The sequence below is a fragment of the Pezoporus flaviventris genome, unplaced genomic scaffold (genome assembly GCF_033815535.1).
Source record: "Pezoporus flaviventris isolate CSIRO_AGI_PZ_B2104156 unplaced genomic scaffold, CSIRO_AGI_Pfla_v1 ptg000317l, whole genome shotgun sequence".
In the NCBI taxonomy this organism is placed as follows: Eukaryota; Metazoa; Chordata; class Aves; order Psittaciformes; family Psittacidae; genus Pezoporus; species Pezoporus flaviventris.
This window is the reverse complement of record NW_026892864.1, coordinates 170,677-239,280: the sequence shown is the minus strand read 5'-3', so window position 1 is coordinate 239,280 and position 68,604 is coordinate 170,677. Positions and strand designations below refer to the sequence as shown.

The 68,604-nt window shown below is 51.7% G+C and overlaps 4 protein-coding genes and 1 pseudogene across 6 annotated transcripts; 1 reads left to right on the top strand and 4 right to left on the bottom strand.

The window, feature by feature from the left end:
- The first annotated feature begins 15,673 nt into the window (after positions 1 to 15,673).
- LOC133263424 (olfactory receptor 14A16-like) lies at positions 15,674 to 33,705 on the top strand (annotated as a pseudogene).
- On the bottom strand, positions 17,890 to 36,469 carry LOC133263423 (olfactory receptor 14C36-like). 3 transcript variants are annotated; one of them, XM_061443176.1, is made up of 2 exons: positions 36,234 to 36,469; positions 17,890 to 18,891 (listed from the first exon to the last, which is right to left on the bottom strand). In XM_061443176.1, exons 1-2 carry the CDS (start codon positions 36,409 to 36,411, stop codon positions 17,891 to 17,893), a joined length of 1,179 nt encoding a protein of 392 aa, XP_061299160.1. In that variant the 5' UTR covers positions 36,412 to 36,469; the 3' UTR covers position 17,890. The 3 variants fall into 3 exon arrangements, with proteins under 3 accessions (XP_061299160.1, XP_061299162.1, XP_061299161.1); XM_061443178.1 differs by lacking the exon at positions 36,234 to 36,469 and adding an exon at positions 23,841 to 23,882; XM_061443177.1 differs by lacking the exon at positions 36,234 to 36,469 and adding an exon at positions 20,178 to 20,689.
- A 5,142-nt stretch (positions 36,470 to 41,611) lies between these two features.
- Positions 41,612 to 48,040, bottom strand: LOC133263427 (E3 ubiquitin-protein ligase RNF213-like). Its single transcript, XM_061443181.1, has 11 exons — positions 47,758 to 48,040; positions 47,077 to 47,334; positions 46,783 to 46,918; positions 46,257 to 46,340; positions 45,845 to 46,013; positions 45,535 to 45,730; positions 44,327 to 44,404; positions 43,910 to 44,110; positions 43,377 to 43,466; positions 42,870 to 43,030; positions 41,612 to 42,179 (listed from the first exon to the last, which is right to left on the bottom strand). Exons 1-11 carry the CDS (start codon positions 47,872 to 47,874, stop codon positions 41,987 to 41,989), a joined length of 1,683 nt encoding a protein of 560 aa, XP_061299165.1. The 5' UTR covers positions 47,875 to 48,040; the 3' UTR covers positions 41,612 to 41,986.
- Positions 48,041 to 55,662: 7,622 nt separating this feature from the next.
- Positions 55,663 to 59,081, bottom strand: LOC133263428 (E3 ubiquitin-protein ligase RNF213-like). Its single transcript, XM_061443182.1, has 6 exons — positions 58,786 to 59,081; positions 58,018 to 58,114; positions 57,818 to 57,932; positions 57,421 to 57,604; positions 56,857 to 57,059; positions 55,663 to 55,980 (listed from the first exon to the last, which is right to left on the bottom strand). The coding sequence occupies exons 1-6, from the start codon at positions 58,985 to 58,987 to the stop codon at positions 55,801 to 55,803; spliced, it is 981 nt and encodes a 326-aa protein (XP_061299166.1). The 5' UTR covers positions 58,988 to 59,081; the 3' UTR covers positions 55,663 to 55,800.
- A 3-nt stretch (positions 59,082 to 59,084) lies between these two features.
- LOC133263434 (E3 ubiquitin-protein ligase RNF213-like) lies at positions 59,085 to 63,812 on the bottom strand. The gene is made up of 7 exons (XM_061443190.1): positions 63,710 to 63,812; positions 63,276 to 63,433; positions 62,486 to 62,689; positions 61,440 to 61,633; positions 60,893 to 61,013; positions 60,441 to 60,547; positions 59,085 to 59,334 (listed from the first exon to the last, which is right to left on the bottom strand). Exons 1-7 carry the CDS (start codon positions 63,810 to 63,812, stop codon positions 59,100 to 59,102), a joined length of 1,122 nt encoding a protein of 373 aa, XP_061299174.1. The 3' UTR covers positions 59,085 to 59,099.
- Positions 63,813 to 68,604: the final 4,792 nt, after the last annotated feature.

Below are 68,604 nucleotides of genomic sequence, written 5' to 3'. Positions count from 1 at the left end.
TGCTGAAGAGGCCCAGCACCAGCTTTCCCTCCTGGCCCTTGTGCTGTGGGAGCAGATGCCAAACGTTCATTCTGTGCTGACTGTGTTGTTGTGCAGCAGAGAGCAGGTTCTCGACTGATTGCATTCAAATGCTTTCCATGTATGAAAGTGAGCAGTGAAAGCAATGATGGATGCACCGATGCAAAGGTGAGTGTGTGCTGAACAGGCCCAGCACCAGCTTTCCCTCCTGGCTCTTCTGCTGTGGGAGCAGAGGCCAAATGTTCGTGCCCTACCCACTGTGCTGCCTGGCAGCTGAGGGCGACCACCCGAGAATTTGTATTCAAATGAACTTTTAGGTATGAAACCGAGGAGAGACTGCAATGATGGTGACACCGTTGCAAAGCTGACTGGGTGCTGAAGACGCCCAGCACCAGGCTTGCCTCCTGGCTCTTCTGCTGTCTGAGCAGACGCCAGGCGTTCATTCTGTGCTGACTGTGTTGCTGCGAAGCAGAGAGCAGGTTCTGGACTGATTGCATTCAAATGCTTTTCGTGTATGAAAGTGAGCAGTGAAAGCAAGGATGGAGGCACCTTTGCGAAGCTGACTGTGTGCTGAAGATTCCCAGCACCAGCTTTCCCTCCTGGCTCTTCTGCTGTGGGAGCAGAGGCCAAACGTTCGTGCTGTACTCACAGTGCTGCTGGGCAGCTGAGAGCGACCACCCGAGAATTTGTATTCAAATGGACTTTTAGGTATGAAACCGAGGAGAGACTGCAATGATGGTGACACCGTTGCAAGTCTGACTGTGTGCTGAAGAGGCCCAGCACCAGATTTCCCTCCTGGCTCTTCTGCTGTGGAAGCAGAGGCCTAACGTTCATTCTGTGCTGACTGTGTTGCTGCGCAGCAGAGAGCAGGCTCTGGACTGATTGCATTCAAATGCTTTTTGTGTATGAAAGTGAGCAGTGAAAGCAATGATGGAGGCACCGTTGCAAAGCTGCCTGTGTGCTGAAGAGGCCCAGCACCAGCTTTACCTCCTGGTTCTGCTGCTGTGGGAGCAGAGGCCAAACGTTCGTGCTCTACTCACAGTGCTGCTGGGCAGCTGAGAGCGCCCATCTGAGAATTTGTATTCAAATGGACTTTTAGGTATGAAACCGAGGAGAGACTGCAATGATGGTGACACCGTTGCAAAGCTGACTGTGTGCTGGAGAGGCCCAGCACCAGATTTGCCTCTTGGCTCTTCTGCTGTGGGGCAGAGGCCAAACATTCCTTTTGTGCTGACTGTGTTGCTGCAAAGCAGAGAGCAGGCTCTGGACTGATTGCATTCAAATGTTTTTCGTGTATGAAAGTGACTTGGGTTCAGCAGTAGCAGTCATGTTTTTTTCCTTTGTATTAGCTTGTGCAGTGCTGTGTTTTGACTTCCAGCTTGAGAACAGTGTTGGTGAAGCCGATGTTTTCAGTTGTTGCTAAGTGATGTTTGCCCTGACCAAAGACTTTGTGAGGCTCATGCTCTGCCAGGGAGGAGGGGAAGCTGTGAGGAAGCAGAGATGGAGCGCCTGACCCGGTCTAGCCAGGGAGGTATTCCATACCACAGCACGTCATGGCCGGGGTGGGGGGTGACTGGGAGTTACCCGGAAGGACACGGGTTTCCGAGGTTAACTCGTTTTCTTGGCCGGTGGTATCGTATTCTCTTCCCTTGTTATTTTCCCTTATCATTTTTGTAGTTGATAGTAGTGGTGGTGATTTGTGTTGTACATTGGTTGCTGGACTGTTCTTGTCTCAACCCGTAGGAGTTGCACTCTCTCGATCCTCCTCCCCTTTCCTCCGGGAGCGGGGAAGGGGAGAGCCCCAGTGGGGGGGGGACACGGACCTCGGTTGTTGTCAGCTCGGCATCACTCACTGGGAGTGAGTGAACAAGTTACCTGACTGGGTTTAAACCATAACAGTTTCTTTTTGGCTCCCAACATGGGGCACGAGGGGTTGAGATAAGAACAGATCTGACTGGACTGATAGTCACTCGTCACAATGCTGATTTATTGGCTCTCAAGGTTGTTCCTCTTGATCTCACAGTTTCAGTCTATCGTATCTTACGTCCATCCGGTATTTGCTGTATTAGTGTTTTTCAAGTGTGGGGCTTGGGCTAAGGTTTTTGTCCCATTGTACTTTATGGTAATGGCTTGTAATACAATAGAATCATTGATCATGAAACTGATCTGGCTTATGTTCCCAGTGTGGTCACCACCTTTATACTTTGGGAGGTATATGATGGAGGTGCTTAGCAATTACACTTCTTTTTTCTCCTTCTCAGGTGCTCAACCTGTGAAGGAGACATCCTTTTACCTTCCCAGTCGTCCCCCCAGACCATTTACATTTGAGAGTTTTGAATTTTTTGAATGGCAAAAGCACCCTATTGTGACTGGTCCAGAGGCTCCATGCATCCTCAGCATAGACTACCTCAAGAGAGGGTACTTCAAAGACCCGAGAGGGTACTTCAAAGGCCCAAAAGGGTACCGGTGGGCTTTTGGTATTGCTGCTTTGGAGACTGAGGAAATTGAGCAGCTGTCCACCTTGCCTGGTCTCTCAGAAGATCCCTCTGCTGTGGGGTTGCTGAAAGTTGAAGAACAACAAGTGCCAATTGCGACCACAACAGTGCACAGGCGGCAATATCGCACCAACCGAGACTCCCTGATTCCCATCCATCAGCTGATCCGTAGACTGGAGAGTCAGGGGGTGGTCAACAGGACCCGCTCACCCTTTAATAGCCCCATATAGCCAGTGCAAAAGTCTAATGGAGAATGGAGACTAACAGTAGACTATCGTGGCCTGAATGAAGTCACACCACCATTGAGTGCTGCCGTACCGGACATGCTAGAACTTCAGTATGAGCTAGAATCAAAGGCAGCCAAGTGGTATGCCACGATTGATATTGCCAATGCATTTTTCTCCATTCCTTTGGCAGCAGAGTGCAGGCCACAGTTTGCTTTTACTTGGAGGGGTGTCCAGTTCACTTGGAACCGACTGCCCCAGGGGTGGAAACACAGCCCTACCATTTGCCATGGACTGATCCAGACTGCACTGGAACAGGGGCAAGCTCCAGAACACCTGCAATACATTGATGACATTATTGTGTCGGGCTATACAGCAGAAGAAGTCTTTGAGAAAGGGAGGAAAATAATCCAAATCCTGCTGAAAGCCGGTTTTGCCATAAAACGGAGTAAGGTCAAGGGACCTGCACAGGAGATTCAATTTTTGGGAATAAAATGGCAAGATGGACGTAGACAGATCCCCACAGATGTGATCAACAAGATAACAGCAATGCCTCCACCAACTAATAAGAAAGAAACGCAAGCTTTCCTGGGTGCAGTGGGGTTCTGGAGAATGCACATCCCGAATTACAGTTCGATTGTAAGCCCTCTCTATCATGTGACCCGGAAGAAGAATGGTTTTAAATGGGGCCCTGAGCAGCAACAAGCCTTTGAGCAAATTAAACGCGAGATAGTTCATGCAGTAGCCCTTGGACCAGTCCGGACCGGGCCAGATGTAAAAAATGTGCTGTACACTGCAGCTGGGGAGAACGGTCCTACCTGGAGCCTCTGGCAGAAAGCTCCAGGGGAGACTCGAGGTCGACCCCTCGGCTTTTGGAGTCGGGGATATAAAGGATCTGAGGCCAACTACACCCCAACTGAGAAAGAGATACTGGCAGCCTATGAAGGGGTTCGAGCTGCTTCGGAAGTGATTGGCACTGAAGCACAGCTCCTCCTGGCACCCCGGTTGCCCGTGCTGGGCTGGATGTTCAAAGGCAGGGTCTCCTCTACACATCATGCAACTGATGCTACATGGAGTAAATGGGCTGCACTAATTACACAGCGAACTCGAATAGGAAATCTCAGTCGTCCAGGCATTCTAGAAGTCATCATGGACTGGCCAGAGGGCAAAGATTTCAGAATGTCACCAAAGGAGGAGGTGGTGCGTGCTGAAGAGGCCCCACCATATAATAAACTGTCAGAAAGTGAAAAGCAGTATGCCTTGTTTACTGATGGCTCTTGCCCTATTGTGGGAAAGCATCGGAGATGGAAGGCAGCTGTATGGAGTCCTGGACGACAAGTTGAAGCAATGGAAGCAGAGCAACTGGCAACGCAGAGGTAAACCCATCTGGGCTGCTGCACTGTGGAAAGATATTGCTGCCAGGGTGCAGAACCTGGTGGTGAAGGTACGTCATGTAGATGCCCATGTACCCAAGAGTCGGGCCACTGAGGAACACCAGAACAACCAACAAGTGGATAAAGCGGCTAAGATTGAAGTGGCTCAGATGGACTTAGATTGGCAACATAAAGGTGAATTATTTTTGGCCCGGTGGGCCCATGACACTTCAGGCCATCAGGGGAGAGATGCAACATATAGATGGGCCCGTGATCGAGGGGTGGACTTAACAATGGACACTATTGCCCAGGTTATTCATGACTGTGAAACATATGCTGCAATTAAACAAGCCAAGCGGTTAAAGCCTCTTTGGTATGGAGGACGATGGTTGAAGTATAAATATGGGGAGGCCTGGCAGATTGACTATATCACACTGCCACCAACCCGCCAAGGCAAGCGCCATGTGCTTACCATGGTGGAAGCAACCACCAGGTGGCTGGAAACATACGCTGTGTCCCACGCCACTGCCCGGAACACTATCCTGGGCCTTTAGAAACAGATTTTGTGGCGACACGGCACCCCAGAGAGAATTGAGTCAGACAATGGGACTCATTTCCGGAATAACCTTATAGATATTTGGGCCAAAGAGCATGGCATTGAGTGGGTATATCACATCCCCTACCAGGCACCAGCCTCTGGGAAAATCGAATGGTACAATGGGCTGTTAAAAACTACACTGAGAGCAATGGGTGGGGGAACTTTCAAGCACTGGGATACACACTTACCAAAGGCCACCTGGTTGGTCAACACCAGAGGATCTGCCAACAGGGCTGGCCCAGCCCAGTCAGAACTTTTACATATTGTAGAGGGGGACAAAGTTCCTGTGGTGCATATGAAGAATTTGCTGGGGAAGACAGTCTGGGTTATTCCTGCTTCAGGTAAAGGCAAACCCACTCGTGGGATTGCTTTTGCTCAGGGACCTGGATATACTTGGTGGGCAATGCGGGAAGATGGGGAAGTCCGATGTGTACCTCAAGGGGATTTGATTTTAGGGGAAAACAGCCAGTGAACTCAATTGTATGCTGTTGCCTGCTGTGTAATGCTTTTATAGCCCATCAACTAGATGTCTCCAGGTCACCAGCGACTGGCCCTGACTTCCCTCCAGCCATCATCCCAACAGAGAATGAACTTTGAACATCATGGACCGAACGGACTCAGCAGCATTATAGGGATTGGTCCATGCACTAAGAAAATGATCTTTTCCTCTTGGTCTGTATGTATATGGATGTATATATGTGGGAGAGCGATGGTGTATTGTAAGCGGCGAGGAGAAGCAGACAGGCCAGCCCAATATGGGTGATAAGCAACTTCTGATTTATTTGTGACGCAGTTCACACATATATAGGAGTGGTATTCAGCCACTCCTTCTTGGCACAACAGTATTGGTTAGCCCCCCCCACAGCTTCCTCCATATTCTCCTCCCAGGTCCTGTCTCCGGCCACCTGTGGGGGCCACCCCCTGCCTTGCTTGCATAGTCCTCCAGAACTCTATGGTTCTGCTCTTAGAGTCATTCTGCAACAGTGTATTGAAAATGTGGGATCTGAGCATGACGTGAATGGTATGGAATAAGGGGTGGGTAATGTCCTGGGTTCAGCAGTAGCAGTCATGTTTTTCCTTTGTGGTAGCTGGCGCAGTGCTGTGTTTTGACTTCCAGCCTGGTAACAGTGTTGGTGAAGCCGATGTTTTTGGTTGTTGCTAAGTGATGTTTACCCTGACCAAGGACTTTGTGAGGCTCATGCTCTGCCAGGGAGGAGGGGAAGCCGTGAGGAAGCAGAGATGGGGCGCCTGACCCGGGCTAGCCGGGGAGGTATTCCATACCACAGCACGTCATGGCCGGGGTGGGGGGTAACTGGGAGTTACCCGGAAGGACACGGGCTTCCGGGTGGGAGTCTTTTCTTGGCCAGTGGTATCGTATTCTCTTCCCTCGCTATTTTCCCTTATCATTGTTGTCGTTGGTAGTAGTGGTGGTGATTTGTGTTGTACATTGCTTGCTGGACTGTTCTTGTCTCAACCCGTGGGAGTTGCACTCTTTCGATCCTCCTCCCCGTTCCTCCGGGAGTGGGGAAGGGGAGAGCCCCGGGGCGGGGGGGGGGGCCTCAATTGTTGTCAGCCCAGCACCACTCACTGGAACTGAGTGAACAAGTTGCCTGACTGGGTTTAAACCACGACAAGCCCCTTGGGATGTATTTTGGCACATAGGAAAGAAATTGCGCGGACCGGAGGGACAGCGAATAAGAGAACTCCAACTAAATATTGCAATCAGTGGTGTCCTCTCTATAAATTAGAAAATGGGGGAAAGTGGCCACTTAATGGAACACTGGATTATAATACCATGTTACAATTAAAGTTGGTTTTGAGGAGAGAAGGGAAATGGGATGAAGTATCATATTCAGATATGTTTTTCACCCTCCGAAACCACCCGGAGTGGCAGAGAGCCTGCGAAATGATACCACTTCAGGATCCCCTGGTGTTAGCCTTGGAAAGGGATGGCAGGGAAAATGAGTTTTGGAGTCTATTGGCATGTCAACACCCTGTTCCATTGCCCAGGTTGAGCTGTGACCCCTTGCATGCTCCACCTCTGGACCAAAGGTACTGAAGAAGAGCAGCCCGTGAGGGACCTCCCCCGGCTGGCTGGGCAGAGTCTGGTCCCCCCACGGCTAATCCCGGAGCACCCCTGGGTGCCCCATGGCCATGGGCACGATGCTGCCACCATCACAAAGTCCTGGTGGTCGCTGTGGAGACACACATTGTGATGGGGCCCCCGTTTTCAGCACATGGGAGATCCCCCAATATAATGTCTCCTACAGTGAGTTTTGGGGAACACCCACCCTCCCGAACCTCCAAATGTTCCTTGAACCCGCAAATACCTCAAAACCCTGAAATTCCTTCCTTTTTTGGCAACAGGACTCCCTAGGGTATCCAGTGAGATTTGGCTGCCCTGGGATTGCTGGATCCCCCATTTTCAGGAGATGGAGAGTCCCCCAAATTACTGAGCCACCCCGAGGCATTTTGGAGACCAGCCTGAATCCCCAAATCCTCCCAGGATCCCCCAAATCTCCCCAGACCCAAAGCCCACAGCTCCAAAGCCGCCCCAGCTCAGCGCAGTGGCAAAGACCTGATAAAAAATGAGTGTCCCGAAAAGTGCGGTGCCCCCAGCTCTCACCCTAGGGTCCCCAAGATGCTCTGGGATCTCAAATCCACTGGGGGGACCCTAACATTGCTTTGGGTTCAGTAGTGAATTCAGGGGGTCAGAGGAATTGGACACTCCAAAAGCAGCACCCCAAAACCACACTGACCCCCACAAAGGGCCCTGGAGGCACCCAAAGCAATTGTAGTGCCCCCCAGAACACTGGGGTACCCCAAATCTCCTTGAAGCAGCACACGAGCAGGCAGGACCCCCAGATGGAGGGCCTGTGGCAGCCCAAAAGTGAACTGCACCACACCATCACCGTGGGTCCTCCCCAGATGAACCCAGGGATACAAAGTCATAGAGTCATAGAATCATAGAATCGTTAGGGTTGGAAAGGACCTTAAGATCATCTAGTTCCAACCCCCCTGCCGTGGGCTGGAGAAGCCCCAACAAACACCCATGCTCCCAACTGCAGGTGCCCCAAAAAAGCTGTCTCCCCCCCCAAGCCACCTTGCCCCAAATTGCTCCTTGCTTCCTCCAAATCACACCTCATGGGGCACACCATCTCCCTCCACTCTGGTATCATGAAGCGGGGGGGCAGAGCGGCCCCAGATTTGGGGGTGCCTGATTTGTAGTGTCCCCCAAAAGACCACCAGCAAGGTCATGTGGGGGATGAGCAGAAGCACCTGTAGCAGGGACTGGGAGCACTGGGAGGGACTGGGAAGGGCTGAGAGGGACTGAGAGTACCTGCAGCAGGCAGTGGGAGCACTGGGAGGGACTGAGAGTTGAGCACGGCTGCAAAAGGGAAGAGCTGCACAGGAACTGGGAGCACTGGGATATTGAAACCCCAGCAGTACCTGGGGCCATAGTGGCCTATAGGGGACTCCCCTGCAATGGCACATGCTGGGACTGCCTGGCTGGGTGCAGCCCAGGGAAAGGTCTGGGTGGGCAGGAGCTGGACAGAAGTCAGCGTGTGCCCTGGCAGGAAGGGAAGACAGCAGCATCACGGGCTGTATGACCAGGAGCACAGCAGGAGAACAAGGGAAGGGATGCTCTGGAATTCAGGAATGCTATTGGCAAGCATGAGTGGGTTTAGCAGCAGGCCCTCAGGGACTGAAGCACGGTGCCTGTGGGGAGAGGCTGGCGGAGCTGGGCTTTTCCAGCCCAGAGAAGGCAAGGCTGATGGGGACCTGAGATCTTGGGAAGGGAAGGCTGTTGGGGATTCCTGTACCGGCAAGGAGGACATGGAGAATAGAGAGCCAGGCTCCTCACCATGGTGCCTGGTGGGAGGAGAAAAGGCAGTGGGGGATAGTGACAGAGGAGAGGTTCAGCCAGGACAGAAGGAAACCTTGTTCCCATAGGCTCAGGCAAGTGCTGCATCAGGTCACCCAGAGAGGCTGTGCAGTCTCTTGCCTTGGGGATTTCCTACTCAGACTGAATCAAGCCTTGAACCACTTGCTCTGATCCTGTTCCTGAGGGGTTGGACTGGAGACCTCCTGGGGTCCCTTCCAACCTCTGTTCTCTTATGCTCCTACAGTGCTGTTCTTACAAAGAGCCACAGAGATGCTCTGAGAGCTGGAGTACATCTCCGATGAAGACAGGCTGAGAGAGATGGGGGTGTCCAGCCTGAAGAAGAGAAGGCTCCAGGGAGACATATTAGCATCTGCTCATACCTAAGTAGGGCGTACAAGATATCTGGAGAGGGGCTTTTTGTAAGGCTGTTCACTGACAGGACAAGGGGTAACTTCTTAAAGCTATAAAAAGGGAGATTCGGAGATTCAGCTTGGACATTCGAAGGAAGTTATTCCCTTTGTGTTTCGTGGAACACTACCACAGGGTGCCCAGAGAAGCTGTGGCTGCCCCATCCCTGGCAGTGTTCAAGGCCAGGTTGGATGGGAGTCATTTTAGCTCTGAAGGAGTGCTTTATCGAGCTATGATGTTCACAAGGGATGTCACATGATATCCAACTTTACTGTAAAGTTCTCCACGTGTATTCATGACTCGGACGAGTCTGGGCTGCATAAGAGAGGCTCACCATAGCCTTAGAGACATTTTGACTGTGTTATGTATTTACTGGCATAACACTGCTATGTTTTTTGGGGGGGTATAAAACCTTTTTTGTATGACCGAAAATCAGAAGAATATTGAAACTGGGAGAAGTTCTCAGCCTTTTTATAGCTTAGTGCACACCCAGAGCTGCAGTGTCCATCAGTCCTTTCCCATTTGCCCTGTGCTTACAACATTTGTATAAGTTGCGTTCACACACAAACTGATCTTAAGAACCCCCGCAAGCATCTGTCCAGTGCTGATAGCAGGGCAGCACGGTTTCAAAGGACAGAGCACAGAGCATTCATGGGGAGAAGCAAAGGACTGAGTGCAGCAGAGCACGGCCAGCAGCCATCTCCAGTGCCAGACACCAAGAGAGCTGCCTGAACTCACCCTCCCCAGGGCTGGGCTGCACTTTCACCCCACTCCCTGCCCATGTCTCTGCTGCCTGGAGCTGTCCCTGCCAGGAGCTGCTGCTCTGTGCCCAGCTCTGCTCCCTCTCAGTGCTCCCAGAGCCCATCCTATGGTCTGTGTGCTCAGCTCTGCCCTGCACACCCCTCCTGACAGCAGGGCTTTGCCCAGGGGCATCACTGCCTATTCACAGGGGTGAATGGAGAAACATGGTAACCCCCTGAGGAAAGCCTTGAGAGGTTCTTAACTCTTCAATTAGTTACTGGTGGCAATGAGCAGTGTGTGGGGAGGTGAGAGAGGGTGGAGGAAAGTCAGCAAGAAGCAAGGTGATGGTTCAGGGCTTTAACAAATCCTGACAAGCAGGACAGAGCCCAGCAATGAAGAACAGTTGATGTCTGTGGGTGGAGGAGGAGGAGGTGTTCCTGGAGTGTTCCTGCAGGCCCTGGACAAACCAGAGTCTATCTGAGAAGTTTCCCTCATAGGAACATGCCTCAGTGTGGCACATGGGGAATGCCCACTGCTGGGAGTGCCTGAACACTGCTCATCATGCCCCATGAGCCCACCTTCCTGTCTCCCTCTCCTGCACTACCCAAACTTGCCTGGAATGCAGGATCCATCCCTGAGTGTGGAGAGTGCAGGAACCTCCTGCAGTGAGGTGTCATTGCTGCAAGGGAAGTGCAAAGCTTCTGTGAGACACTTGTGAGCGCGGGCAGAGAGTGGGGTGTGCACAGCTGAGAGGGTGCTACAGGCAGGAAGCTGTCCCAGATGAGGTGACCTGTCCCCAGAGTATGGGATACCTTGCATCCAGGGACACCAACTTTCCTTTTGGCTCTTGGGAGAGCCAAACCCTAACCACTGGCTTTTCCCACTGCTCTCCCATGGTGCTTAGTTCTCTATACTGATGACATCACCCATTCCTCTAGAAGCCTCCTTTAGATGGCCTTGCAGAGGGATAGTCAATCCACCGATTGAATTAACACTACAGTAGCAGCCTACAACTGCTTGAAATGTGACTTCAGAGATGATGGAGATTTTCTTGATAGCAGGAAGAGAAACAAACCTCTACAAAGTGCAGCTTAGAAGGTTCAGACTCAAAGTTAGGAAAGAGAAATGTCTCTGAAAAGGTGGACTTGTGGTACAAGAGGTCACCCAGAGGGAGTCTGGCTCAGTCCACGGCTTTGTGTTTCAAGGAACAGACAGGGATGGGTGCAGAGATGTGACTGAAGGTACAGAAATACCAGGTGAGAGCAAGATGGGTGTGTCAACAGCCTGAAGGGAAAGAGGTGCAGGTATGTGCAAGTGAAAGCAGCCTAAAGGGGAAGAGGTCAGGCATGGACCAGCGTAGGACAGACTGCAGCAGAGATGACAGGATTCTGGCAAGGCTGAAAGGCCCAAAAGAACAAAAGGCCTCTGTCCCCTGGGCTATGCCAGTTGCCTCTTTCATCAAGGCCTATGAGGAGAACTTCCATTCTCAGGATTTCAGGCTCTACATCTCCAAGGGCTGTGGTCAGGGCTTGGCCTTTCTGCGTCATCCAAAAAAAACCAAGGGTTTTCTCACCATCAGACACCTGCATTTTGCCTTTGTCTATCTGTAATCACAGCCTCCAGTTACTTGCTTTAACGAGCCCCTGGGGAGACTTTGTCATTTACAGCCCTCAGTGGGGCCCATTAATGCTGAAGGGAGTTGGGGCTTTGTTTCTGACTTGGACTTCTTGAGAGTTTTCTTCAGTCTCCTCTCAGCATCCGAGGTTCATGGACTCAGCCCAAATACACCATGGGGCTCATTAAACCCTGATGAGCCATGTCTCACCCTGTGGATTTTGTCAAGTCTTCCAGATTGTCTTGCAGTTAATTGAGGAGGTGTCCACGTTCAGGAAGATTACAAAGAGCATCTGATAAAAGTTATTTGAAAGGGTTTATTTTATCACTTTATATTTTAGAAATTTCTATTCCTTTGCCGCTGATCCCTAGTGCCTATTCCAGAGGACTGCACAGGCAGGAAAAACAACCCTTAAGGTCCAGCACGGCACTGAGCACCTCACTCCTCACCTCCCCACCCAACATTGCTTTCATCGTCCACCTGGGACTTGCAGCACTTCTCCTCACATCCAGCGTCTCCACTGCAGCTGGCAGCTGGATGATGCAGCTCCTGTGCACCAGCTCCCAGCCTGGCTGCCGTAGAGTCCTGCCTGCACAGGGGCACAGCAGGATTGTTCCTCTGGGCAAGCAAAGCAAAGGAAAGCATCACAAGTGTCCTACATGCCACAGAAAATATATGGACTCAGTCAGAGATCAATATGATCAGACAAAAAGCCGTTTGTTACAAAGCCTTAACCCCTTAAATACTATTGCTTACATGCACTTACAGTGATTTGGCATATCATGATTGGATACATGTCTTGAAGACCCTTTGCAACTAGCATATAATTGGTTAAGCACAGGTGTGGGAACTTGACCTCGAAAGCTTGCCAACAGTCCACAGTTCTCATTACATCAGTGAATTCTAGCTTCTTCTTATCTTGCTTGCTTAAGCTTCCTTGGGCCTCTCATGGCCTTGCTGTATCTTTCAGAATTATTCAGAGTTTATGTACCAATTATCCATTCTCCTGTGAGAACACTGTATCCACATCTACCCCTTTTTGTTTTATATATGTTTTGGATGACTCTACTTGAGCAGGGGATTTGCCCTAGATCATATCTCCAATATATGCCAACTACAGGCTGCTGGGCCTGCCCCTTTTTTCTCCTGTATGGCTCTCTGACAACAGGGGAGGCCATCCTTCATATCAAGGTCTGGCATGGCATGTGTCCCCACCGCTCCACGCCTGCTGGGTTGCAGCCAACAGTGGAGCTAAAGGTTCTTCTTGGTGGCAAACACAGAGGCCAACCCAGTCTTGCCCTTGATTGTGGTAGCAGGCCTTTTGTTAGCCTCACTCCTTGCACCTTGTTGTCAATGCAGAGTTTCACCTGCTTCATCCGGTTACAAGTCGCTACTACAGCAAGGCACACACAAATTTACATTAGCAGAGTAACTATTACAGGGTGCAGCAGCATGTTGAAGATGCTGATGGCAGCGAGGGACTAGCCAAAGAAATTTCTTACCAGTGGAATTCTCCCACCCTCTTAATTTGTACTATCACCTGCTTTTTAAGACTACCATTGTATTAAAATCTTTCTAGCTTTTGCCTTAGCATTTTCTAGCAGCTACTGCAAATTTCCATACTCTAACATCTCTTTTACAAGTGACAAATCTATACAATACAAGGTGTAGTTTCTTATTAGCAACTAGCTAGTAAATACAGGTGGTTTTATACACAAAATCACAACCTCTAATAATAGCTACTTTACAAGCACACATATTCAGGATGTTACTTTTCAGTTGTTCCCAAGTGACGTTTTGCAGTTATTGGTTTTTTCTCTTCCTCTATCTCATTCTGCTTGGGGTATTCACGGTCAGCTCCTGTAGCTGAGGCATCAGGTTTTTCCATTCGTCTGTCCAGCTCATGGCAAGGCTTCACAAACTTTGCAGGCAGTCCAGGTTATCAGTTCTTGAGAAGTAGACAAGTTAAACTGCACATGTGCAGCATCATTGCTGTTCCCCCCCCCCCCTTTTTTTTTTTTTTTACCCCTGCAAAAGCCGGCCTGCTGGGCAGCAGCTATAGCCGCCTGCCTGCTTCAGCAGCAACTATAAATACCTGCCAGCAGCCGCACTTTTACATTAACTGTTTCATGCCCAAAATGTTAAACAGCTACCCGTTAAAAACTTTTACATGAACCCAACAGTACATAAAACATCGATTGCCCTCAACACACACACACACGCACACACACACACACGTGTGGGATCCCACAAGCACACTCCACACAAGTACAATATTTGAAACACAAAAAGACAATTATTACTCCCACTACACAGTCCCACGTACAGAACGTGGCATAAGGACCCTGTGGAGACTAACAGAGAAACAGCTCCGAGAAGCATCATTGCAGTGCGAGGTGGCAGGCTCAACCTTAGCGGGTGTCCCCGCAGAGGCTCTGCCTCCCCCACATCTTATGAGGCTTGGGCTTTTATACTGACCAAAACGCACACTCATTCTGACACAGGTGGCCAGCCTGTGCTGGAAGAAGTGGCCAGCAGTATCTACAAAGTTCTCCAAAGGTTGATAGAAACCTGAACATACTTATTTTTACCAACTTCTTGTTCATGAGTATCACAGAGAGACTGTATTATATGAGTCACAGTATGCCCAATACCCCTGATGAGAACATATGAAAGACCTTCCCACCACTGAAAAGGCACACAATATGCCTGTATCCCGTGTTTGTCTCGCTGTAGATTCGGGGCGGGGAGGGGGGGGTGGATGGTGATTTTTTTTTTTTACTTTAACGTAAAAAAGATTGCTCCCTTCACTTTAAGAAGGACTGAAAACATCCATAAAATGGAAGTCCTAAGCTGAAATTTCAATTAATTCAATCACTGACAAGGCAGTTGTCCTGGGGTGGTGCTGGCTCTTTCCAGGGTTTCAGCAGTTCCCCTTATCTGATGTTCTTTCCTTTCTTACACAAGTTTACATTAAACACCAGTTGCACTTTTAGACAAATACTTATTGTTAACTAAAGAGATTGAAGATAATCAGAAGAATAACATAGGTTTAACATTCAGTTATTAATTCAGGCTCCCTGTCACATTTACCTTTGATAAAGGCCCAACTGCGACCCAGGGGAGCACAGGCTGTACAAGCTGTCTTTGGTGAAGGCATTTGTCAGCATCAGAGTCCTCTTGGGTGACACCTCTGGGCACCTAAAAGCTGTCCGAAGGGTAACTGCTGCCTGGCCAAGCTGAGGGCCTACAGTTGTGCGTGAGGAGGTAACAAGTGGTTTCCCTCAGCCTCAGCACAGCTGTTGGCACAGTCTCCCTCAATGCTGCTCTGCCCAAGGGAAGCCATTGCAGTCTGAGTGGGTGGGCAAACAGGAGGGTGAAGCACTTGTGTCAGCAGAACCAGCTGAATAGCCACCAGGGACATCCCAAGCAGCAGAAGATGCAGGTGCCTGCTCCCGCGCTGTCACGTCCGCAGCCACCACGACACCACAAGAAGCAGCATCAGCCAGGGCCCTTCTCCTGCCGCAATACCCACAGACCCAGCAATGCCACCATCAGTCGGGAATGCTGGGCGGCTCCGGCGGATGTTATCGGAAGCCCCTGGAATACCTGGGGGACTTCTGAGCTCCACCAGGCCGCCAGAGCTGCTGCCTCTGTGTAGAGTGCACATTCAGGTTCCACGGGCACACCAGGTCCGTGCTGTTTTGTGGAATGCTGGTGAGCCTGCACAGGTTGTGCCAGATCCCACCAGACCCTGTCACCTTCCACAACGCCTGGCACGCTCCTGAAGGTGCTGCAGCGGTCCGGTGCTGGGGCACTTGCTGGATCTGCTGCTGCACACCTGAAGGGAAATGGAGCTCTGACTCATTGTGCTTCGCGGGGGAATGGTTCAGAGAAGTCATCCTTGTGGGGATAACTGAAAAGGCCTCATTAATGACCAATGGTAATTAATCAGGGACTGAATTAAAATCAAATGGGAATTCAATGGTGATTTAGCAATAAGTGAATTTTAATTCAACTGCGAATTCACAATGATTTGAAGATGATGTAAATGATAATTTATATGATGACTTAGACAATGAGTTTGCCTTCCAATATCTGTTTGATGCCTGCAAGAAAGCTGGAGGGGAATTCTTTACAAGGGCATGTAGTGATCAGACAAGTGGGAATGGCTTTAAGTTGACAGAGGGGGGATGAATAAGATGAAACTTTTGGAGGAAGTTCTTCCCTGTGAGCGTCGTGGGACACTATCACAGGTTGCCCAGAAAGATATCCATCTGACAGCACGTCTTTGCTGCTTCAAGGCATGTGTTCAGGTATGCAAGGCCACGGAACCCCATGGAACCCTTCAGTGGAGGCACAGGCAGGCAACAGCTGCCCCACGGAACACAAGCTACTGGTGGAGGAGGCAAGAGCAGCTCCTCTGGTTGTTCCCATTTGGTGTCTCGGAGCCGGTGACACCTGCAGACACAGGAGTGTGGAACGAGGTGGGTGGCGATGGCGATCTTGGGGTGCTTTAGGAGTTGCCAAGAAAACCTCAAGTGACTTCCCCAGAGTGGCTGCTTTGGACTGGGTGTGCGAGTTGTGCTGGCTGAGCTGGGAGCTGAGAGCTTTGGCTGTGAGGGGAGATGCTGGCATCTGGCCTTATTTCTTGTGGGGAGAAGTAGGGCCTGTGGGGATGAGACAAGGGGGAAGGGCTTTAACGTGACAGAGAAGGGAGATTGAGATGAGGTCTTAGAAGTTGTTCCCTGTGAGGCTTGTGGGACACTGGCACAGGGTGCCCAGAGAAGCTGTGGCTGCCCCATGGCTGGCAGTGTCCAAGATACAGATGAAAATTCCCTGCCTGTTTCCCTGGTACATGGTTGAGTGGATTTGAAGATAAATCTGACTCTACAGATCCAACACCAAAAGGAACTGTTCACCTTCATGTGCAGTAGACACACAGATCACTTGCTGTGTTGTGCGCACTTGTCAGTTATTGAGGAAAGTATCCATGGACGGGAAAGGAGAGAGCACAGGAGGAAATTTTTAGTTAATTGTTCTTCCAGGTAAAACCTGTTGAGCTTTAGCACCTTTTCCATATTTTTCATGTAATTGGAATATATTTTGTTATTAAAGATAATATTTCATTCCCTCCTCCCCTGTGTTCTAGGAGAAACAGCAAGAAGATCTACCTCAATCCATCCTTCTCACAGAGTGGTGTGGTCACCTCTTGTCTTTGTGCCTCCAAACAGAGTAGTGCTGAATTCCAGTTATATATTGAAGGAAATGGTTGGTTGGTTTTCTCAGTTGTAAACAGTTTGTTAAATGTGTTTAAATCCCATGATCTGTATGAGGAGGTTTCCACAATAACATAACTTCTCCAGGTGATTTCCATGCTCTATTGAAAAGCAGAACATTTAACAACAAACAGAATAGAATAGAAATGAATGAAATTATGGTAGGATATAAATTTGACTGGGTTCCAGTTGCTGTTAGAGACCATCCAGACAGGGTATCCCACAGGAATGTTGTTGTCAGAGTATGGACTTGTTAGGGACAGGTTAATGGTTGGACTCGATGTTGTCAGGGTTTTTTTCAGATTCAATGATTCTGTGATTCTATTAAAAGTTAATTTAACTAATTCTGTTTGTTTCATTTAATTTCATCTCATATTAGAAAATTATTCCTCATGTTGAGGGTACTGAGACAGTGGCAGACTCTTGCCCAGAGAAGCTGTGGGTGCCCCATCCCTGCCAGTGCTCAAGGCCAGGTTGGACACAGGGGCTTGGCCAGTCCCCAGCAGCCTTCCCTTCTCAAGATCTCAGGTCCCCATCAGCCTTGCCTTCTCTGGGATGAATAAGCCCAGCTCCGCCAGCCTCTCCCCCCAGGTACTGTGTGCCCGTCCTGAGGGCCCATTGTTAAACCCACTCCTACTTGCCAGTGGTGTTCCTGAACTGGGGATCTGAAACCTGGATGGAGTATTCCAGAGCATCCTTTCCCTTGTTCTGCTGCCGTGCTCCTGGGCATACAGCCCGAGATGCTGCTGTCCTCCCTTGCTGCCAGGGCACACGCTGCCTCCTGTCCAGCTCCTGCCTATCCAAACCTTTCCCATGGGCTGCTGCCAGCCAGGCAGCCCCAGCCTGCGCCATTGCAGGGGAGTCCCCTGCTCTCCTACCCAAGACACACTGAGACGTCTGCAGCCCCCCCATGCCATCCCATCTCCCCACACCAGCACACCAGCCCCAGCCCTTGGGCTCCTCAAGAGTTCATCCTGCTCCAGGCAAGGAGCAGCCATCCCAGAGCTGGAGCAGCCAGAAAGCTGATGTCATTCCCCTTCATTCCTGCTATGTGAGGATATATCACAGAGAAGTTGCTGTGGTATCATTTATTTCTCTTAAATACAATGACAGACCCACAGTGACACAAACTCACACAATACAAGTGGCTACTAAAAGAGGAGGAGAAGAAAATTGACATTTCAATGAAGACAACGTCACCATAAATTGAAACAGGATAACAAATATAAAGCAGGAAAGATGGAAATGGCCTGTCATGACCTAAAATGGAAGCCCTTTACAGGGTAAAGCAGGCAGTGTATGGCTGCTGAAACACCTGCAGTCACCAGCTTCCTCACAGCATCCTTGAGCTCCTGGTTCCTCAGGCTGTAGATGAGGGGATTCACTGCTGGAGGCACCACTGAGTACAGCACTGACACCACCAGATCCAGAGATGGGAAGGAGATGGAGGGGGGCTTCAGGTAGGCAAAGGTACCAGTGCTGACAAGAAGGAAGAGAACAGCCAAGTGAGGGACACAGGTGGAAAAGGCTTTCTGGCGTCCCTGCTCAGAGGGGAGCCTAAGCACGGCCCTGAAGATCTGCACATAGGACCCCACAATGAAAACAAAACATCCAAACCCTACAAAGCAACTTAGCACAAGCAGCCCAACTTCCCTGAGGTAGGAATGTGAGCAGGAGAGCTTGAGGATCTGGGGGATTTCACAGAAGAACTGCTCCACAGCATTACCTCGGCAGAGGGGTAGTGAAAATGTATTGGCTGTGTGTAGCAGAGCACTGAGAAACCCAGCGCCCCAGGCAGCTGCTGCCATGTGGACACAAGCTCTGCTGCCCAGGAGGGTCCCATAATGCAGGGGCTTGCAGATGGCCACGTAGCGGTCGTAGGACATGGCAGTGAGAAGATAAAACTCAGCTAATATAAAAAAGAGAAAGAAAAAGAGCTGTGCAGCACAACCTGTGTAGGAGATGACCCTGGTGTCCCAGAAGGAATTGGCCATGGATTTGGGGACAGTTGTGGAGATGCAGCCCAGGTCCAGCAGGGAGAGGTTGAGGAGGAAGAAGTACATGGGGGTGTGGAGGTGCTGGTCGCAGGCTGTGCTGGTGATGATGAGGCCGTTGCCCAGGAGCGCAGCCAGGGAGATGCCCAGGAAGAGCCAGAAGTGGCAGAGTTGCAAGTCCCGCGTGTGTGCGAACGGCAGGAGGAGGAACTGGGTGATGGAGCTGCTGTTGGACATCTGCTGCCTCTGGGCATGGGGCACTGTCAGAGGAGAAAAAGGCAGTGACAGGTTAGGACAGGAGGGATGTCAGATACAGAACTTCAATTTACACACTCACAACTCTGAACACTATTGGGCTGCATGGGAGACGCTGAGCGGGACTTGGTCATGATTGTCTTTGAGGTTGGTTGGTTTGTTTGTGTTCCCAGTGACACAGCTGACAAATGACTTTTTTAGGGGTAAAACTCCGAAGGTTTTGAAGACAACTGTGAAGAGTCTCAGCATGGGACAGACAAAACGGCTCAACTGTCTGTGGGTTAGTGCCTACTGAAGGTTGCTGCAGAGTCCATCAGTCTGGTTCTCAGTTGCCCTGCACTTTCTAGCGAGACAGTCAGCTCCTTGCCCTGCAGAGCATGGCCAGCAGCCATCTCCAGTGCCAGACCCCAAGAGAGCTTCCTGAACGCACCCTCCCAAGGGCTGGGCTGCACTTTCCCCCCACTCCCTGCCCATATCTCTGCTGCCTGGAGCTGTCCCTGCCAGGAGTTGCTGCTCTGTGCCCAGCTCTGCTCCCTCTCAGTGCTCTGAGAGCCCATGCCATGGGCTGTGTGCTCAGCTCTGCCCTGCACACCCCTCCCGGCAGCAGGGCTCTTCCCAGGGGCATCTGTGCCTGTGCAGGTGCTCTGGAGCAGCTCAGACAGTCCCTGACAAGACTCTCGGTGCCTTCTCCAAAGCGGAGAAGTAAATTCCCAGCTCCCACTGCCCAACCTGCCCACCAAGAGTGAAAAACATCACAGACCAGTATCGTCCTTTAAGGACAAACACTCCCTTAGTGTCTTTCAAAAGGACTCTGCAAACATGCTCAGAGTAATGTGGAGCTCTGAGCAGCCCTGACCCACACATCACCCTCTCCAGTGCACAAGAACACTTCCCCTTCCCTGCCAGGGGTTGTTCCTTTCACCTCAGCTTCTCCCCCAGTGCCATGGGGAACTCCGGGGCAGGCTGAGTGCTGACCTTGGCAGGCAGCAGAGTCCCTGCCCCTGCACACAGCCCCTGGGCTGCAGGGACCCTGCTCACAAGGGCAGCGCTGGGCATCCCTGGCTGCACACCCACATCCACACCCTGCAGCCAGAGCCGGGACAAGGGACCTGCCTTGTCCTGTCCCTCCCATGGTGCACAGGGAAGCCCTGCTCTGCAGCACATCCTCCTCCTTATCTACACAGAGAAACCAAGAGAGTCTCCTGACAGATCCCATGGTCTGTGCAAGGCAGCAGCTTGAGGAGATCCCTCCAGGAGCTGCAGCTGTATTGCCCTGTACCCAGAGCCTTACCGTGCACAGGGCTGGGAAGGTTTCTCCTGCAGGGAGCTCTCAGCATCCTCCACTGCCAAGTGCCTTTAAGCTCTCTGAGGCTCGCAGTTTTCCCCTGGGTGCCTGCAGGCAGTGCCTCAGTCCTGCTCCTGGGCATAGTTGTCTCTCTGCAGCTCTGCCCGCTTGCCAGCATCTATCTGTGTCCCAGGAGCCCAGCCCACCTCAGCAGCAGAGGTCCAGCCCAAGGCGGCTCTGCCTTTGCCCCTCTGGGCTCCCTCCAGGTCCCCCTTGGGCTCCAGGGGACACCATGGGAAACAGCCTGAAGCTAGCACTGATGTTCCCTCCCTCAGCTGGCAGACACACTGCCTTCCTGCAGTGTCATTCCTCTGATGAGAGACAGAGTTTGGTCGAAACAACAGCATTGTGTAGAATCATGAAAACATTTAGGTTGAAAAAGACCCTTAAGAACATCGAGTCCACCATTAACCAAACACTGGCAAGCCAGCACATCACTCACGTCCCTTAGAACATGTCTTTTATATATGTCTTTTATATATGTCACCCAAGGCTCTTTCCAACCTGGCCTTTAACATTGCTAGGGATGGAGCATTCCCAGCATCTTTGGGCAACCCATTCCAGTGGCTCACCACCCTAACAGTAATCAATCCATTCAATTAGCTTGACAGTATCCCAAAGGGAACTGCTCCTCAGGATGGACTTGCATAAACCCACTGGCAGAAAATGGCATGCCTACCTACCGGGGGTTGCAGAGGAACTGAAATTACCTGAAGGACAGGCTGAAGTTTCCAAACTACTGCAGATGCCTGTAAATGCACAGCCATCAGCGTTACAACAACCTTTCAAGCACTCACCAGGTTTAGAAGCACTTCCATTTACATTGGAAGGAATGTTAGGAAACACCAACAGAAAATACCTGGTTCAGCAGTGCCTCAGCAAAAAGGATCACAGAATCATGGAATCAGCCAGGCTGGAAAAGACCTTTAAGCTCATCCAGTCCAACCCTTACCCCAGCACTGCCGAGGCCACCACTAACCCGTGGCACTGAGGCCCTCGTCTACATGGTATGTGAACACTTGCAGGGACAGTGACTACCGCCCTGCCCTGGGCAGCCTGTTCCAATGCCTGAGCACCCTCTGGGGAAGGAATTGTTCCTCAGCTCCATTTGAACCTGCCCTGGTGCAGCTTGAGGCCATTTCCTCTTGTTCCATCCCTTGCTACCTGGAAGTAGAGACCAGTCCCCTCCTGGGTCCAGCCTGCTGTCAGGCAGTTATAGGGAGCGATCAGGTCCCCCCTGAGCCTTCTCTTCTCCAGACTGAATCCCCCAGGTCCCTCAGCTGTTCCCCATCACACTTGTGCTCCAGGCCCTGCACCAGCTCTGTTGCCCTTCTCTAACCTCGACCTAGCACCTCAAAGTCTCTGTTGTAGTGAGGGCCTCTGAACACAGGATTCAAGGTGAGACATCACCAGTGCTCAGTGCAGGGGCACAACCACTGCCCCGGCCCTGCTGCCGCACTGGTGCTGATCCAGGCCAAGATGCTGGGAGCTTCCTGGCTGCCTGGGCACAAGCTGCTCATGTTCAGCTCCACCAATCAGCACCCCCAGCTCCTTTCCCATGAGCAGTTTCCAGCCTCTCTTCCCCAAGCCTGGAGCGTTGCAGGGGGTTGTGGCCCAAGTGCAGGACCTGGCACTTTCCCTTCTTGAACCTCATCCCATTGGTCACAGCCCGTAGATCCAGCCTGTCCAGATCCCTCTGCAGAGCTTCCTACCCTAAAGCAGATCAATGCTCCCTGTAACCGGGGTGGGGTTGGAAATCCTCATGGGGTCTAGTTCGGAGGCAACAAGGAGCATTTTGGGGCTGGAGTCCTTGGGGTGGGGACAGCTTTTTTTTGGCATCCCCATTTGGGATGGGGGTGTTTGTTGGGGCCTCTCCAGGATTTTGGGTCCCTGGATTCATTTCAGAGGGTCTGGGGTGATGGGAGGGTGCGGGTCACGTTTGGGCTGCCCCGGGCCCCCCTTTTGGGTGTCCTGCCTGCTCTTGTGCTTCAAGGACATTTGGGATACCCCAGGATTTTAGGGGATACCACAACTGCTTTGAGTGCTTCCATGACCCTTTTGGGGGGGCAGTGTGGTTTTGGGGTGCCCCTTTATCAGGGTGCCCCTTTTGGGGGATTCACCGCTCTGGGCCCCCTGAATTCACTACTGAACCCAAAGCAATGTTGGGGTCCCCCCAGTGGATTCAGAGTCCCAGAGCATCTTGGGGGACCCCCAGGGAGGGTGCTGGGGGGATCCCACTTTTCAGGACACCCCTTTTTTAGCAGGTCTGTGCCACTGTGCTGAGCTGGGGCAGCTTTGGAGCAGCGGTCTTTGGGTTTGGGGGATTTTGGGTGATCCTGGGAGGATTTGGTGTGATTCAGCTGATCTCTAAAACACCTCACGGTGGCTCAGTTTTTTGGGGAACTTGCCATCTCCCGAAAATGCGGTGTCCAGCAATCCCAGGGCAGCCGAATCTCATTGGATGCTTTAGGGAGCCCCATTGTCATCAGACAGGAGAGCCAGGCCAGGCCAGGCAGGGATCTCCTTTACCCCTGCTGAAGGAAGGGATTCAGCCTCGTTAGTACAGGCATCTTATTCTGGGATTGAAGCCCTGGGGCTGGAAGGGAACTCAGTATGGGAGGAATTTGGGGGGTTGGAGGGATTTGGGGGTTCAAGGAACATTGGGAAGTTGGGGAGGGGGAGTTCCCCAAAACTCGCTGTAGGAGGCACATTATATTGGGGGAGCATCCATGTGCCAAAAACAGGGGGTACCTGGCTAACAGGGCACCCCTAGTAGCTCTTGGGTGAGAAATGTTCCCTCAGGGTGGAGATGTGTTAAGGGGAAGAATTTGTCGGCTCAGAGGGGATTTGGGCATTGGGAGAGATCCCCAAAGCTCCCCGGGGTGGTACAGGGATTTGGGGAACACCCAATGTCCCAAAACTAGGGGTGAATTTGTCCCAGTGTACCCTGACTCTTCGGTGCCCCTGTTGGCCCCTGGCAGTAAATGGGGGGGATTTGGGGTTCAGAAGGGAAGTGGAGGTTTGGGGAGATTTGGAGGTTCATGGGAATGTGCCCAAGCTCTGCAGGGGGCCGAGTAATTTGGGGGACCAATGGAGCCCGCAAACAGGGGCTACAGCCACCAGAGACCACTCCACAGATCACTGGGGAGGCAGAAAATGGAGATATGGTGGGAACCTGCCAGGTTTTGGGCTGCAGCTGGGGAGTTCTCCCTAAATCTTACCTGTGAAGATGCTGACGATGAGCTCATCCCTCTGACCAGGGGTGGGATGAAACTAAGGGGGTGTCCTGGAAGCTGGAGTGACCCTTGCACTCCCCCAGGCTCTGACTTGGAGGTAGAAGTTCTCCTGCCCTGCCACTTTCTCAGCACTTCTGACACCAGCAGCTCCTGCATACAGAAGGCTCCTGCTTTGCTCCCAGAACCTCTGCAGGCAGAGCTGAGCTCCAAGCACATGAACAAACCCAGGGCATCCTCCTCACCCATCCCCTGCTCCTACAGCTGGGATGGCACCAGCACATCTCCTGACAGCTTCTCCTCCATTCACAGCATGCACCCACAATGTTTTTGAGGCCAACACTAAAACAGGATTGCAAAGTCAAAGAACACAGACCTGGATGCACAGGGCAGCCAGGGAAGATGCAGCCTCCCGAGGGAGGGGAGGGCTCTCCTCTGCACTGGTTACTGCAGGGCTCTCGCTCCTTAAAGAGCCCAAGCTCACCATGGGGGCCCTGTCACAATGGGCATCTCTACAGCGACTGCCACGGCTTTGTGATGGCAGCAGCATTGTGCCCATAGCCACTGGGCACCCAAGGTTTGGGACTGGGTGTGCTTTAAAGTCCCTTCCACCCCAAACCAGGCTGTGACTGTATGACAGTAAAATACGATCCCCTTTTGTCTGCAGAAGAGCTCTCAGCACCGAGTCAGGCCCAGGATCAGGGGCAGACATTTGTGCAGAACATCCTGTCTTTGCTGCTGGACTTTTCAGAGGCCCCTGGAGACCGCTGAGGGCAGGTCAGGCCTGAAGAACAGCCACGATCGAGGGCAGCACTGCCACCTCCTCTGAAGGGAGCCCAAGGGCTGAGGCTCTGCAGTCTCTCCTTTCCCCAGCTCCGCCCTTGGCTTTCAGCCCCACAGCAGAGCCCTTCTGCAGCCGCTTCTCAGCTCTCGTTGCTCGCTGGCAGCTTCCCGAGGCAGTTGTGCCTCTGCCGGAGCCAGAGCAACGGCCCAGCCCGTGCTGCGCTGTGTGGGGCGCTCCGATGGCACCATCGAGTGAGTGCAGGGCTCGGCAGCGCTGGCAGGAGCAGAGCTGTGGGGCCTGACTCTGCTCCCGGGCCAGACGCGGGTGAGTTCCAGCACTTGGTGTTTCTTGGCAGGAACCTTCAAAGCCAGGATCAAACCAGATATGAGCGGGATCGAGCCAGAATTGAATGGGGATGGAGCCGGGGTCAGAGCGGGATGGAGCCAGGTTGGGATCAAGATGGAGCAGGATGGATCCGGGATCAAACCAGGGTTGAGTGGGATGTAGCCCAAAGGAGCTGGTCAGGAGCGGGATGAGCAGGGCTGTGGGTTATGATTGAGTGGAAAGGGCAGTGCTGTGAGATGGGATCAAGCCAGGGGACAGGGGGTCGGGAGCAGGGATGCAGTGAGTTGGTCAGGGTGGTGGGACGGGATGGAGCAGGGTGGGCAGGGAGTACAGCAGGGATGCAGTGGGGTGAGTTGGACTGGGCTGTGCCACGAGGGCACGGGAAGCGGGGCCTGACCCTGCAGGGGAAGTGCAGGCAGGGATGGAGCCCACGCTGGGGCAGGGGCTGGGCATGCTGGGGACGGTGGCAGGACCTGCCAGTGGATACACCCACTTGAGTTGGATGTGAGTCACCAACAGATCCACAGGTGCATCCCCAAGCCAACATCTGCATAAAGGTAATTTAGAATAAATCTAACAAAAGAGCAAATTACCTCCTGGCATGCATCTTTCTAACAGATGACTTCTTTAGAAATAGTTTGATCCAGCTTGGGTTTCTCTAATTACATTGTGAGAGCTTTAAGGGTTACTAGGATTCAAACCAACTTGGCCAGAAATAAGCATTAAAGGTAAACCGCATGAGCTCAGGAAGGCATCTTGAAGAGCACAGGAGGTTAGCAGTGTGAAAGACAGGACACGTGCACTTGTGCTCAGTAGGGAGATACTCTGGGATTCTATCATTTATGGCCTTAGTATTACTGAGCATTTGAAGTTTCTTAAATACGTCCTCATTACTCTGCTTCCCCCAGTTGATTGTGAGTGCTTAGCAGAGATGGACTGGTAGGACTGGGGCAGTGGGGAGATGCCCAGAATGCTCAAGCGCAACATTAGTCAGTGATCCAAAAATGCTAGTGGGCTTAACTAGACAAAATCTACCCTCCAGAATGCTTCCTACCCAAGGGTATGGGGACCCAGGTAGTGGCCATCTTCCACCCTTCCAGTCAAGAAAAAGAGCATGAGAAGGAGCGAACTCATATTGCATGTCCACAATTGGTAGATTAGAGACACTGCTTCAAAGTGGGTGTTTTCTGACAGTCCTGATGCAGGTGCAAAGGCAGTCCTGAACTAATTGGTGGGAACCATCAAAATAGCAGACTCATTCTCAGCTGTGGTGGAATCTGGGTTGTAAATACTTACTGTGAGGGTGCAGGCATTCTATGAGCTTCCTGCTTGGGGAGGCTAGGACACCTGGCCAACGCTCAGTGCAGCCAGCACTGAGATGATGAGAAACTGCACGGCCTCATGAGTAAACAGTGACAGAGCTAAAGCCCATTCTGTTTCTAAGGGTATACAAGCAGGAGCCTCTTGTAGCCGAACTTGAGGCCTCACCTATAGGTGGATACACCCCATAGGAACTTCCCAGTTACCTGAGACTCCCAGCATGGGTTTTAACGGGGCTTCCCAGCTGAAGTGTGTGCCTGGATGACGATTCGGTGGTGACTGATGGTGTCTTTTTTAATCCCTGTTCTCTCTGCGCAGTATTGATTTCATGCATTGCTAATTGTCCTCTGTACTTTACACATATTTATACGTATATATGTGTGTGTATATTTACACATATGTATACATATATGTATATGTGTATATTTATACACATAAACTATTTGTTTTATTGTACTTATTTATCATACCGAGATATCTACCTAGTTTGCTTTCATGTGCTTGTTTCATCCACTGTGCATGTCATCCAGATAGTGTGTGATCATTTTGCTGAGTACCCTGCCTGTCAGCAGAATACTTGTGTACCCAGGAACCTCCCTGACTCTCTTACAGACACCAGGTCCTGCTGCTTTCCGCAAGGTAGAACTGGATGTCTAGAAACAGGGGCTCCCATGTACACAATGGAACCAAAAGCAGCCTTGAAGGAGATAAAACAGCAAAGGCAGGGCCAGAAGACTTACAGCCCAGGGAAGGTAAGACAGCCTGCCCACCTCTCCGCCTCTGCTTTGCAACTACCAGTCCTTGAGCATCCCCACTTTCTACTGGGCCTTCTGAGAACACACGACCACCTTAGCGGAGTGACCAGCCACAGGACAGCAGGCCTGCGCGCCTGCCTTTGTCCAAAGCTGAGCAGAGGGAGGCCAAGGAACACATCTTTGCCTCTCCACTATCTCAGCTATTGAAAGCTGACACGTGCTCACACATCACGAGCTGCTCAGAACATACAAGCAGACCCTGGATCAGACCTTTCTCATGCACTGGAGATCAGCTGGCGTAGGAGGGGCATCCAGCAAAGTCTGGGTGGGGCTAGAAGGGTTCTGGACTTGGAATCAGCTCCAGTGCCAGCTCAGTTCCAGCCATGAGCTTGCCCTGCCACATGGAGTGGGCATGTCACTCCAGTTTGCATCATGAACTTGCCGATGACACCAAGCTGTGTTGTTTGGATGATAGGCTGGAGGGAAGGAGCGCCATCCAGAGGGAGCTTGACACGCTTGTGAGGTGGGCTGATGCCAACCTCATGAAGTTTAACCATGCAAGTGCAAGGTCCTACCCCTGGGTCGGAGCAATCCCAGGCACAGCTACAGGTCGGACAGAGAAGAGATTCAGAGCAGCCCTGTGGAGAAGGACTTGGGGGTGTTGGTTGATGAGAAAATGAACATGAGCCTGCAGTGTGTGCTTGCAGCCCAGAAAGCCAACTGTATCCTGGGCTGCATCAAAAGGAGCGTGACCAGCAGGTCGAAGGAGGTGATCCTGCCCCTCTACTCTGCTCTGGTGAGACCTCACCTGGAGTATTGTGTGCAGTTCTGGTGTCCTCAACATAAAAAGGACATGGAACTGTTGGAATAAGTCCAGAGAAGGGCCACGAGGATGATTAGGGGACTGGAGCACCTCCCGTATGAAGACAGGCTGAGAAAGTTGGGGCTGTTCAGCCTGGAGAAGGAAAGGCTGCCTGGAGACCTCACAGCAGCCTGCCAGTATCTGAAGGGGGCCTGTAGGGATGCTGGGGATCTACTGCTCATTAGGGACCCTAGTGATAGGACAAGGGGTAACGGGTTAAAACTTAAACAGGGGAAGATTAGAGTGGATATAAGGAGGAAATTCTTTCCTGTTAGGGTGGTGAGGCACTGGAATAGGTTGCCCATGGAGGTTATGAATGCTCCATCCCTGGCAGTGTTCAAGACCAGGTTGGACGAGGCCTTGGGTGATATGGTTTAATGAGAGGTGTCCCTGCCCATGGCAGGGGTGTTAGAACTAGATGATCTTAAGGTCCTTTCCAACCTTAACTATTCTACGATTCTATGATTCTGTGATTCTATCAGAGACTAGATCTTTCCTTTGAGTGTCCTTCTAAAACCCCTTAAGGGATGTATTTTATCTGCCCCTTAGCTCTGTCTCTCTTGCCTTTAACTTTCTCCCTAAAAAAATCATTCTCTTCCCTCTTGCCCGTCCCACTGGCTCCTGGATGGATGGCCAGAGAATGGAAAGAATGTGAGTGCTATGGTTTGCGATAAGAGCAGTCCAGTAACTAAGGTATAACACCAAAACACTACTGCTGCCAACAATAATAATAATGATAAGGGAAATAACAAGGGGAGAGAATACAGTTGCTCACCACCCAGACGGGAGCAGGGATCTGGGCCTCCCAGGTGACTCCTCCCAGTTTCCCCGGTGGGATGGAGGGATGTGGGCAGGGGGAGGGAAAGGCAGCACAAGGGACATGACCACAGTGTCAGAGACCAGGTAACAAAAGGTGCTGCTGTGACCTTGCTGCCAAGGGCAGGAGGCACTCCTGGGTACCCAATGGCTATGGGCACGGTGCTGCTGCCATCACAAAGCTGTGGCAGTCGCTGTGGAGACACCCATTGTGACAGGGCCTCTATGGTGAGCTTGGGCTATTTAAGGAGCTAGAGCCCTGCAGTCACCAGTGCAGAGGAGACCGCTTCCTCAGGAGGCTGCATCTCCCCTGGCTGCCCTGTGCACCCAGGTCTGTGTTCTTTGACTTTGCAATCCTGTTTTAGTGTTGTCTTGAAACACATTGCAGGTGCGTGCTGTGAAGGGAGGAGAAGCTGTCAGGAGATGTGCTGGTGCCATCCCAGCTGTAGGAGCAGGGGATGGGTGAGGAGGAGGCACAGGGCTTGTTCATGTGCTTGGAGCTCAGTTCTGCCTGCAGAGGTTCTGGGAGCAAAGCAGGAGCCTTCTGTATGCAGGAGCTGCTGGTGTCAGAAGTGCTGAGAAAGTGGCAGGGCAGGAGAACTTCTACCTCCCTGTCATTCCCATGAACCTCCAAATCTCCCCAAACCTCCAGTTCCCTTCTGAAGCCCAAATCCCCCCCATTTACTGCCAGGGGCCAACAGGGGCACTGAAGAGTCAGGGTGCACTGGGACAAATGTAACCCCTAGTTTTGGGGCACTGGGTGTTCCCCAAATCCCTGCACCACCCTGGGGAGTTTTGGGGATGTCCACCAATGCCTAAATTGCCTCTGAACCCCGAAACTCTTCCTCTCAACACATCTCCACCCTGAGGGAACATTGCTCACCCAAGAGTGACTCAGGATGCCCTGTTACCCAGGTACCCCCTGTTTTTGGCACGTGGGAGATCCCCCAATATGCCTCCTAAAGCGACTTTTGGGGACCACCACCCCACACACACCCAGAACCCCCAAATGTTCCTTGAACGCCCAAATCCCTCCAACCCCCCAAATTCCTCCCATACTGAGTTCCCTTCCAGCCCCAGGGCTTCAATCCCAGGATCAGATGCCTGTACTAACGAGGCTGAATCCCTTCCTTCAGCAGGGGCAAAGGAGATCCCAGCCTGTCCTCACCTGGCTGTCCTGTCTGATGATGGGACAAGAAACAGGCTACCTGCAGAAGTGGTTTTGTCACCACCCCAGAGGTATTCAAAACACATGTTCTAAGGCACATGGTTAAAGTGTTGAGTTGCCAGTGCTCCGTTTATGGTGGACTAGATGCTCTTAAAGGTCTTTTCCAAACTAAATGATTCCATGACTCTACAAAATCTTGTTGTTCAGACCAAACTCTGTCTCGTCAGAGAAATGACAGTGCAGGAAGGCAGTGTGTCTGCCAGCTGAGGGAGGGAGCATCCGTGCTTGCTTCAGGCTGTTTCCCATGGTGTTCCCCTGGAGCCCAGGAATGCTCTGAGTCAGCTGGTGACTGGATGTGTTTCAGCAGCCATACTCTGCCTGCTGTCCTCTGCAAAGTGCTCCAAGTGTAGGTCATGACAGGCCACATCTGTCTTTGCTGCTTTACAGCTGTTTTTTTTTTTTCCACTTGTGATGTTGCTGTCTTCAAAGATGTCATTTTTCATCCCCTGCTACTTCAGTATCCATGCAACTTGTCTGACCCACAGACTTTGTGTCAATGGCGCTCTGTCATTGTATTTGAGCTGCGTGTGTTCAGCCTGGAGAAGAGGAGGCTCCAGGGAGCCTTACTAAGCCCATACCTAAACAGTGCCTACAAGAAATCTGGAGAGAGGCTTTGGACAAGGGCTCGTAGGGGCAGGACAAGGGGGAACTGCTTTAACCTGGCAGAGGGGAGAGTGAGACCTCAGGAGGAAGCTCTTCTCTGTGAGGGTGCTGAGGTGCTGGCAGAGGGTGCCCAGAGAAGCTGTGGCTGCCCCATCCCTGGCAGTGTTCAACATAGAGCTGAAAATTACCTGCCTGTTTCCCTGGTACATGGTTGAGTGGATTTGGAGATAAATCCGACTCTACAGATCCAACACCAAAAGGAACTGTTCACCTTCATGTGCAGTAGACACACAGATCAATTGCTGTGTTGTGTGCACTTGTCAGTTATTGAGGAAAGTATCCATGGGCTGGGAAAGGAAAGAGCACAGGAGGGAATTTTTAGTTAATTTTTGATCTTCCTGGTGAAACCTGTTGGGCTTTAGCATCTTGTTCCATATTTTCCATGGTAATTGGAATGTATTTTAGTTATGAAAAGTTGTATTTCATTTTATACTCCCCTGTGCTCTAGGAGAAAGGGTCTCCCTCAGCAAGTGTCTCCCTTAACCCATCCTTCTCACAGAGTGGTGTGGTCACCTCTTGTCTCTGTGCCTAAAAACAGAGTAGTGCTGAATTCCAATTATAAATTGAGGGAAATGGTTAGTTGGTTTCCTTAGTTGTTAAGAGTTTGTTTGATTATAGTCCCATGTCCTGTGCAAGGGGGTTTCTGAAATTATGGTAGGATGTAAAATTAAACTGTTGGTGACCATCCAAACAGGGTACCCCAGCAGCGATGTTCTCATGGTGTTTGGACTTGCTAGTGACAGGTTGATGGTTGGTCTCAGTGTTCTCAAGGTTGTTTCCAAATTAAAGGATACTATGATTCCAAGAATAGAAGGTTTTTAGCCGTAACTCTGTCTCTCATCAGAGGAATGACACTGCAGGAAGGCAGTGTGTCTGCCAGCTGAGGGAGGGAACATCAGTGCTAGCTTCAGGCTGTTTCCCATGGTGTCTCCTGGAGCCCAAGGGAGTGCTGGAGGGAGCCCAGAGGGGCAGAGGCAGAGCCACTTTGGGCTGAGCCTCTGCTGCTGAGCTGGGCTGGGCTCCTGGGACGCAGATAGATGCTGGCGAGCGGGCAGAGCTGCAGAGAGACCTCTCTGCCCAGGAGCAGGGCTGGGGCACTGCCTGCAGGCACCCAGGGGAAAACTGCGAGCCTCAGAGATCTTAAAGGCACTTGGCAGTGGAGGATGCTGAGAGCTCCCTGCAGGAGAAACCTTCCCAGCCCTGTGCACGGTAAGGCTCTGGGTACAGGGCAATGAAGCTGCAGCTCCTGGAGGGATCTCCTCAAGCTGCTGCCTCGCACAGACCATGGGATCTGTCAGGAGACTCTCTTGGTTTCTCTGTGTAGATAAGGAGGAGGATGTGCTGCAGAGCAGGGCTTCCCTGTGCACCATGGGAGGGACAGGACAAGGCAGGTCCCTTGTCCCGGGGCTGGCTGCAGGGTGTGGATGTGGGTGTGCAGCCAGGGATGCCCAGCGCTGCCCTTGTGAGCAGGGTCCCTGCAGCCCAGGGGCTGTGTGCAGGGGCAGGGACTCTGCTGCCTGCCAGGGTCAGCACTCAGCCTGCCCGGGAGCTCCCCACGGTGCTGGGGAGGAAGCTGTGGGGGGAAGAAAAAGTGTTCTTGTGCACTGGAGAGGGTGATGTGTGGGTCAGGGCTGCTCAGAGCTCCACATTACTCTTATGTTTGCAGAGTCCTTCTGAAAGACACAAAGGAAGCGTTTGTCCTTGAAGGAAGGATCCTGGTCTGTGATGTTTTTCACTCTTGGTGGGCAGGTTGGGCAGTGGGAGCTGGGAATTTACTTCTCCGCTTTGGAGAAGGCACCGAGAGTCTTGTCAGGAACTGTCTGAGCTGCTCCAGAGCACCTGCACAGGCACAGATGCCCCTGGGAAGAGCCCTGCTGCCGGGAGGGGTGTGCAGGGCAGAGCTGAGCACACAGCCCATGGCATGGGCTCTGGGAGCACTCAGAGGGAGCAGAGCTGGGCACAGAGCAGCAATTCCTGTCAGGGACAGCTCCAAGCAGCAAAGATATGGGCAGGGAATGGGGGGAAAGTGCAGCCCAGCCCTGGGGAGGGTGCGTTCAGGAAGCTCTCTTGGGGTCTGGCACTGGAGATGGCTGCTGGCCATGCTCTGCAGGGCAAGGAGCTGACTGTCTCGCTAGAAAGTGCAGGGCAACTGAGAACCAGACTGATGGACTCTGCAGCAACCTTCAGTAGGTACTAACCCACAGACAGTTGAGCCGTTTTGTCTGTCCCATGCTGAGACACTTCACAGTTGTCTTCAAAACCTTCGGAGTTTTACCCCTAAAAAAGTCATTTGTCAGCTGTGTCACTGGGAACACAAACAAACCAACCAGCCTCAGAGACAATCATGATCAAGTCACACTGAGCCTCTCATCTGCAGCCTGAAATTGTTCAGAGTTGTGAGTGTGTAAACTGAACTGTATCTGACATCCCTCCTGTCCTAACCTGTCACTGCCTTTTTCTCCTCTGACAGTGCCCTATGCCCAAAGTCAGCAGATGTCCAACAGCAGCTCCATCACCCAGTTCCTCCTCCTGCCGTTCGCACACACGCGGGAGCTGCAGCTCTGCCACTTCTGGCTCTTCCTGGGCATCTCCCTGGCTGCGCTCCTGGGCAACGGCCTCATCATCACCAGCACAGCCTGCGACCAGCACCTCCACACCCCCATGTACTTCTTCCTCCTCAACCTCTCCCTGCTGGACCTGGGCTGCATCTCCACAACTGTCCCCAAATCCATGGCCAATTCCTTCTGGGACACCAGGGCCATCTCCTACACAGGTTGTGCTGCACAGCTCTTTTTCTTTCTCTTTTTTATATTAGCTGAGTTTTATCTTCTCACTGCCATGTCCTACGACCGCTACGTGGCCATCTGCAAGCCCCTGCATTATGGGACCCTCCTGGGCAGCAGAGCTTGTGTCCACATGGCAGCAGCTGCCTGGGGCGCTGGGTTTCTCAGTGCTCTGCTACACACAGCCAATACATTTTCACTACCCCTCTGCCGAGGCAATGCTGTGGAGCAGTTCTTCTGTGAAATCCCCCAGATCCTCAAGCTCTCCTGCTCACATTCCTACCTCAGGGAAGTTGGGCTGCTTGTGCTAAGTTGCTTTGTAGGGTTTGGATGTTTTGTTTTCATTGTGGGGTCCTATGTGCAGATCTTCAGGGCCGTGCTTAGGCTCCCCTCTGAGCAGGGACGCCAGAAAGCCTTTTCCACCTGTGTCCCTCACTTGGCTGTTCTCTTCCTTCTTGTCAGCACTAGTATCTTTGCCTACCTGAAGCCCCCCTCCATCTCCTTCCCATCTCTGGATCTGGTGGTGTCAGTGCTGTACTCAGTGGTGCCTCCAGCAGTGAATCCCCTCATCTACAGCCTGAGGAACCAGGAGCTCAAGGATGCTGTGAGGAAGCTGGTGACTGCAAGTGTTTCAGCAGCCATACACTGCCTGCTTTACCCTGTAAAGGGCTTCCATTTTAGGTCATGACAGGCCATTTCCGTCTTTCCTGCTTTATATTTGTTATCCTGTTTCAATTTATGGTGACGTTGTCCTCATTGAAATGTCAATTTTCTTTTCCTTCTCCTTTAGTAGCCACTTGTATTGTGTGAGTTTGTGTCACTGTGGGTCTGTCATTGTATTTAAGAGAAATAAATGATACCACAGCAACTTCTTCTCTGTGATATATCCTCACATAGCAGGAATGAAGGGGAATGACATCAGCTTTCTGGCTGCTCCAGCTCTGCGATGGCTGCTCCTTGCCTGGAGCAGGATGAACTCTTGAGGAGCCCAAGGGCTGGGGCTGGTGTGCTGGTGTGGGGAGATGGGATGGCATGGGGGGGCTGCAGACGTCTCAGTGTGTCTTGGGTAGGAGAGCAGGGGACTCCCCTGCAATGGCGCAGGCTGGGGCTGCCTGGCTGGCAGCAGCCCATGGGAAAGGTTTGGATAGGCAGGAGCTGGACAGGAGGCAGCGTGTGCCCTGGCAGCAAGGGAGGACAGCAGCATCTCGGGCTGTATGCCCAGGAGCACGGCAGCAGAACAAGGGAAAGGATGCTCTGGAATACTCCATCCAGGTTTCAGATCCCCAGTTCAGGAACACCACTGGCAAGTAGGAGTGGGTTTAACAACGGGCCCTCAGGACGGGCAGGGACTGGAGCACGGTACCTGGGGGGAGAGGCTGGCGGAGCTGGGCTTATTCAGCCCAGAGAAGGCAAGGCTGGTGGGGACCTGAGATCTTGAGAAGGGAAGGCTGTTGGGGACTGGCTGCCTGTACCAGCAAGGAGGACATGGAGAATAGAGAGCCAGGCTCCTCACCATGGTGCCTGGTGGGATCACAATAAGCAATGGGGGATAGTGACAGAGGAGAGGTTCAGCCAGGACAGAAGGAAACCTTGTTCCCATAGGCTCAGGCAAGTGCTGCATCAGGTCACCCAGAGAGGCTGTGCAGTTTCTTGCCTTGGGGATTTCCTACTCAGACTGAATCAAGCCTTGAACCACTTGCTCTGATCCTGCTCCTGAGGGGCTGGACTGGAGACCTCCTGGGGTCCCTTTCAACCTCTGTTCTCTTATGCTCCTACAACCGTGGGCTTATGAATGGTGACAAAGACGCCCCAAGGGCTGGAGCTCGTCTCCGATGAAGACAGGCTGAGGGAGCTTGGGGTGATCAGCCTGAGGAAGAGAAGTCTCCAGAGAGACATCTTAGCTATCAGCCCATATTAAGCAGGGCCTACAAGAAATCTAGAGAGGGGCTTTTTGCAAGGGTGCGCAGAGACAGGACAAGGGGGAACGGCATTAAGCTGAAAGAGGGGAGATTTAGATCAGACATTAGGAAGGAAATCTTCTTTGTGAAGGTGATGGGACACTAGCACAGGGTGCCCAGAGAAGCTGTGGCTGCCCCGTCCCTGCCAGTATTTAAGGACAGGTTAGTAGGAGATTCGAGCAGCCAAAACACCCCCATAACATAACTCTAAAACACCCCCATAACACCCAGAAAAAACAAACCACCCTACAAAAACTGATGGACACCCATAAAGATCCCCAGAGCACCCAAATCACCACTGGGTTCCTGATCTGTGATTCAGTTCTGACCTGTTCTCATCTCCACCTGCAGGTTTCACATTGTTCCCATTCTCCTCCCCACACCACCCAGGTGCTGAGCGAGCGGCTGCTGGTGCTGACTTCCCGGCTGGGTTTCAACACTGACCCTGTCCTGGCCCCTTTGCTGTGACAGCAGGGGCTGGACGTTTGCACTCCTGGAGCTGGGCTCTTTGTACGGGCACGCAGCTGTAAGCAGCATTCTTTGGCTCAGGAAGCGCAGCTCCCGAGTGTTGCTGGGGCTGGGGCAGTGCTTGCCAAGGGCAGGGGAGGCCCAGCAACATCTCCTGTCCTGGCCCTGTTGCTGGGGGAGCACAGGGGCTCCCACGGGCATTGCTGCAGTCAGGATTGTGCAGGCGTGCCCAGAGCCCAACAGCTCCTTCCCACCTTGCTCAATGCCCGGTGGGCTTCTGTGCTGTGCCTGTGCCTGCCAGGGCCTTTGTCACCTTCCAGAAGGCATTGCCAGAGCCCAGCACAGCACTGGAGCCTTGCACAATGCCTGGCGCAGGCCTGGCCTTTCCCAGAGCCCACCAGCACCCCTCCTGCCTTCCACAATGCCCGGTGGGCTTGCGCAGGCCTTGCCGGAGCCACGCAGGTCCCCTGGTGCTAAGCTCCCAGTGACAGCACCAGCAGCTGCACTGCCCAGGGGCTGCTCCTGCCCTGACACCTTCTCAGCACCTCTGACACCAGCAGCTCCTGCACACAGAAGGCTCCTGCTTTTCCCCCAACACCTCTGAAGGCAGAGCTGAGCTTCAAGCACATGAACAAGCCCAGTGCCTCCTCACCCATCCATCCCCTGCTCCTACAGCTGGGATGGCACCAGCACATCTCCTGACAGCTTCTCCTCCCTTCACGGCACGCACCCACAATGTGTTTGAGGCCAACACTAAAACAGGATTGCAAAGTCAAAGAACAGGGACCTGGATGTGGAGGGCAGCCACGGGAGATGCAGCCTCCCGAGGGAGGGGTCTCCTCTGCACTGGTTACTGCAGGGCTCTTGCTCCTTAAATAGCCCATGCTCACAGTGGGGGCCCCATCACAGTTGTGAAATCCACAGGGATTGCCACGGCTTTGTGATGGTGGCCGCATCGTGCCCATGGCCACTGGGCAGCCAGGAGTTGGGACTGGGTGAGCTTTAAGGTCCCTTCCACCCCAAACCAGGCTGGCATCACAGAAACATGGTGGGATGGCTGCTATGACTGGCTTTTTAGAAAAGAAAGGCCCTGCAGGCGCTGAGGGGGAGTTGCCCTTTATGTTAGGGATAGGCTGAAGAGTATGGAACTCTGTCTGCGGACAGGTGAGCAGTTAAAAGAGAGTCTGTGGATCAGGGTTAAAGGGAGAACAGCGATGGGAGACATTACTGTGGGGATCGGTCACAGACCGCCTGACCAAGGAGAACCTGCGGATGAAGCACTCTATAGACAGATAGGAAAAGCCTCACGCTCACAGGCCCTTGTTCTCATGGGTGACTTCAAACACCCTGACATCTGTTGGAATGACGGTACAGCCCGGCACAAGCAATCCAGGAGGTTCCTCAGTTGTGTGGAAGACAACTTCCTTCTGCAAGTAATAGAGGAGCTGACCAGGAGAGGTGCCGTGCTTGACCTCGTGTTCACCAACAGGGAAGGGCTCGTTGGAAATGTGATGCTCCAGGGCAGCCTTGGATGCAGTGATCACGAGATGGTCAAATTTGAGATCCTCAGGACAGTGAGAAGAGTGTGCAGCAAGCTCAGTGCCCTGGACTTCAAAAGAGCAGACTTTGGCCTCTTCAGGAACCTGCTTAGTAAGGTTCTATGGGATATAGCGCTAGAGGGCAGGGGGGGGCAAGGCATTTGGTTGATATTCAAGGGTCACCTGCTACAAGCTCAGGAGTGTTGCATCCCAACTAGAAGGAAGTGCAGCAGGAGGGCCAGGAGACCTCCTTGGATGGATAAAGAGCTCCTGAGGAAAATTCAAATGAAAAAAGAGGCTTATAAAAGGTGGAAGCAAGGACAGGTGGCATGGGAAGAGTACAGGGATGTTGTCCGGGAAGCTAAGGACCAGGTTAGGAAAGCTAAGGCCCAGTTACAATTAAACTTGGCTAGGGATGTGAAAGGTAACAGGAAGGGATTCTATGGGTACACTGCAATTAAAGACAGACTAGGGACAACGTGGGCCCCCTCCGGAAGCTATCAGGAGAACTGGATTTGGAGAAGGCTGAGGTTCTGAATGACTTCTTTGCCTCAGTCTTCACTGGCAAAGGCTCTGACCACACCACCTAAGTCTTGGAATGCACATGCAGGGACTGTGAGAATGAAGTCCTTGGGCCCACTGTAGGAGAGGACCAGGTTCAAGACCATCTTAAGAACGTGAATATGCACAAGTCCATGGGACCTGATGAAATCCATCTGTAGGTCCTGAAGGAGATGGCAAATGAAGTTGCTAAGCCACTGTCCATCATATTTGAAAAATCATGACAGTCAGGTGAGGTTCCTGAGGACTGGAAAAAGGGAAATATAACCCCCATTTTCAAGAAAGGGAAAACCCAGGGAATTACAGACCAGTCAGTCCCACCTCTGTGCCTGGAAAAGTCTTGGAGCAGAGTCTCCTAGAAGGCAAGCTAAGGCACATGAAAAACAATAAGGTGCTTGGTGACAGCCAGCATGGCTTCATGTCCTGGGGTCAGCAGTAGCAGTCATTTTTCTCCTTCTTGGTAGCTGGTGCAATGCAGTGTTTTGACTTTCGGCTTGGGAACAGAGCTGATAACAATGATGTTTTGGTTTGGCCAAGGACTTTGTGAGTCTCATGCTCTGCCAGGGAGGAGGGAAAGCCAGGAGGAAGCAGAGACAGGACACCTGACCCAAGCTAGCCAAAGAGGTATTCCATACCGCAGCACGTCATGAACATGATGTAACTGGGAGTTATCCGGAAGGGCTGGGGCACTGCGGGGTTGTACAGGTATGGGTTGGTGCTCAGTCAGACGGGGTGGGGGGGCGAGTTATCGGTTGGCTGGTGGTGAGGTGATGTATTCTCTTCCCTTGTTATTTCCTTCATCATTATTATCACTGGTGGCAGCAGCAGTGATTTGTGTTATACCTTATTTACTAAACTGTTCTTATCTCAACCCGCGGGAGTTGCATTCTTTTTGATTCTCCTCTACATCCCTCTGGGAGTAGAGGGAGGGAAAAAAGGTGGGGGGGGGGGGGGAGTGAGTGAACGAGCTGCCTGACTGGGTTTAAACCACGACGCTTCACTAAGGGGAAATCCTGCCTGACCAGTTTGATGGCTGTCTATGATAGGGATACGGAACTGATGGACAGGGGTACCTGGACTTGTGCAAAGCATTTGACACTGTCCCACACGACATCCTTGTCTCTAAATTAGAGAGACATCAATTTGATGGATGGACCACTCGGTGGATAAAGAACTGCCTGGATGGCCGCACACAAAGAGTTGTGGTCAATGGCTCAATGTCCGGCTGGAGACCAGTAACAAGTGGCGTCCCTCAGGGATTGGTGTTGGGACCGGTCTTGTTCAACACCTTTGTCGGAGACATGGACAGTGGGATTAAGTGCGCCCTCAGCAAGTTTGCCGATGACACCAAGCTGTGTGGTTCAGTTGATATGCTGGAGGGAAGGAATGCCATCCAGAGGGAGCTTGACACGCTTGTGAGGTGGGCTGATGCCAACCTCATGAAGTTTAACCATGCCAAGTGCAAGGTCCTACACCTGGGTTGGAGCAATCCCAGGCACAGCTACAGGTTGGACAGAGAAGAGATTCAGAGCAGCCCTGTGGAGAAGGACTTGCTGTGTTGGTTGATGAGAAACTGAACATGAGCCGTCTTCAGTGTGCGCTCGCAGCCCAGAAAGCCAACTGTATCCTGGGCTGCATCCAAAGGAGCATGACCAACAGGTCGAAGGAGGTGATCCTGCCCCTCTACTCTGCTCTCCTGAAACCTCACTTGGAGTATTGTGTGCAGTTCTGGTGTCCTCAACATAAAAAGGACATGGAACTGTTGGAAAAAGCCTAGGAGAGCCACAAGGATGACTGGGGGACTGGAGCACCTCCCATATGAAGACAGGCTGAGAAAGTTTGGGCTGTTCAGCCTGGAGAAGAGAAGGCTGCGTGGAGACCTCATAGCAGCCTTCCAGTATCTGAATGGAGGCTATAAGGATACCAAGGAGTGACACTTCATTAGGAGCAGTAGTGATAGGACAAGGGGTGATGGGTTCTGACTGAAACAGGGGAAGTTTAGGATGGATATAAGGAAGAAGTTCTTTAATGAGAGAGTGCTGAGTCACTGGAATGGGTTGCCCAGAGAAGCTGTGGATGTTCCATCCCTGGCGATGTCCAAGGCCAGGGTGAACAGGGCCTTGGGCGACATGGTTTAGTGTGTGGTGTCCCTGCCTGGGGAGACAGTACAGTAACTCTAGGCTAGTACAGCAACTGAGCTGCTGCTTTGTTGTTGTTGGGTTTTGGTGTTTTGCCCATTAGATAGCTTAATTTTCCCTCAGTTTAATGAGCTAGGGGTCAAGAACATAATCTGGGCTTGCATAAGAGAAGTGCATAATGGTTGTCTGTTTCTAATGATCCAAAATTGACTGACTTTCTTGTTTGTTAAAGATTTAACAGACTGAAATTGTGTTATGGTAACACAAAAGAAAAAGCAAACCCAACCAAACAAAACCCCTATAAAAATATTTTGAACACTATTTATATTCAGAAGTGCTGAAACACTGGATCTGACTTTCGTGTTCTGAAAGAAACCATAACCTGTGTGCTGTGTCCCTGAGCTGTATGACACCTAATGAGATTTGGAACTGTGGGCCTTCAAATGCCTCTTTTTCTGTCACCAGGTTTTGTCAAGAAACACACATGCACCCTGGTTCTTTTTGTATTCTCCTTTCCTTTTGTTTCAGTTTTGTGACATGTGTGACACTTGTGTGATGTGCGACACATATGATGTGTAACGTGTGACCTGCATGTGACAGGTATGTGATGCGTGACACTTGTGTCAGGTGTCACACATGTCGTGTGTGCGACGTGTGACCTGTACGACGTGTGTGATGTGTGACCTGTGTGACATGTGTGTGATGTGTGTGATGTGTAACAAGTGTTTGATGTGTGTGTGAGGTGTTTGATGTGCATGACGTATGTGTGATGCATGTGTGACGCATGTGTGACACATGTGTGATGTGTGTAACGTGTGTGATGTGTGTAACCTGTATGACGTGTAACAAGTGTTTGACATGTGTGTGTGACACACGTGTGACACGTGTGATATGTGACACATTTGACATGTGTGACACATGGGTGAGCAGCGAGCTGGGTTGTCAACTGGCTGAAGATCAGCACATTCCAGGTGCCACCACCAAATGGAAGAATCAGCTGAGAAGCCAAAGCGCTTCCACCCAGAGGAACCTCAATGGGCTGGAAAATGGGCTGAAAGGAACCTCATGGGGTTCCAAAGTCCTGCCCCTGGGGAGGGACAGTCCCTGGCACCAGACACTATAGGGACACCAGCCTGGAAAGCACCTTGGTAGAAAAGGTCCTGGTGACATCAGGTTGACCATGAACCACGAGCTTATGGTGGAGGGAGGGATCCTTCATCTCTCTTCCGATGAGGCCCACCTGTAGGGCTGGATCCAGTGCTGGTCTGCCCAGTACAAGAGACATGGCCACAGTGGGGAGAGACCAGGGAAGGTGGTGACGGGACTGGAGCATCTGACTCTATGGCTGGGGCCATACTCAAAGTTTGGGTTCCATGATTATGGACCTTTGAGAAGCTGGGTCTGTTGGGAGCTGATTGGATTCATCCAACCAAAAGGGATAAGTGGTCTTCAGCAACAATTTGGCCAAACCTCTATGGAGAGCTTTAGACTCGACTTAGAGAAGGGCCACCAAGATGATGAGGAGGCTGAAGCATCCCTCCTAGGAGAGGCTGAGGGAGCTGTGATGCTCCAGCCTGGAGAAGATACTTGGGAGGTCTCACCAATGCCTGCAGGGAAGGTGTGGACAGGATGAAGGTTTGGGCATGGACCTCCTCCAGAAGGATGGAGAGAAGGATCTCACCACATGGGTCAAACCCTTAAAGGCACTGGGGTATAATGGGAGATACCTCTGGTCTTTCCTGCCGACGGCGACCTGTGACCACTGAAGGTCTTGCCAGGTCTGGAGGGCCTTTGAGTCCCACAGTAGCCCCTGAGATGGTCTGGTTGTGCCCATGACACCAGCCAGGTTCCCTCCACCACCAATTCAGGAACAACAAGAAACCAAGATGGGTCCTTGAGCATTTAATGATGACAGAAAGGAGAAGAACAAGGCAGGACAGAGGCCACTGATGATGAGCATGGGGAGGCACAGATGTACCCGCTGGCCAGCACCGGGGCCGTAGAAGGGACTACAACTTCTCAGGCACCCATATGGGGGTTTTAGGGGGTAGAGTTGGCTAACTGAAGACAGGGGTATTGAAGCTGGGGATGTGTCCATGGGGATGCTCTCCATGTGGCTCAGCAGGGTGGGAGGGACAGGGATGCTTGAGGTCTCTGAGGGGCAGTGGTGGGTCCAGGTGGGAGCTTCCCACCTGGGTTCAGGCCTTGGGGAGCAGGATTTCAGGGGCTCGGAGGCTCAAGCTGCTCCAAGAGCCCACATGTGGGTCATGTATTGCCCCCAGAGCTGGGGCAGATGTTTCCATCTAACGACTTCCTTGGGCTGGCCCCTTCTGGCTGTAGGCAGGGACATTGGCCTGGCTGGTCCTTGCAGCTGTCCTCCAGACAGAGAGGATGTTCTTGATGGGAATGTCAGGGTCCAGGGCATCCGTGAGGCTGCAAACTGAGCTGGCAGGGACTTGGTTGTCTTCCAGGAAGAACGTGAAGGCAAACTTCAGCCTGTGGAGGGAGGCAAAGCAGAAGGGTGAGTGGGTGGGTGCAGATGGAGTGGATGTTCCACCACCCCCAGCAGTCAGCCATGGACAGCAATGGGTGTCAACCCTTAGCACTGTCTTGGCCAAGGTCTCTGGTCAGTGGAGGCTCTCAATGGTGGCCAAGGATGCTGGTCAATGGTGGCTCTCAGTGCTGGCCAAGTATGCTGGTCAACGGTGGCTCTCAATGGTGGCCAAGGTTGCTTGTCAATGGTGGCTCTCAGTGGTGTCCGAGGTTGCTGGTCAGTGGTGGCTCTCAGTGGTAGCCGGGGTTGCTGTTCAATAGTGGCTCTCAAGGTGGCCAAGGTCGCTGGTCAATGGTGGCTCTCAATGGTGGCCAACTGTCGCTGGTCAGTGGTGGCCAACACCTCATACTAGAGGCTGCCCTTGAGTGTCTCTGGTGGCATCAGAAGCCAACAAGGCAGCAGATGACTGGACATGAGAAAAACTCCTTTCCATCAGCGGTGGTGCCACCTTGGGCTAACCCCCAGCACAAGCATCTCCAAAGATGGAGATTCACCAGATGAGACCCTGAGTAACCTGTATGGAGCAGGACTTGGACCAGAGACCTTCAGAGATCTCTCCCCAACCGAACCCCACCAGGAAGCTGTGACTTGTGCCACTGCTCTGCCTGTCCCAGGATACAACCTGGACTTACTCATCTTGTGGCTGGAAGATGGACAGTGCCACTGTGATCATCTCATGCAGCTCAATGAGGAAGAGGTCGAGGTTGGTGTTGGCCAGCGCAGAGGACAGGGCTTTTTCCTCCATTTTACCCAGCTTCTCTTGGAACTCTTTGGGCATCAGACAGAAGGGATCCTGCCAGGACCACCAACCTTCAGCAAAGAGGAGACTCCAGCACATCACATCCTCCCCCCCCCCCCCCCCCCCCCGAGGTGACTTCACTTCTCATGGAGAAATGAGAACCACAACCCTCTTGTGTCCTTGTGTGAAACCTTCTATCAGGACCACCAAAGAGCTTCCAAGACATAAGTCAGTCTTGGAAGTACCCAAGGGAGTGAATTATCTGCAGGATGGGCCAGAGACCTTGATTTAACCCAGGGGAGGGACGAGATGGGGATATCAAATGGCTGCAGCACCATAAGGCTCCTTTCTCTTCCCAAGGGAGCAAAACCCCCTCCAAACCCAATCTCATCTCCCTCACCTGGTTCATCTGTACCAACAGCATGGACCTGCGAGCTGCCAGGACCTTCCACAGTGACAGGATGTGCTTCAGCCGGGTGTTGGGCACCACCTGAAGGAGTGTGATGGAGAAACAGCCCCTCAGCTCCTTGGAAGGTCCCATGCACCTTCAACTGACTCCAGCGTGTCCTGGAGGACCATGCGTTGGGCCACCAATATCCCTCAGTAGCTGAACCTCAACCACACAGGTCAAGCCCCCAGGCAGGCCCATCTACTACCCCTTGGCTCACATCACTGGTGTCCCCCACAGAGATGTCCCAGGCCATCTGCAATGCATGAGGTGTCCCCGAGGGGTTGATGGATGTGGCATGAAAACCTGGCACCACCAAGCCAAGGTTTGAAACCCACCCAGGTGCCCAGGACCTCTGCTTTGAGGATGAGACCCTCAATCCTCCACGGACACTTGCAGCATGTGAAGGTGGTGGGAGCCATGGGCAATGAAGAGGGAGCAAGGGTGAAGGTCCCACTTCCCACCCAACTTCACCCCTTGCCCACCGGCACATCCTGGAGCTGCTTTGCCCCGGCATCCATCCTCAGCTCATGCCGAATGTACTCAGGCAGCGGGCACTCCGGGTCACCACCCGTCATGGCCAGGAACTCAGCAGCCACCTTCAGGGTGTCCAAGACCTTGGAGAGGGCATTGACCGAGCGGGCCTCTTCCATGATGTGCTTCTGCTGGTTGATGCTGAGCATCTCCTGGCAGCAAGAACAGTGGGGACGTGACCCACAAGGGTGATATCCTCCCAGCTTGTGCAAGACAAATGGGTCCTGCCAGGTCTCCACCCCCTGCTTGAGTTGGCCTTGGTCCTTCCCACACAACTGCCTACTTTCTGTGCCCCCATCATGCCATAGCATTGAAGGGAGACCTCAGGGTTGGACGGAGGAGAAGACAATCAGCCATTTGTTTCCTACCTGGGGCAGTTGGTCCCTGACTTTCGTCTTGGTGGTCTGGAGGGTCCTCATGTTGTTGAGGGCAATGGATGGAGCTGTCTGGAAAGTGTTTGGGACAAATAGTTATGAACATGTCACTTAATGGGGGCCAGTAGAGAAGCTCAGCTGGGCAGATGTGAGCCCATGGGATGTCCCCATGGGCTCTGCATGGCCTCCTGAGGACACTGTGGGGTTGTGGAGATCAGGGGATATCCCTGATGTCTGGAGGAAGGCATGTCCATGGAGCAGGATCAGGAAACCTTGCAACCTCACTTTACTTCCAAGCAAGGTGATGGAGAAAGTCCCCCTTGGAAAGATGGGACCAAAAACGTCCTGGGAACAGCCAGTGTGGACTGATCTCCACCTTTAGGAGACAACGCACAGGAAAGCCTGGTTCTGGTGTCCTCAAGTCCCCTTTTCCCACCACCTCCAGCCTTCTTTTACACAGAATGCAGTCCAACAGCCACAGACATGTGCTCCTTCAAGGTGGTTCAGGCCCACTTTGGACCCTACATAGAATCATGGAATCATGGAATGGTTTGTGTTGGAAAGGACTTTAAAGCTCATCCAGCTCCAACCCCTGCCATGGGCAGGGACACCTTCTGCTAGAGCAGCTTGCTCCAAGCCCTGTCCAGCCTGGCCTTGAACACTACCAGGGATGGGGCAGCCACAGCTTCTCTGGGCACCCTGTGCCAGCACCTCAGCACCCTCACAGGGAAGAACTTCTGCCTTAGATCTAACCTGAACTTCCCCTATTTTGGTCTGAACCTATCACCCTTTGTCCCTTTGCTACATTCCCCAATGAAGAGTCCATCCCCAGCATCTCTGGAGTCCCATCAGACACTGGAAGCCTCTCTGAGGTCTCCTCACTGCTTCTCTTCTCCAGACTGAACATAACCCTGGGAGAAACCTCTCAAAGCTCTTTAAACACTACCAACACCCCCCTTATTCTCAAAGAAAACAAAAGCAGGGATGTAGGTCTGCACGCTGCCTTTCAGACCACCAATTCATTGCCTCAGATGTAGCTTCTGGCCATGGCACTCCTTCGAAACCCAAGGAACAGAGGCAGACGCACAGCAGGCATCTGCTAGTGCCTTCAGTTGAGTCTGCTGACTCCAGAAGAGGCTGGAAACAGACCCAAATGCTACTGCTGGCCTGGGAAAACCTGATTTGGCCGATATGGAGCTCACCTGAGCTTTGATGATGGGCTTTCCACTGATGAAGCGATGAACCACTTGCCTCTGCAGCATCTGGAAGTCGAAGTAGGTCATTTTGGTGCCGTCTTTGTCTATCTCGTACTGCAAGTTGGTCAGTGCCATGGTCACCAGGTCGCTCTTGGTTACAGTCAGCACAGAGGAGGGCTTCACCTCTTCTGCGGAGATGGACCTGGGAGAGGAATGGTTGCCCTGGTTGCTGGCTCTTTCACCTTGCCCTGCTCTGCCATTGAGGACCTGCTGGAGGAGGTGGACACGCCACAGGGTCAGCATCTTGGGACATTACCGCTGCCTCTCCTTGGTGACCCGTGCGGCTGTGTCCACGCAGCTGTTCTGCAGCTGGATGAGGAACCTGGCCACCAGGCGGCTGATGGACGGTTGGGTTGGGAGGAGCTGGAGGATGGCAGTGCTGGTGCTGATGTCACTGGGCAAGAGGTCTGGCAGGACGGTGATGCCTGTAAAAGGAGGTCTTCTACCCACTGTATGGAGCCAGGGGACATCCTCCCTCCTGCTGAGGTCTTGGAAGGGTTCTTTATCAGGTTTTGTATCTTCAGGAGGGGTTCTAATGTTTTTTCAGCAGGTGGGGAGCAAGCTCAGCAGCTTTGCTAGCAATGGTAGGTGCAGAAAGCAGCTTGGCTTCAGAGCAGACCAAACAGTCAAGGAAAGAGGGAAGGGACCTCCTGGAGATGACCACGTACCTGAGATGGATGGGTTCATCTTAATATTGCTCCAGACCTTCTGGATGGTCTCAATAGCTCTGCTGAAAGCCAAACGCTGGTCCTCTGTGGAGACAGAGAGAGTAAAAAGCAGCCCCCTCAAGGCATCTTCCCAGGAGACTGGTCAGCTCAGAGAATGTCTCTCAACAGGAACATGGCTGGAGGTGTCACCCAAACCATTTTTGCTTGAGCTTCAAGCCTCCATGAGACCATGTGTGACATCAACCAACCAGGCACCACAACTTAAGAGCTGAAAAGCCCATCTCAGCCACCTTGCACATGGCAGAAGAACCTCGCCAGGCCCCACATGCCCCAGGAGAAAGGATCTGCCCTGGATCCATCTCATTTTCTTAGGCCTCCACCTTCTCCTAAACTCCCCTCCAAAACTGGTCCTTCAAAGCAAGGCCTTGATGGGCTGCTCTAGCACTGCCTCCACCACAGCAACTATGGCAGCAGCGTCTCGGTGGAGCATCTGGGTGCTATGGGGTGATGTAATTCCATGGCACACCTGACAGCTCGGGCTGGTCCAGGAACTGCTGGACTGTGTAGTGCTCCCCTTTATGGCTGTTTTGGAAGAAGTGGATCAGGGCATTCTGCAGCCGGAAGATGTCAGGCAGGCGTTGGACGTGTTGGATGTTCTCAAGCTGGAAGAGAAAATGGAGGAGGATCTGGACAAGGGAGACTTGTCTTGCTTGGATGTTCCAAAGAAACACAGGGTGGAGCAAATAGTTACCCACAGACACCAACCAGGCTGAATCTATTGCATGTACTTTGGTGGAGAGAGGATATTCCCACAACCAACCTTTGACAAGAGCTCCAGCAGAATCGGGTATGGACTTCCAGTGTCTTCTCCACCTTCCAGCTGCAGGAAATGCATCAGAGTCTGGATGGTCACCTTCTGCTCCAATTGCCACATGCAGGGCTGGTTGATCAGCCCCTGCTGTGGTAGGTCTTGGAGAGGGAGTGTCTGGCCACGAACTATTTTCAGGAGGAGGCTGGAGCTCTGGGGACCTTCATTCATCCTCTGCTCCCTGATAGAATTAAGGCTGTGCTCCAGCTCCTGCAAGAAGCCAAGGGTCATTAGGAGCCACCTCTCCTCACTCAAGAGGCCTGAGGGGATTCACAGGGTCTCAGAACAAAGAAAAGCAATGAGGGCACTGGAGAAGTGGGCAACATGGGGAGAACTGGTCTCCAAAGGGACAAGAACCCAAGTGCCCAGGCAGAAACCCACAGGTGGTTTTTCCAAGGGAAGAAAACCAATGAGTTTTGAAGGAGGATCTGAATCAAAGTGTCCAAGAAGCCAGCTCTCTGCTGGAGCGAACCAGGAGACCACACCACGACAAGGTCCCCATTCATAAAAGAGGTGATAAATCTTTTCTTCCACACTGAGCCCAGCAGATGTGTCCGGACATGGACATGATCTTTGAATCATGAAATGGTGCTTTGGGTATGTGATAGCGGCAGCAGCTGGGACCAGGCATACCTGGAAGATGGGCTTAGCCAGGGCTTTGAACAATGTTTCCCATTCTTCCCGATCCTTCTTCTCACGCAGGATGCCCAAAGCCGTACTATCACCTAGAGAAGACACAGAGGAACACATGAGTTTTTACCCTGTAGAGCCTGGGGTCTGCCCAGAGCATTGTTGGGTTTCCTGGCAGCTTGATGTAGAAATAAGAGGCGCCGAGAGCAGAAGGGATGATGCAGATACCCCCTTAGAATCATAGAATAGTTAGGGTTAGAAAGGACCTTAAGATCATCTAGTTCCAACCCCCCTTCCATGGGCACAGACACCTCCCACTAAACCATGTCAGCCAAGGCTCTTTCCAACCTAGCCTTGAACACCACCAGATATCGATTGAGCATTCGCAACTCCCCTGGACAATCCATTCCAGTGCCACACCAGCCTAACAGGAAAGAATTTCTTCCTTATATCCAATCTAAACTTCCCCTGTTTAACTGTTAATCCGTTACCCCTTCTCCTGTCACTAGAGTCCCTAATGAATAATCCATCACGCAGCCTTTTCTTCTCCAGGCTGAACAGCCCAAACTTTCTCAGCCTGTCTTCATATGGGAGGTGCTCCAGTCCCCCAGTCATCCTCGTGGCCCTTCTCTGGACTTGTTCCAACAACTTCATGTCCTTTTTATGTTGAGGACACCAGAACTGCACACAATGCTCCAAGTGAGGCTTCACGAGAGCAGAGTAGAGGGGCAGGATCACCTCCTTCGACCTGCTGGTCATGTTTCTTTGGATACAGCCCAGGATACAGTTGGCTTTCTGGGCTGCGAGCGCACACTGAAGACGGCTCATGTTCAGTTTCTCATCAACCAACACCCCCAAGTCCTTCTCCGCAGGGCTGCTCTGAATCTCTTCTCTGCCCAACCTGTACCTATGCCTGGGATTGCTCCAACCCAGGTGTAGGACCTTGCACTTGGCATGGTTAAACTTCATGAGGTTGGCATCAGCCCACCTCACAAGTGTGTCGAGCTCCCTCTGGATGGCATTCCTTCCCTCCAGCATATCAACTGAACCACACAGCTCGGTGTCATCGGCAAACTTGCTGAGGGCGCACTCAATCCCACTGTCCATGTCAGCGACGAAGATGTTAAACAAGACCAGTCCCAACACCGATCCCTGAGGGACACCACTCGTTACTGGTCTCCAGACAGACATAGAGTCATTGACCACAACTCTTTCAATGCGGCCATCCAGCCAGTTCTTTGTCGACCGAGTGGTTCACCTATCAAATTGATGTCTCTCCAATTTAGTGACAAGGATGTCATGTGGGACAGTGTTGAACACTTTGCACAAGTCAAGGTAGATGACATCAGCTGCTCTACCCCGTCCATCAGTTCTGTATCCCCATCATAGAAGGCCACCAAATCGGTCAGGCAGGATTTCCCCTCAGTGAAGCCATGCTGGCTGTCACCAAGCACCTTGTTATTTTTCATGTGCCTTAGCATGCCTTCCAGGAGAATCTGCTCCAAGATTTTGCTAGGCACAGAGGTGAAACTGACTGGTCTGTATCTCCTAGTTTGCTCATGCCCTCAAGCTGCTCTGGCCCAAGTGCTCTGAATGAGCTCACTGCCCTCATGGTCCTCCATGTCTTCTCACTGCTTTCCTGGGATGAAGACTACCCCAGGAAGGAGGAAACAATTACATTACACTGGTCCTGGGTAGAACCCAACCACCACATGCCTTCTGGTTACCTCCATTGGTTCCCCTACCTGCTGAGCTGTCCTTGCATAGGTGCTGTAGAAAGAGGTGCACAGTCAACAGGGCATCCTCCATGTTCCTGCTGAGCGCTTCTGCCAGGCACTCCAAGTCTTTCTTAAGCTGGCCCCAGAAGAATTTTTCCACATCTTCTGGTTTCTCTCTCATCAGGTCCAGAACGGCCTGAAGGATGTGGCAGGTTCCTCCCTTAGGCTCTCAGGGAGGTCTCCTCCCAAGCTGGGCTGAGCGCTCCTCACAGGGTGATGCTCACTGACCTGTTTGTCTGTGTAGATCCCCAGCAGGAGGGAGGAATGGAGCAGAGCTCTCGCCAGAGCCACACAGGCAGGAGACAGGCACCTCTCCGGCTCAGTCATCCGTGAGATGGGGCTCTCCAGGATGTAGCCTTTCTCTGTTGTATCCTCAGAGCTGAGTCAAGAAGGAGCAATCACCCACCACATCTCGTGCTAGGTCTCACCATGGGACCATGGGACAAAGAGACCTTTGCTTTGGCTATTTCCCCTGTGCTCGGGGAAGGGTGGGAGGGTTAGGTCAGCAGGTGAAGACCTCTGGGACTGCAAAAGGTTGACTTACACTTCCTTCTGCATAAAGCCTTTCTCAGGTGTGTGCTTGGTTCCCCCAACAGCGGCACCACACTTGCACTTCTTCACTTCCATGGGAAGCCCACACTGCATTTGGACACGTGAGGGTGGGGTGAGAGAGGAGATTGGGAGACCACCCAGGTGCTAAAGGCTTCAAGCAAAAGCTGAAGGCACCCAGAGGATTTCCATGGCTTCTGCATGGCTTTCCACATGGGCTTACTGCAACAGGCAACAAGAAGTGGGAGGAGATGTGAGCAAACATCTCCAGACCAACCAGGTTCCTCCTACAGCCCACAGGATATGTCTAGGAGTCGGTCTGGAGATGAGAATAAAGCAAGACCTGGAAGCATTCCATGGGGAGGCACAAATCCCAGCTCCATTTAGCCCAGTGCCTTGCTGGGAGATGAACCCACCTGAGTTGGAGAAGAGCCCAGCTGGCTTCTGAGCCTTGCAGTTGCTCTTGCAGCTAAAAGACCACCTGGCACAGAGGTGGCATTGGAGTCCACATCAGGAGAGGATCAGCACAGCAGCATGAGAGTCTATAGCAGCCACCCAGAAGAAGCAGCCAAGCCAAGAGACCAAGATGTGTTTCAAGATGGTGCAAAGGGGATGGGCACCTCTGAGAGCCAGAAGAAGACCTGAGAAGCTCCATTCCATGCATGGAAGTGACAGAGATGCAATGAGAAGCACAAGAAGACAGAGCTGCAAAGACCACCAGCCAGAAGAAGGCACTTACTTTGGTGACAACCCAGCACAAGCCACACTGACAGCCTAGAAAGAGGACATGGTTAGTCTGTCATCTCCACAACAACCTCCACGATGGGAACGTGGCCCTAAGCTCCCCAAGAGAGTGAACAGGTCTGGCCCCCACTTCCTGGAATCCAGCCCCACCACACACCTCTCGCAGAACTTCTCGTAAAGGACCCAAGGTTGCTCCATGCAGGTGGAGATCAGGAAGGATGAACTTCACCTTCTACACAGAAAGATGGAGACGGCCTGCAGAGTCTTTAATCCCTTCCCTCCATCCTTTGGCAAATCTCTATCAGTTGCTGGTGGGTCCCCAACACACACAAGAGCAGTGAGATTCCCCCAATACTTACTCCAGATCTTCTCTGTCTCACCAATTTTCCAGTTGTCCTCATCAAAAAGCAGGTCACCAGGCATGGTGGGAAAGTAGGACCCCTTGCAAAGGAAACACAATAGAAGGTGAGGTGTGGAGTAACCATCTCTCTTGCTCACTTCGCACCCATCTGAGGAACAATTGGGCTTCTAAAGCCAGCAGTGGAGAAGAAAGGTCCTACGTGGCCACCGTCATCAGGGAGAAACTTCTGGTGAAGAATGGGGACCAGGTCAAGTACATGAGACAGACAGACAGACATGAGGCTGGAGTGACCAGACAGAAGCAAAGCCCCCAAGAGTCCAGTTATCTAGGAGTTTTGATTCTGGAGCTGAATACGTCATGAGCCAACCATGATCTTGACGGGAAGGGAGAAGAGACACTTCCAGGAAAAGCAGCAAATGTCCTGCTTGCTTCCTGCAGCCCTCCAATAACAGGAACAACTCATGCATGGACTCATCCAAGGGGAATGAGCATTTCCACCATCATCTCAGTGATGGAAGACCTTTGGCAAAGGAATATTGAAGCTCTGGCTGGGCTTCAAACCACTTAATCTCCACCAACAAAGATCTGCCAGGCCCACAGTTCCCCTTGAGTCAGTAAAGAGATGAGCATCACACATAGACCCCACATCTCTTATGCTTATAAGGTTTAGGCTTATAAAAAGTGGACGCAAGGACAGGTGGCCTGGGAGAAATACAGGGATGTTGTCTGGGAAGCTAGGGACCAGGTTAGGAAAGCTAAGGCCCAGTTAGAATTAAACTTGGCTAGCAAAGTTAAGGATAACAGGAAGGGATTCTATGGGTATGTAGCGAATAAAGGACAGACTAGGGACAATGTAGGCCCCCTCCAGAAGCTATCGGCAAAACTGGCTACCCTGGATTTGGAGAAGGCTGAGGTTCTGAATGACTTCTTTGCCTCAGTCTTCACTGGCAAAGGCTCTGACCAAACCACCCAAGTCTTGGAAGACAGACGCAGGGACTGTGAGAATGAAGACCTTAGGCCCACTGTAGGAGAGGATCTGGTTTGAGATCATCTTAAAAACCTGAACATGCACAAGTCCATGGGACCTGATGAACTCCATGTGCGGGTCCTGAAGGAGATGGCAAATGAAGTTGCTAAGTAACTGTCCATCATATTTGAAAAATCATGGCAGTCAGGTGAAGTTCCTGATGACTGGAAAAAGGGAAATATAACCCTCATTTTCAAGAAGAGGAAATTGGATGACCCAGGGAATTACAGACAAGTCAGTCTCACCTCTGTGCCAGGCAAAATGTTGGAGCAGATTCTCCTGGAAGGCATGCTTGATAGGGGGCCTGAATTAATAACCAAATAGTTAAACCTATGTTATTCTTCTGATTATCTTCAATCTCTTTAGTTAACAATAAGTATTTGTCTAAAAGTGCAGCTGGTGTTTAATGTAAACTTGTGTAAGAAAGGATAAGGGGAACTGGTTGTCAAAGTTTGCATTTGCAGCACCATCCATCTGGTTAAGACCTGGCTGAGACTGGAACTGTGGTTTGAGCCAAAGGCAGGGGACTAGTGAGCATGCGTGCAAGACGGAGGTGAAAAGTTCAAGAGTGAGTAAGACTCGTTTACTTCATCTCGAGACCTCTGCCCATGACCACCAGGAGGCACTGCACAGGCGTGAAGGAGGCTTTAGCTCATTATAATATGAAGTGAGAAAAGGATATGTATATGTATTGGTGTGTTGTGCAACCTACTGCGTATGTAACACTTCAGAGAATAAACGTAGAGGGAAAATGACGCTGGGGTGCGCATGCCTTTGGAGGAACTATCCCCCATGCGCCTCAGCTGAATAAAGCATACCTACTTTACAACTTTAACGAGTTGTGGAGTCAATCTGCTTATCAATTTGGCAAGCCAGACAGGAGACCTCTGTCAGCTGCAGGACCGGCTAAGGAGCAGATACCCTAGGTGCCCCAGGCTGTTTGCCTGCAGGAGCTCCTCTCCTTGTCCGCTCACTGCGGGGACAGACAACAACCTGTGCCGGCTGCGGAAAATGGTATGCTTGAAATTTATATGGGTAATTCTGGGGGTCTATAAGTCGTACGTGTGGCCCAGGGCTGCTGGCAAGGTGAGCAGATTCGTCTGGCGCACAACATAGTTTCTCCTTGGCAGGTAGGGCTTGCAAGCAGGGGACTTGCCAACCAATAGAGTGGCCACTAGCAATACAGAGGGTAGATAGGGTGAGTCCAGGTTTTCGCTGCATCCTAGGTTTTGGGAGCCTGGATGGACCTGCTAATGACTGTGTAGGAAGCAGGTGAAGGGTAAGCGGAACCACCGTGTGAGTGTGTACGTGATCCCTGTGTGCAAGAATTCTGCGTGTGGCTGAGATGTGGCATAGCTACAAAGCGAGTGTGGAGTCCTGATCCACGGTTCTGTGTTCTCCGCGAGGAGTGCGGCCGGAGTCGGACGAAGAGTATTTGTTCTGTCTTGTATCCTTGTTTCTGATTTAAACGCTGGGGGAGGAGTAGACAAAAGTAAACCGTGGCTACTTGGGAGGGTTAAGAAGAGTTCCTTCTCTGTGCCCAGTGGCTGTATAAGAAAAGTATAACCTCTAATGTTTGTGGTCCTATTCTTGAGACCTGGACTTTACACTCAAAGAATTATAGCCTCACATATAGGAGCAAAATAACTTTTGAACAGAGGAACCTGCCGTGAATACTAGGACAGTGTAAATTTTGCTAAGGCACATAAAAAACAACAAGGTGCTTGGTGACAGCCAGCATGGCTTCACTAAGGGGAAATCCTGCCTGACCAATTTGGTGGCTGTCTATGATGGGGCTACAGAACTGATGGACAGAGGTAGAGCAGTTGACGTCATCTACCTGGACTTGTGTAAAGGGTTCGACACTGTCCCACATGACATCCTTGTCTCTAAATTGGAGAGATATCAATTTGATACGTGAAACACTCGATGGTGGAACTGGCTGGACGGCCGCACACAAAGAGCTGTGGTCAACGGCTCAAAGTCTGTCTGGAGACCAGTAACGAGTGGCGCCCCTCAGGGATCGGTGTTGGGACTGGTCTTGTTTAACATCTTCATCGTTGACATGGACAGTGGGATTGAGTGCACCCTCAGCAAGTTTGCCGATGACACCAAGCTGTGTGGTTCCGTTGATATGCTGGAGGGAAGGAATGCCATCCAGAGGGACCTCGACACGCTTGTGAGGTGGGCTGATGCCAACCTCATGAAGTTTAACCATGCCAAGTGCAAGGTCCTACACCTGGGTTGGAGCAATCCCAGGCATAGCTACAGGTTGGGCAGAGAAGAGATTCAGAGCAGCCCTGTGGAGAAGGACTTGGTGGTGTTGGTTGATGAGAAACTGAACATGAGCCGTCTTCAGTGTGCGCTCACAGCCCAGAAAGCCAACTGTATCCTGGGCTGCATCCAAAGAAGCATGACCAGCAGGTCGAAGGAGGTGATCCTGCCCCTCTACTCTGCTCTCGTGAAACCTCACTTGGAGCATTGTGTGCAGTTCTGGTGTCCTCAACATAAAAAGGACATGAAGCTGTTGGAACAAGTCCAGAGAAGGGCCACGAGGATGACTGGGGGACTGGAGCACCTCCCATATGAAGACAGGCTGAGAAAGTTTGGGCTGTTCAGCCTGGAGAAGAAAAGGCAGCCTGGAGACCTCATAGCAGCCTTCCAGTATCTGAAGGGGGGCTATAGGCATGCTGGTGATGGACTATTCATTAGGGACTGTAGTGATAGGACAAGGGCTAATGGGTTGAAACTTAAACAGGGGAAGTTTAGACTGGATATAAGGAGGAAATTCTTTCCTGTTAGGGTGGTGAGGCACTGGAAAAGGTTGCCCATGGAGGTTGTGAATGTGCCATCCCTGGCAGTGTTCAAGACCAAGTTGGACGAGGCCTTGGGTGATATGGTTTAGTGTGAGGTGTTCCTGCCCATGGCAGGGGGGTTGGAACTAGATGATTTTAAGGTCCTTTCTAACCCTTACTATTCTATGATTCTATGATCTCATCCACATTTGAAGGAGACAAGGATGAATGGTCACAGTTACTTCTCAGCCCAATGAACGAGAAGGAAGAGGAACAACAATCTACAAAGCAATAAGCTGACCAGGACACATTGCACCAGTACAATGGGATGGAGAGAGCTGTCCACCTCATCCTTGGAGACTCACCATCACGACTTTAGGCTTGAAGCTGATGTTCCTGAGGAAGTGAGTGATGCGGCTTGGGAACAAGGCCAGAGTGAGCGCAGTGTGGAAGACGACCTCTTGCAGGCCTGGGTCTTTGCCATTACCCAAAGCATCCACAATCTTCATAAGCTTGTCTTCTGGCAGCTCATCTGTGCTGGATGGCAAGTGGAGGATGCTCTCCATTTGTCTCATGACAGACTACAGAGGTTGGAAAAAAAAACAGATGTAAGTGAAGGCCACCAGCATGGCACCTGCCTGTGAGGAGTCTTCTGGCTTCATCCCCGAGGTCCACTGCCCATGCTAAGCCCCATTTGTGTCCTCTGGCAGCAGGGAGAAGACACAGCTCTCTATCAAGACAGATGGAAAGCTCCTGTTTCCAGGAGGTTCTAGACCAATCAACACTTCCAGACTAACCAACACTTCCAGACCAACCAACTCTTCCAGACCAAACCTGAGACTTCCTGTCAGAGGCACAACAGATACTCACAGTCAAGCTCTGTTTTGCTGTGGATACTTGGCTTTTAAGCTGTTTTTGTGCTTTGTCCAGCACACAAAACATCAATGTTGTATTGGACCAGGCTCTTCTACACTGAAAAACAAAGATGAACTTTATGATCCTGAGGAGCAAGTGGAGGACATCCAAGAGAGGCACAAGAAAGAGCCTGTGAGGACCTGTCACTCTCCTCAACTGGAAGGGAGCCCCATGAGTTAAGAATCACAGAATCCCAGCCTGGTTTGTGTTGGGAGGAACCTTAAAGCTCATCTAGTTCCAATCCCCCTTCCACGGGCAGGCACACCTTCCACTAGAGCAGGTTGCTCCAAGCCCCTCTGTCCAACCTGGCCTTGAACACTGCCAGGGATGGGGCAGCCACAGCTTCTCTGGGCACCCTGTGCCAGTGCCTCAGCACCCTCACAGGACAGAGCTTCTTCCTTATATCCCATCTCTTCCCTCTTCCAGTTGGAAGCTGTTACTCCTTGCCCCATCCCTACACGTTGTTGTAGAAGCCCCCCTCCAGGTTTCCTGCAGCCCCTTCAAGCACTGGAGCTGCTCTAAAGTCTTCCCTTTAGGAGCCTTCTCTTCTCCAGGCTGAACCAGCCCAGCTCCCTCAGCCGGGCTCTAGAGCAGAGCTGCTCCAGCCCTCGCAGCATCTCCATGGCCTCCTCTGGCCTCGCTCCAGCGCCTCCACATCCCTCTGGTGCTGCTGCCCAAGAGCTGGATCAGGAATGCGGGGGGGGGGGTGTCTCCCCAGAGCACAGCAGAAGGAGAGAATCCCCTCCCTCCCCTGCTGCTCATGTTCTTGGGGTGCAACCCAGGACATGGCAGGGGGAATTCTGGGCTCCAAGCACACATTGATGGGTTAAGGGGACACCCCCAAGACCTTTATCTCAAGGCTGGAGCCCTGGGTGGGATCTGCCCACTACCCTCAGCTCTGCTTTGGCACCAGGCTCTCAAGAAACAATTCACCTGTGAAACTTCTACTCCTTGGGGTAGAATCCACTTCTCCACCTGGAGAATCTTCCACATAGAAGTGAACCCATAGAGGTCACAGAGATTTCTGATGAGGAACACCTGAGGCCATGGAGTTGGAGCCTTTGCAACCAGCTTCTTCATTGCCCTCACCAGGTCTTGCTTTTTCTCAGTCCTTTCTGTAGTGGGTGCATCAGGATCTGCAAGAAAAGGAGATCTCTCGTCATGCCTAGTCCCCATGATCACAGCCCATCGTACACGTCTTTCACCAACACAGCCCCTATGGCTGTTTAGGTTGCAGGAAGACCCAGGATCTTCTACCCAAGCTTCCAGGCAATGGGCAGTGAGAAGGCTCCCTAATATGTAGGTAGACCACAGTGAGTCTAGGGACTGAAGATCTGGAAATTTGTCCAAAACAACCTAAACTTTCATGAAAGTTATTAACCTTTATTAAACCCAGTTATTTTCCATCAAGAATCTCCAAGGTTAGACCTTTCTGGGGCTGTTTCAAGACCTTCTGCTGGTAGGCATAGTTCTCATCTGACACCAAGCAGTACTCACCTGGAAGCATCCATCTGCCAAGCACAGTGGCCACGTGGCTGATGGAGAGCCGGAGCTGGGCAATGAACTCCAGGGTGTTGATCTTTGAGACTTGGGGCTTGCAGAAGGCCGCTATGTCTGCGGTGGAGAGGCAGTGCTCAGCCAGCTGGTTGATGTCTTCTTCAGAAGAAGAATACATAAAATCCTGCTCAAGAGAGAGACAATCTTTAAGTCTGAAGGTGGGTTAGAACCGAGCAGCTCCCCCTCCTTCCTTGGGCCTTCTCTTTTCTTCAAGGTGAGCTCCTCCTTTGGCTCCTCATCCATAAGATGATATGGAGGGGGAGGTAATTAATGTGATGAGGATGTTATTTCCATGTTATGGTGTTGGGACTCCCAGTGCATCTCAAGGGACCCTCACCTCCAGACAGTGCACCACCATGAAGTAGAAATGGTCAATATTACTTTGGTGGGACATTATCTTTTCTTCCATCTGGGACAAGTATTCTTCCAAGTAAACCTTGACATTGTTGAACCTGGTGCAGAAAAGGAGACAGAGCCTCAGCTTCCATATAGCCAAGAGGTTCAGCAATGGGGTTTGGGAGAAACCGTGGGGCTGACCCGCATCGCAGCAGCAGCTTCAGGAGGGAAGACTGGATGGTGGGACTGGTGTCCATGCACTCCTCAAAGGGTGACAACTCACTTCTTGGCTTGTAGGCTGAGAAAGAAGGATGACATCTGTTATTTAATCATAGATTCACAGAAGAGTTTGGGTTGGAAGGAACCCTCAAAGCTCATCTAGTTTAACGTCCCTGCAATAAGCAGGGACATCTTCAACTAGATCAGGCTGTCCAGAAACACATCCAGCCTGGCCTGGGATGTCTCCAGGGATGGGGCATTCACCACCCCCCTGGGCGACCTGTTCCAGAATTTTGTCACCCTCACTACACAAAAGCTCTTCCTCACGTCCAGCCTGAACCTTCCCTCTTTGAGGATCCTGCACTTGGCCCAGTTGAACCTCATGAGGTTCACGTGGGCTCCCTGTCCAAGTCCTTCTGGATCCCATCCCATGGGCATGTCAACTGCATCAGTCTTGTGATGACTTTATGTCATCACAGATGTGCTGACAATGCACTCCATCCCACTGTCCGTGTTGTTGATGGAGTAGTGGTCCCAGCACAGACCCCTGAGAGATGCCACTTGTCATTGGTGTCCATTGAGCCATTGACCACAACCCTCTGGATGTGACCATCCAGCCAATTCCCCATCCTCCCAACTGCCCACCCACAAAATACACATCTCCAGTTTAGAGAAAAGGATGTTGTGGGAGACTCGTGCTTCCAAGGGGGTGGGGACAGACCCAGGTAGAGCAGAATCAAGCTCCTTTACCCCTTCTCCATGCCTGATGTTCAGGGTTAGGTTTGGAAGCCACAAACTGTAGCAGTCGCTGAATGATCTGGGCAGACGGCGTCTGCTTGTCTCCCAGGAAGTAGATGCTGATGAACTCCACAAAGAATGAATTGCACTTCCTCCTGAACTTGTTGTGACAGGCAACAGCTTCCCTGGAGGGCAGAAGAAAACCAAGACTCATGGTCAACCTCCACCTTAAGAAAAGAAACAACGTCCCTCTCCCTGCAGAGCACAGGACTCAAAGCAGGGAGGTGAGATGGACCTCAGATGGACAGATGTTTGTTCAGCAGCTTCTATCCAACTTTGAACAAGAAGACACTCAAAGCAAGGAGGTTTTTGCCAGCACCAGGATACCTCGTGGCCTCGGAAGCAGTGGGCGTGTAATCCTCTGGGAATTCCTCCTTGCAGATCTTACACTGTTTGTTGTCCCAGTCCAGGATGCAGCGAGTACAGAAGATGTGACCGCAGGGCAGCTCCGCTGGGTCAGTGATCTCCCGTAGGCAACTCTTGCATTCCTTCACGCCCTTCCTGAGGGACACCAAGGAAAGAAGCAGGAGTTCAGTGCTGCTGCCAGACTGGAGGAGGGTTGGCTCCTGCCTAATGCACACCCTGGGATGGGTGCAAGGCTGAATGGGCACTTTGGCCAGGCCTCACTGGTGAGAACCAAGGGGAACCACCACTGCTTCAAGGCCCACCACAGCTTCTAAGCTGCCTGAGGACCATCCCACCTTAGAGAGGCATCTACTACAATCCCGTAAGTATCATAGAGTCATGGCATAGTTTGTGTTGAAAGGGACCTTAAAGTTCACCCAGCTGCAACCCCTGCCACAGGCAGGGACACCTTCCACTAGAGCAGCTTGCTCCATGTCCCTGTGTCCAACCTGGCCTTGAGCACTGCCAGGGATGGGGCAGCCACAGCTTCTCTGGGCACCCTGTGCCAGCACCTGAGCACCCTCACAGGGAAAAGCTTCTTCCTTTTATCTCATCTAACTCTTCCCTCTTCCAGCTGAAACCCGTTACTTTCATCCCATCCCTACACACTGTTCTAGAAGCCTAAGGTCTTCTCTTAGGGAGCCTTGTCTTCTCCAGGCTGAACCAGCCCAGCTCCCTCAGCCTGGCTCCAGAGCAGAGCTGCTCCAGCTCTCACAGAATCTCCGTGGCCTCCTCTGGACTCGCTCCCGCAGCTCCACGTCACCCTGGTGATGTTACCCCAGAGCTGGATCAGGACTTCAGGGGGAATCTCTCCAGAGCACAGAAAAGGGAAAAAATCCCCCCCCTGCCGCTCTGCTCATGCTCTGGGGGTGCAGTCTAGGACAAGGTTCTGGACTCCAGCATGCATTGATGGATTAAGAGGAGCTTAATCATGTTGAGGATGGCTGAGTGAAGGGGACAGAAACCTGGGTGCTCAGGGGAGCTGATTTCTTTATCACCACACCTAAGAGAAGCTTCTCCAGAGACCTCCAGAGTTTTGATTTGGTTTTACTCATCACCTCCAAGACAGGTTCTCAACCAGTTCTGCACCAGTGTGGCCTCCCTTTGACCCAAAGAGGTTTACCCCGAGTGCTGACCCACCCTTTACAAACACAGCAATGGAGAAGGACCCCAAGGTCAACTTCTTTTCTGCTTGCACTTACACCAGATACACCATGTCAGCATTCTCATTGCATTTCTTCAGCACTTTCACCACCAAATCAAAAGTCTTCTCTGGTTCAGAGCCCGGCAGAAGCTTTGTATAGAGGCGCTGTAAAAGAAACCCACAGTCCAAGCTCAGCACAAACATCTCTCTGGGACATGGAGGAGAAATATTATGGGATGGCAGTGCCGAAAGGACACAGGCCTAGGCAGGAGAACCAAGCAGATCCGTGTATGGATGTCACTACATGGACATCTGAGGGTAGTGATGTGGATCAAGGTCACTTCCTTCTCAAGGAAGCTTCCTCAATTCCAAATCCTCATTTTGAATTCTGAATCCTATTTGGATTTGTCTTTTGGATGGTATTTCCAGCCTTTCTTCTTTCCTGAGGTCTCCCTAGAGCTGGGACCGCAGAAAAAGCCCTCCCAAGCTTCCCAGCCCAGAAAAACCTACATTCCAGAGGAAGATGAACTGCTTCACCACAAGCCGCAGGAGTTTCTCCTCCATTTGTGTCTCATTGTGCAGCAGGTGGTCAATCAACATGTAGACAATGTTGGTGCAGTGCCAGCGATGTCTGTAAAACACCCACCCCAAAGGATGACAATCAGGTTGGACCACAGACCTGCTGAGCTCCTTTCCCACCAGTGCTGCTGTGACTCCTCCTGTGAGCATTGAGGACCTTCTGAGACAGTACTAGGAGGATTAGATAGCATGGTCCTACTTGTTATAACCAACCTTGGGCCTTCTGAGTATTGTCTTTTGGAGAGACCATCTTGTCCCACCCCAGAAACCTTTTTTTTGAAGCCACTTTTTGTCTTGCTTAAACCACAACACTTTGCCATCATGCTTGTGACTCCAGAAGGACCAGGAAGGAGTGGGACAGTTAAGAGGACTTGTGTCTCCAGCTCCCCAGGAGGATGGTCACTTCAGTTCATCACCTGACTTTCAGACATTAGAAGGTTTGCTTGCTCTACTGTCAGTGGAGAATGACTGAACTTACAGCACACTCTCCAGGAGCTGCTGCTTCTTCTGGTAGAAATGAAGCTGGTAGTTGTCCTCACTGATCCATTCCATCCAGGGCTTAATGGACTTGACACTTTTGAGCCATGCTACTGAGGCATCGAAGGGCAAAAGCCTGTTTTCACAGGGCTGCACATTCTCCAGGAGGATGTTCAAGGCATCCAGAGTGACAAACTGGAACGACATGTGCAAAAAGAGAGGAATGGAGTTGAGGGAAGGAACTGAGCTCACTGTGGGGGTGGTACAGGGGAAGGAGAGGGCTCTGGGGAGACCTTAGAGCAGCTCCCTTTCCCTGAAGGGAACCTACAAGAAAGCTGGAGAGGAGTTTCTACAACAGCATGGAGGGGTGGGACAAGGAGTAGCAGCTTCCAACTGGAAGAGGGAAGAATTAGATGGGATATAAAGAAGCTCTTCCCTGTGAGGGTGCTGATGCCCTGGCACAGAGTGCCAGAGAAGCTGTGGCTGCCCCATCCCTGGCAGTGTTCAAGGCCAGGTTGGACACAGGGGCATGGAGCAAGCTGCTCTAGTGGAAGGTGTCCCTGCCCATGGCAGGGGCTGGAGCTAAATGAGCTTTAAGGTCCCTTCAACCCAAACCAGTCTGGGATTCTATGATGAGATCCTGGTATAGCTTTTGGAGTAGCTGACAGGGCTAAGCTGGACTTTCAGAGGTGAAGGTCTGCCATCAGCAAACCAGGAAGGGTTTTAATGAGTCCAACCATGCTGAGGAGAAAGAAGGATCTTGAAGTCACCACAGGGAGTTTCTCTAGAAACCATGGCTTGCTGTTGGAAAGAGGGATGTGGACATCACTCCACAGTGAAGGAGCTGGAGTCACTGGATCGTGACACAATGAATTCCACCCACATCTAGGGTCAAAGATGTCTTCAACTTGGTACCCAGAGCAGCACAAACACAAGGATGTCTTACTAATTACAGAGGATGTAATTGAATTATGGAAGCTGTGAAGACCACCAACATTCAAATACCCTAGGAGAATGGTCTGAAGGCACACACAGCTCTCTGCTCACCATTTCTGGGGGGTTCTTCTCATACATTGCCTGCAGCTCACTTATGACAGTGTCATTGCTTTTTGCTATGTCCACAAATAGCTGATAATCATCCCGGAGGTAGAAATAGTCCATGTGAAGCCAAACTGGGGAAAAGTCCATCTCCCCCAGGCCCAAGGAGGAGCAGAGCTGGCCTGCGGTGGCCAGGAAGACCTTGGAGAGAACCTGCAGGTGGGATAAAAGGTGTTATTTCCACTCAAAGCCAACAGCAAATGGACTGAAGTGGGTTGTTCAGCATTGCTGTTGTGGCCCATTGGAAGTTTCTCCATCACAAATAGTTCTCAAGGTGGAGTTAAGACCAAAGGTTCCTCACAGCTGAGGAACATCAGATTTGGCCACTGTCCTGGTTTTGGCTGGGATAGTTAATTTTTTTCCCCAGTAGCTGGGATAGGGCTGTGGTTTGGATGTAGGATGAACATAATGCTGGTAACACACCAATGGTTTAGTTGCTGCTCAGCGGGGCTCAGTCTCATGAGGGACTTCTCAGTCTCTCATGCTCTGCCTGTAAGGAGGGACACAAGATGTTGGGAGAAGACACAGTCAGAAACCTTACCCAAACTAGCCAAAGTCATATTCCATATCACAGAGCATCCTCTCCGGTATATAAACTGGGGAAAGTTAGCTGGAAGGACCAATCACTGCTCAGGACAGTCAGCAGGGGTGAGCAGTTGTATGGAGTATCCATTGGGGTTTTCACTGGGGCTTTATTCCAAGGCCAGTTCAGGCTAGTGCTCTACCCAACCTTACTGACCTCATAGACAGAGAAATCTTGTCCAGGAAAAGCCATCCTAAGGAAGTCATTGGCGTAACAGCGTAGCATGTCTGGATTGCTGCTATCTGGCGTCAAGATGTTCTTGATGAAGGTTTGGTAGAACCTGGCCACTTCCTCCGTTGGCTTCTGGGGCTGATCTAGAAGGGACAGTGACTACATCTATGATTCTACATCACACTGGCAGCTTGGCTGAAAATGTGAGCTCCTCCTCAAGACTGAGGTGGACATGTGGCTGAGTGCAAAGCAATGGGTGAAGAGGCCCAATGCTGTCATAGGAAGAGGAAATACAATGCAGAAGAGATGTAGAACATGATTGGAGGGAGGAATACAGCCCCCATGGTCCCTCCTGGTAAGGATGTGGATTTTGAGCAGTCTAGTTGGGTTAAAGCTCCCTCTGGAAAGGCTGATATTACCTTTCATATGATAGACCTTCTCCCAGACATTGTCTAGGTAGGCTTTCAAAACCCAGCTGAATGGGAATTGGCAGAAGAGGGAGATGTTCGGGTCTTCGGTCATAGATAACACAGAAAACTTGGCATCTGCTGCCCTTGAATTACAACAGAAAGAAGGATTAAATTGTGCAACAGCCTATAGGTGTTCAGAGATGGAGCAGCCAGGTGACGTTGCCAACTCCTGCTGATGTTCTCTTCAGAGGAGTTCAGAAACCTGTGGAGAAACCTGGTAGGAAAGTCAGGGAAAAGTGGGCAAGAGCGGGGAAGGAGCCAGTTCTGCTGACAGCTTAGAACAACAGGGAAGTGTTGGTGCCAGGGTCTTGACACTCAGGAACTTCCATGGCCAGGTTACAAACATTGCACCCCAAGCATGAGCTGCTGTTTCACTACAAACACCAGCTTCTACTCTCCTAAGGAAGACCCCCTCACCCACGTCATTCACACCCTGTCTCTTACTTGTTGGTGTATTTAATCTTTAGGAATGTTTCTTCTTGGAACATCTGGAGCCACAGTTCTGGCAGCGAAGAGCCTCGCAAGAGGAGATCCAGGTTGTTGTTGGCATCCACCACAGCGAGAATCTGGGCAAAGATGTTGGCCACGATGCCCTCCAGGTGTGTCCAGAGGGCTTGCCTGGAAAAAGAGTTGACCTGGCTCATCACATCACTTCCCACCATAAACCCTCATCTGCCAAGGGGAGGCCATCAGTCTTGAAGACCCTCAAATCAACCAAAACAACCCAGCTCTTCTCTGGGTGGGAATGTTAATCTGTTGGAGTGGAAGAAGGTTCTACAGAGGGATCTGGCCACACTGGATCCATGGGCTGTGGCCAATTATACACAGTAATACACAGTATGCTAGAGATTGGAAGGGACCTCAAAGGATCATCTAGTCCAATCCCCCTGCCGGAGCAGGAACACCTAGATAATGTTACACAGGAATGTGTCCAGGCGAGTTTTGAATGTCTCCAGGGAAGGAGACTTCACAACCTCCCTGGGCAGCCTGTTCCAGTGTTCTGTCACCCTCACTGAGAAGAAGCTTCTTCTCAAGTTTAAGTGGAACCTCTTGTGTTCCAGTTTGTACCCATTACCCCTTGTCCTGTCATTGTTTGCCACTGAGTAGAGCCTGGCTCCGTCCTCGTGACACTCCCCCTTTATATATTTATATACACTAATAAGGTCACCCCTCAGTCTCCTCTTCTCTAAACTATAGAGACCCAGCTCCCTCAGTCTTTCCTCATAAGGGAGATGCTCCACTCCCTTAATCATCTTAGTTGCCCTGCGCTGGACTCTCTCCAGCAGCTCCCTGTCCTTCTTGAACTGAGGGGCCCAGAACTGGACACAATATTCCAGATGGGGTCTCACCAGGGCAGAGTAGAGGGGAAGGAGGACCTCTCGACCTACTAACCACCCCCCTTCTAATACACCCCAGGATGCCATTGGCCTTCTTGGCCACAAGGGCACAGTGTTGGCTCATGGTCATCCTGTCGTCCACTAGGACCCCCAGGTCCCTCTCCCCTACACTGCTCTCTAACAGGTCGTTCCCCAACCTATACTGGAACCTGGGGTTGTTCCTGCCCAGACGCAGGACTCTACACTTTCCCTTGTTATATTTCATCAAGTTATTCCCTGCCCAACTCTCCAGCCTGTCCAGGTCTCTCTGGATGGCAGCACAGCCTTCTGGCGTGTCAGCCACTCCTCCCAGCTTAGTGTCATCAGCAAACTTGCTGATAGTACACTCAATTCCCTCATCTAAATCATTGATGAATATATTAAATAATACTGGTCCCAGTACTGACCCTTGAGGCACTCCACTAGTTACAGGCCTCCAACTAGACTCCGCCCCATAGACTACAACTCTCTGGCTTCTCTCCTTCAGCCAGTTCACAGTCCACCTCACTACCTGATCATCCAGACCACGCTTCCTCAATTTAGCTGTGAGGATGCTGTGGGAGACTGTGCCAAATGCTTTGCTGAAGTCAAGGTAGACCACATCCACCGCTCTGCCATCATCCATCCACCGTGTTATTTCCTCATAAAAGGCTAAGAGATTGGTCAAGCATGATTTCCCCCTGGTGAAGCCATGTTGACTGCCCCTCATAACCCTCTTATCCTTGATATGCCTTAAGATGGCACCAAGGATAAGGTGTTCTATCACTTTCCCAGGGATGGAGGTGAGGCTGACCGGTCTATAGTTACCCAGGTCCTCCTTCTTGCCCTTTTTGAAGACTGGAGTGACATTTGCTTTCCTCCAGTCCTCAGGCACCTCTCCCGTTTCCCAAGACTTGGTAAAGATGATGGAGAGTGGTCTAGCAATGACTTCCGCCAGTTCCCTCAGCACCCGCGGGTGCATCCCGTCTGGACCAATGGATTTATGGATGTCCAGATTGCTCAACTGGTCTCTAACCCATTCCTCGTCGGCTCAGGCAAACTGCTCCATTGACCTGACTTCATCTAAGGTCTCAGGGGTACAGGGCTCTTCAGGACTGCCTGCAGCAGAGTAGACAGAGACAAAGAAGGCATTCAGTAACTCTGCCATCTCTGTATCTTCTGTCACCAGGGCACCCATCCCGTTCGTCAGTGGGCCTACATTGCCTCTGGTGTTAGTTTTATCTGCCATGTATTTGAAAAAGCTTTTTTTGCTGTCCTTGACCCTTCTCACCAGGTTTAATTCTAAGGATGCCTTAGTCCTCCTAGCTGCCTTCCTACATCCTCTAGCAGCAGCCTTATATTCCTCCCAAGTGGCCAGCCCCTCCTTCCATGACCTGTAAAATCCCCTCTTCCACTTGAGCATACCCAGCAATTCCCTATTTAGCCACGCAGGTCTCCTGGCCCTCTTCCTTGACTTCCTACGTGTCGGGATGCTTTCATCTTGAGCTCGGAAAAAGCAATCCTTGAATGCCAACCAACTATCTTGGGCCCCTTTACCTTCAAACAGCCTTGCCCATGGGATTTCCCCTAGCAATTGCTTGAAAAGGCCAAAGTTTGCCCTGCTAAAGTCCAGGGTTGCAATTCTACTTGCTATTCTACTGGTCCTACCACACAAGATCCTGAATTCCACCATCTCGTGGTCGCTGCAACCAAGGCAGCCCTCAACCCTTACTGCTTCGACCAGACCCTCCTTGTTAGTGAGGATGAGATCCAGCAGCGCTCCTCTCCTGGTTGGCTCATCCACCATTTGCAGGAGGAAGTTATCATCCATACACTGGAGGAACCTCCTGGACTGTGGCTGGGTTGCCGAGTGGTCCTTCCAGCAAACATCAGGGAAGTTAAAATCCCCCACGATGACCACGGCCTGTGACTGTGAGGCCGCTCTCAGCGGCCTGTAGAAGGCCTCGTCAACTTCCTCACCCTGATCTGGTGGCCTGTAACAGACACGCACAACCGTATCGCCCCTTCCAGCCTGCCCCTTAATTCTCACCCACAGACTCTCAACTCGCTCGTCATCTGTCCCTGGACAGAACTCAGTGCATTGTAGTTGCTCTCGCACATAAAGAGCATCCCCATCACCCCACCTGGCTGGCCTGTCTTTCCTGAGAAGGACATAGCCCTCCATGACTATATTCCAGTCATGTGAGGTTCAATTGCATGAGGTTCAACAAGGCAAAGTGCTGGGTCCCTCATTACAAGAAAGACATTGAGGTGCTGGTGCAGGGCCTGGAGCACAAGTGTGATGGGGAATGGCTGAGGGACCTAGGGGGTTTAGTCTGGAGAAGAGAAGGCTCAAGGGGAACCTTATTGCTCTCTACAACTGCCTGACAGGAGGATGGAGCCAGGAGGGGGCTGGCATCTGCTCCCAAGGAACAAAGGATGGGACAAGAGGAAATGGCCTCAAGCTGCACCAGGGGAGGTTTAGATGGAGCTGAGGAACAATTCCTTCCTCAGAGGGTGCTCAGGCATTGGAGCAGGCTGCCCAGGGCAGCGCCGGAGTCATGTCCCTGCAAGTGTTCACACACTGTGTAGACGAGGCCCTCAGTGCCATGGGTTAGAGGTGGCCTTGGCAGTGCTGGGGCAACAATTGGACTTGATGATGACTTATATGTTTTTTTCCAACCTCGATTCAATGCTTCTGTGATTCGGAAGATGCCCAGTGTGGACATCCAGGCTTGACATAAACCCGTCCTTGTCTATCTCAATGTCAACCAACATTGCTGCCAGAAGAGCCCTTCCAAAAGAAGGCTCCTCAAAATCAACAGTCCTCTTACAGATTTTTTTAGGGGGCTTTTGGGATGATGACTTTTCAGCAGCACCTACCCCCTACCCTGTCCTAGGCTAGAATCCTAGATTGGTTTGGCTTAGAAGGGACCTTAAAGACAATCAAGTTTCAACCCCCTGCCATGGGCAGGGACACCTTCCACTAGAGCAGGTTGTATTTTTACATTCCTTGGCTGTCACATCTTTGTCTTTAAGCAAAGGGCCTCACACTTCATGCAGAGCAGTTTTAGGAACAGGGTTACCTGACATGGGGGAGGTGGCCCACAGCCAGCCCTACCTGAAGGACGTGTCTTCCAGGATGAATTCAGTGGAGAATGCCCTGTGGAAAACCCATTCCTTTGGATCGTGCATGGATTTCTCACGCTCGTGGAGGAGGTAACAAACTCTCTTCCTCAGGATGGTCATGAAGTGGCTGGAAACTAATGACAAAAACAGACTGGTTAAAACCCTCTTGGTCCACATCTCCAAGTTGGAGACTTCATGAAAACCCTGTAAGTGGTTTTAGTTGCCAGTTCTCCACTCAAAAATCCCACCACCTCAAGTTCTTCTCTCAGTCCTATGCAGAAATCAAATTCCACTGGCAAGTGATATCTCGCTGGGAAAATCTACCAAGGCCTGCAGCAAGCTTGGTGGATCTGGGTCATG

What these genes read in the sequence shown, in the direction of transcription:
- LOC133263423 (XM_061443176.1), bottom strand. Translation starts at nt 36,411, where the DNA reads ATGGGCACGATGCGGCCACCATCACAAAGCCGTGGCAATCCCTGTGGA. An exon ending in TGGCTGCCCTCCACATCCAG is followed by an intron (nt 18,892 to 36,233) that starts GTCCCTGTTCTT and finishes CTCCTCTGACAG; the next exon opens with TGCCCCATGCCCAGAGGCAG.
- LOC133263427 (XM_061443181.1), bottom strand. Translation starts at nt 47,874, where the DNA reads ATGTGTTCCTCTGTGTCTTCTCTAGGTGATAGTACGGCTTTGGGCATC. An exon ending in TCAGGGACCAACTGCCCCAG is followed by an intron (nt 44,111 to 44,326) that starts GTAGGAAACAAA and finishes TCTTGCTGCCAG; the next exon opens with GAGATGCTCAGCATCAACCA. An exon ending in ATCTTCCAGCCACAAGATGA is followed by an intron (nt 42,180 to 42,869) that starts GTAAGTCCAGGT and finishes CTCCCTCCACAG; the next exon opens with GCTGAAGTTTGCCTTCACGT.
- LOC133263428 (XM_061443182.1), bottom strand. Translation starts at nt 58,987, where the DNA reads ATGAGTCTTGGTTTTCTTCTGCCCTCCAGGGAAGCTGTTGCCTGTCAC. An exon ending in ACATCAGGCATGGAGAAGGG is followed by an intron (nt 58,115 to 58,785) that starts GTAAAGGAGCTT and finishes CTTCTTTCTCAG; the next exon opens with CCTACAAGCCAAGAAGTGAG. An exon ending in TGGTGGTGCACTGTCTGGAG is followed by an intron (nt 57,605 to 57,817) that starts GTGAGGGTCCCT and finishes TCTCTTGAGCAG; the next exon opens with GATTTTATGTATTCTTCTTC.
- LOC133263434 (XM_061443190.1), bottom strand. Translation starts at nt 63,812, where the DNA reads ATGACCGAAGACCCGAACATCTCCCTCTTCTGCCAATTCCCATTCAGC. An exon ending in AAGATTTCTCTGTCTATGAG is followed by an intron (nt 62,690 to 63,275) that starts GTCAGTAAGGTT and finishes TCCCACCTGCAG; the next exon opens with GTTCTCTCCAAGGTCTTCCT. An exon ending in AGTTCATCTTCCTCTGGAAT is followed by an intron (nt 60,548 to 60,892) that starts GTAGGTTTTTCT and finishes TTTCTTTTACAG; the next exon opens with CGCCTCTATACAAAGCTTCT.